This window comes from Equus caballus, chromosome 6, assembly GCF_041296265.1.
Source record: "Equus caballus isolate H_3958 breed thoroughbred chromosome 6, TB-T2T, whole genome shotgun sequence".
In the NCBI taxonomy this organism is placed as follows: Eukaryota; Metazoa; Chordata; class Mammalia; order Perissodactyla; family Equidae; genus Equus; species Equus caballus.
In genome coordinates, this window is record NC_091689.1 from 95,970,210 (window position 1) to 96,032,205 (window position 61,996).

The window sequence follows — 61,996 nt, forward strand, 5'->3', positions numbered from 1 at the left end:
CTTGAAGGCAGGAGTGGCTTTGTTCCCTACTGCCTTCAGTGTCCATACAGGGCCTGGCACGTAGTAGGTCAATAGATCTTTGCTGAATGGATTTGTTGCTAAGTGTTTCCTCTCCATGAGGGCAAGAAGTGCCTTGGTCAGTGCTGGGCCATAGCGTTGGTTGACCAGCAATTTCCGGTTGTCGAGGCCTGGGCACCCTCTTCTGGGGTCTTCTGTGTGGCCCTCTGACAGCCGGGCTGCGTCGGCAATGACCACAGTGGGAGAGTTCACTCCCATGAGGACTGCATCAGCACCACGGCTGTACGTCCTGGAAGAGCTCCCTAATGTAGGACGGCCCAGGTGCCCTAAGTGCTGACAGCCTTGGGTTGCATGAGTCACTGGAGCCTCACTCATATTTAGTAGAAGTGAGAGTAATCAGGTCCAGTAACTTAGCTTCTCTGTGCCTCAGTTTCTTCATTTACAAAACGGGGATAACAATCTTACATCACTGAGTTCTTACAAGAATTAAATGAGACGATAGAGGAAAGCACTGAGTGCCTTCCGCACAGCAGGCACTGTATAATTGTTATCTACCACTGGTATTGCACATGTCACCAGTGTGTGCTGCAGTGTCTCCTGGGCTGTGCAGCCACAGTCCATCCCCTGAAAGGACTTAATCTTACCAATGGTGGATCCTGAACACATCCAAAATCCAAAAAACGAGTTTAATAGGTTTTTGCTTTTGAACCAGATGTCCCTGCAGCCACAGTCAAGTGGGACCATGCTTTGGGCTTCCTTCTCTCTTTTGGTTAAGATCCTCTGCCCCATCCTGAGTCCGGAGTACATCCTGTTGACATCTAAAGTGACATCCCATGTGGTCAGGGCTGAGAGACCATTGTTTCAGGGTCCATCCTGCAAGGACGATGTTGGATTTCTACAGGCTTCTCTAAGAGCAGGCCAAGGACGTTTAGAACCTGACCACATATCACCCCCTTCTCCATTGGCAGCTTCGTCTCCCTCTGGGCCATCGCACCCCTGCCAAATGGACTCTCGGATTTTATTCTTGCTCCCACAGTGCAGTCTCCCTGAAGCACCAAATCAACTCCAGCCCTACTCTCTGTAAACTCCCCCATGGCTTCCAGTTGCACCTAGAATAAAATCCAGCCTTTGCCCTGGTTTACAAAGCCCCATGTGCGCTGGCCGCCATCTAATTCTCTGGACACTCACACCCTCTATTGTGTGCTCCCGGCTTCGGCCACATAGACTGCCATTCCATCGCTTCAAATGCAAGATGCTTGTTCCTACCTCTGGGCGCTATCCTTCCTCTCCAAGGTTCCCTCTGCCTGCGGTGCTCTTCCCCGGTGTCCTCATGTGGCTACCTCCATTCTTACGTTTCCAAGCTTAGAAGTCTTCCCCGATCAATATTTAAGGACCACCACCTTCCCCCACCACTCTTGCGACCCTTGTAAGGTTCTATATCCTTCGTAGCAGCTACTGCTCTTCACCGTTGTTTGTGGTTTACTGTCTTTCTCCTCCCACCAGAGAGAAAACTTCATGACAACAGGGCCCTGTCTGTCCCAGTGTTTGACACTGCATTCCCAGGGCCTGGGACGTAGTGGGTGCTCAATAAATATTTGCGGAATGGATGAATTCCATAGAGGATGGCAACTGTTTAGCAGACCTTTCTTTTGCTCTCATGACAGCATAACTTTGATGGCTTATTCTGCTGCACATCTCCTCCTCAGCCGGCGAAGGAGCAGGGAGAACGCGGCAGAAAAGCACAGCTTTGCCACAACCAGAGGCTGATGTTTCCACTTATCATCCTACAGCATCAGCCTCCAGAGAAGATGCTTCGTAGGGCAGGATGCTGTGTCTCCTACAAGAATGCACAGCCTAGTTCAGAGATGCCAGAGGTACAAAGACGCCTGGTTACTTTTCAAGGGTGTCGTGTTTTCTTTTGGCTCAAGCTCATATGAAGAAACCTGGATAAAATTCTATGCCGGACAACCTGGTAGTTGGCAGAATGCCCCCACTTGTAAGGGAGCTGATTGCAACACATTAAAAGTAATCCTCTCTTAAAAAATTAGAACTTTAACAGATAAATTCAAATAACCTAAAAGTCTACAATACCACATCATCCCAAAGAAGGGATCTCCTTGGTACGGTGATAAATATATAGAATATGGATCTAAAAAGCCTGGATTTGAATCATGGTTTCAGCGCCAAACCAGCTGGGTGAACAGAAAACTCGTTTCGATTCCCCATCCTCATGTGGCAGCCATGGAAACACACTGCTTGGATAGACTGCTGCAGGGGCATCAGTGACAGATGCCCCACCCTCTTCTCCATCCTCCCGGTACTGCCTTTCTGGATCCTTCCCAGCCAAGCTCCCCACAGGCCCTTCCCAGCTGGTGACCTGGCACAGCAGGAGATCAAGGCAGGTCCATTCTGGATGCTCTTGAGGGCCCTCCTCAGCCTGACCGCAGGTTTCTTGGGACCGTGCTGCAGGCCTAGACCCTTCCCACGCCGTCCGCTGGCCTCCCCCCTCCCTCACAGGGCTCGGACCCGCAGCAGGCCTGAAGGCTCGCCCTCCCTACTCCTGCTGTATCCCCCAAGAAACGGCTTACGTGTCTAACTTGTCTTGGATTCTGCCACTTGGTGGGCCAGACCAACGTGCTCGGTTTTCTCGTTTGTCACACGTGGTCCTCCGTCTAGGAGGGTGTTGCCACACTCTTTGACTTACTCTCCTTTGGATGGAATGGGTGGAATTTGTTCCCAAATCACCATAAAACTCTATTGTTATTAGGACCAGAAAATAAGGCATGCAAATGGCTGAGCTGGGGTCTGGCATACAGCTGGCACTCAGTAATGGAGAGGTGGATCTGAATGGATGTCTTCTGCTTTCAGCCCAGTTCCTACATGAAGAAAACCTCCTCTGCCTTGAGCTGCTGTGTTACTCCAATGACAGACCAAACGTGTGCATGGCGAGGGCACCAGTGACCCAGAGGCACGAGAGTCTGATTTTTTAATTGCTTAATATCATAGGGGAACAAATCAGAACCTCTTGGACTCTTTTGTGCCTAGTTTACTGTTAGCATTGTGTGTTTAAAAATTAACTCTGTGTAGAGGAGAACACTGCATCCTTCTCAGGTCTTAGGGCCTCTAAGGGTCTAAACTGGTCCCCGTACCTTCTCCTGCAATGGTGGGCCCCTTGGCTCCCACAGTCAGCTGCCCTGTATGTTCTGCTGGGGTGACCGCCTCTTTCCTAGCACCTTCTTGCTGGGGGTGCTTTGGATCTTGCTGGCAAACGAGCTGGCGAGTTCAGAAGACCCGCCTTGGTTGGAGCCATGATTGGAAGGTTTCTGAGAGTCCCAGCTCCACCAGACCCCTGAGCAGAGTCCCCGTTCCTCTTGCGTTTATTCTCTCTGTTTTGCTTGGTGCCTCTGCAGACCCAGAAGTCCTGGGGAGTGAGGTAGACGGGGCCTCCTCAAAGAACGGCTTGAAGTGACCACATTTCTGGTCCTTGGGAGAGGCTGCCAGACAGCAGCGGTGCTGACCACGTTCGTGAGGAGAACCTGCATCTTGAGCACTGTCTCCCCTCCAAACACTGCCTGGGGAACCCATCCTCCAGAAAACAGTTCCTATTCGTCCGCGGTCCAGGTGGGTGCCGCCAGAACCCTCTGGTTTGTTCCTTAGGCAAGAGATGAAGTTTGTCACCCAAATCAGCGCAATTCTCAGTGACAAGGACAGCACTGCTCCTCCATGAAGAGGTCTTCTGACATGAGTTACATTCTCTCCATATTCTTAGGCATCTTTGAGACTCTTCATTGACTTTTATTGGAATTAGAAGCACCGTTCTTAAGAATAATTACTCAAAAATAGAGACAAGAGTGTTGTAAACAGGAAAGGAAAGGGTGACCGAGAAGCGGAGACTTTCCCGGCTGCTTTGGAAAAGCACAGCAATCGCGGGAGGAACGAGTCCACGTCTTGCAACTGAGGGCTCTTTGCTCATGGTGGAAAGGAGCTGTTCTCACAGACACTGAAAAGACCCCAGAAGGGAGAGAACAGCGCTTGGGGGCAAATAGGGAGGCAGCCACTTCCTCGGAGAACGTTGGTGTTTTTCCTGTAAAATGAGGCTTCCTTTTCTTTTGTGCAGATTCTAGTGTTGACTTGGTGATTACTGAGATCTTAAAGAACAGCGTGAAGGCAACACCAGGAGACACTTAGAGAAGGAAGTTGGGGCGGCATTTCTGATGTCCCCACTTCCCTCTGACTGGCAGAGCAGGCCCGGTGTGCAGCCCAACCCCACTCCAGGCTCGAAAGACAGAACGTGGCTCAGAAAGCCCCTGAGTGGGGATAAGCCACCTGCAGTCAGGAAATGCAGAAGCTCTGAGCATCGGGAGAGAGAACAGCACAGGGCGAACGGCTACCTAGTCTGCAACACGCCAGGAGTGATTTCAGAGAGCTACACGCGCTTACTGGGACGTGATGGAAGCTGCAGGGGCTGGCAGCATGGTGGAAAAATCAGGGGCCTTTGGAGCCAAATTATCTTGCCTGAGTTCCAGCTGTCCCTGTGACTGAGAATAACTTGTCATTGGGGTCAAATTCCAACTTCCAACAAGAGTCGGTCAGAAGGTTATGGGACCGTCCATCTAGCCCACGGACAAATAGGGGCTCATCCCAAAGGCTCTACTGACCTTAGGTGAATTATAGAACCACTGCTAGCAGCACCTGGTATCAAAGTCAGACCTCATTCATTCATTCATTCATTCGGCAGCTGTTTTTCAAGGGCCAGTTATGTGCCTGGGGATGGATCATAGTCAAATGCGCAAAATCTGTGCCCTCATTGACTTCTGGTCTGTGGAGGCAGGCAGACAATGAAGAACATAAGGGAATTAGGTGGTGTAGTAGAAGGAATCCTGTGAAAAATGAGGGGGGACAGGGAGGGAGGGGCGGGCCTGGTCGGGGAAGGCTTCCCTGAGAAGATGACATTTGAGAAGGATGGGGAAGAGTGGAGACGTGAACAGCGCAGACGTGCAGGGGACGAGTGCTCCAGATGGGGGACAGCAAGGGCTGAGACTCAGAGGCGTCCTGCGTCCCAGATCCAGCCCCAGGCAGCTGCCCCAGCACGAGTGAGGGGAGTGTGGTCGACGAGGGTGTGGGACAGGAGGACACACAGACACTGCAGGCTTTGCAGGTCACTGTAAAGACTTTGTTTTTGACTTCTAAGAGCATGAGACCCGACGGGAGAACTTTTGGCAGCACACGAGCTGACTCCTTGTTGCAGGATCACTCTGCCTGCCGCACAGAGGACAGAGCAAAGCCGGGCAAGGGTGGAAACCAGGAGACCAGTGAGGGGGCCGTTGCAATAATCCGGCAAAGAGACGAGAGCCATCTGTGCAGGGTGGTTGCATTGGAGGTGGTGAGCAACGGCGAGCCTTGAAATCCAGCAGGATTGTTCATCGATGGGGTGTGAGCCGTGATGAGTCAAGGAGGACTGAAACAAGTTTGGCCTAAGCAGTCAGAAGGATGGGAATGCCATTTACTGAGAGCAGGAGGTGGAGCAGGATAGTGGAGGTCAGGGGGCATGAGAGCTTAATTTTATAGGTGTTAAGTTTGAGATGCCAGCTTCCTAGGGCTATGAGTGGAAGTGTTGAGGAGGCAGTCAGACAGTTGAAAATATATACAGTTCTAGAGAGACAGCCAGGCTTGAGGTATAAGATTTGAGAACCATTAGCATACAGATGGTATTTGAAGCTATCGGCTGGATTTTGGGGGCAGTGAGTGTAGAGAATAAAGAAAAGAGAGCCCCAAGCTGAGGGGACAGACAAGGAGCTGTCAGTGAGGAGAAGGAAAACCAGGAGAGTGAGAAGGTATCTTGGAGAGCTGGTACAGAAATGTTCCACGGAGCGATCAGCTGGTCAAAGAGGCCAAGCAAGGTGCCGACTGGACTCAGAAACGAACAGGTGAGGTGGTCTCCACAGTGGCCGTTCCGGGGGATGGGTAGGGAATAAATCCCAACTGGAGGGGGTGCCAGAGAGAGCGGGAGGGGAGGCCTGGAGGCAGCAAACACAGACAGTTCTTTCAAGGCCTTTTGCTCTAACATGGTGATTCTCAAAGCATGGTGGCTGCATCAGCATCATCTAGGGTCTTGTTAGGAATTCAAAATCCCGGGCCCCTTCCCACGAGACCAGAAATCCTGGCAGTGGGGCCAACCTCGAGGTTTACAGGGATCTAAGTACCAGGGACAAAGCCGCCACCTCCCTCTCTCCTGGAGGAGGTCACTCCGTCATCTCTAGTAGAGGAGAGCCTGGTAAAGTGTGTAGAACCCTCCCACGGGGGCTCTCATGCAGCGGGTCCGCCCCTTGAGAAAACGCATTCGTAACAAGTGCCCCACGTGGTTCTGGGATGGGGCAACCTCACACGCCCCGGGACCCAGCCTGAGCTTTGACCTGACATGGAGAGGCCGACAAACTCTCAGAACCTGGAATCCTTTGATCAAGACTCATGTAGCTACGGAGTTTTGCAATCGTATAACTGTGTACTTTATTCGGTATTTCTTTTTATTCCTGTGGTTTCTCATATTGGTTTCATTTTGCAGTTCTACAGTAAAATGTCTGATGTGAAACAGTCTAAAAATCTGGTTAGGTTTTGGGCATGGAATTCATGAGAAATTATATAAAAATATATTTTTCTCAGCACTGTGACATACGGGGTCCCCAAATCACAGAACCTTTGTATGTGCCCCCATATACAAACAGTCGAACTCGTCTGCCCATCCACTGCCCCCATGGCAACTGCAGGGAGAGAGACCTTCCAGCTGAGGAGTGAGAGCAGGAGGAGAGTGGTGAAGGGCCAGGGCAGCCATCCCTGGGACAGCGGGGGCCCGCCCTGGGGCAGACCCCTCACACCCCTCTGCCCACTCTGTCCAAGGGTTTCTCTCACTGGCCCTCTGTGACTGTCCAAGGGGCTGGCCGTGTTCTCATTTGGGTGTAGATTAATTAGGTTAGACGTGGATTTCTTCTTCAGGCTTTAGTCCAGGTCAGCAGCAGCATGGACGGGGCGGGGGCAGAAGGAAGGAGGAAGGTCATTTTTCCGTGAGGAGCCTCTGCATTGGTCAGGCCAGGTTGGCAGCATGAATGTGCCTTGAGGCCCCAGGGCAGCAAGCAGATACAGGTGCCCAGGGATGACAGAGCCTCTGAGAGGTGAGAAAGACTGCATGGGAGGATGAAGAAGAACTTCCTATGTCTGAAGTTTATTCTGAGGACCTAGTCCGTGTATGGGGCTGGCAGTGGGCATGTGGGAGACCCTGGGAAGCTTGTGACAGGTGAGGAGACTTGCATTTCAGTAAAGAATTAATAAATAATCAAATCAACGACAGACTGTGATAACGTTAGGAAGGGAGTTTGTACATTGCTATGACTAAGAGTAACATAGAGGACAGGGCACAGCCACCCACGGGAACTGGTCAGGGAAGCCTCTTGGAGTAACATTTGAGCTAAAATTTGAAGGATAAAAAGGATCCAGGTGAAGTGTTAAGGACTAGCTTTTCTGCCCAAGGGAACAGCATGTGCAAAGGCCGTGTGGAATATGGAAGTTCCTCTGAGGAACTAAAGGAAAGCCAATGTGGCCAGAGCAGTGACAGTGAGGGGTTCTTGTAGGATGTGGCTAGCAGGCTGAGGTCGGGCCCAGAAGACATGGAACTTGGTAGGCAAGCTTAAGGACTTTTTATTTTTCTTAAGAGCAATGGGAAGTCATTGGGGGCCATGACTTGATCACCTTTGGGTTTCAGGAAGTTTGCTCTGGCCGCAAGTAAGAGAAAGAGTAAATGGAGAGTAAATGGAGAGTAAGCCAGAGAGGGTGGGCGTGGAGGTGGGGAGATGGTTAGGGGGCAATTGGAATGTTCAGGAGATAACTGGGACGAAGGGTCAGCAGTGGAGATGCAGAGAAGTAGAGAGAGGTGAAGTACTTAGGAGGCACCATCCACAGACCAGGTGAGGACCGGATGTGGAGGACGAGGGACAGGAAGTGTCAAGGATAACTCCTGTGCTCTGGGCTGAGTAATGGAGGGGTGGTGGCTGCACACTTGTTTACCTTTAGTCTCTGTTTTTAGGTGTGTTCTGTCCCATTGGGTTTTAACATCTGAAGAGTTTTGCTTCAGGATCCCAAGAGGTCCCAGCCCCATCACTCAGCAGGTCCAGCTAATCTGAACACCGTTGCCAGGGCCGCCCCTCGGCTGGGGTAATGAGGAGGCGGGACTGAGGCGAGGGCTGGCCATGCTCTGATCAGCTTCCCCCTGCTTTTAAAAAAAGGGCCTTATTAAGATATAATTTACATAACATATAACTCATCCATTTAATATGGACAATTGAATAGTTTTCAGTATATTCACAGATATGTACATCCATCGACACAGTCAATTTTAGAACATTTCCCTCACCTCAAAAAACAACCAATATCCTCCAGCAATCACTCGCTATTTCCCCACCCTGCCCCCAGCCCTAGGCAACCATTAATCCCATTTTTGTCTCATAGATTCCCCTGCTCTGGGCGTTTACATGAACAGAATCATTTGTGGTCATGCATGGTCCCTCGCGACCGGCTTCTTTCACATAGCATAATGTCTTCAAGATTCATCCACATGGTAGCAGCACGTGTCAGTACTTCATTTCTTTTTATAGTCAAATAACATTCCATTGTCCGGATAGACCACATTTTGTTTATCCCTCCATCAGCTGATGGACATTTGGGTTGTTTCCGCCTTCTGGCGACTGTAAATAACGTTACTATGAGCATCCGTGCACAAGTCTTAGTGTGGATGTATCCCACGGTGTTTTCATAGTCTGCCTGAGCTCTGGTCACCTCCAGGGCAGAAGGAGCCGCGGGTGTTGGAGGGGGTGAGGTAGCCCCACATTTGCCTGGTGAAGGGAAGGGATCACAGCCTTACGCATCTGAACCACAGCCTCTTGTTTGTTTGACTATAAAGAGGTCTTTGTTTTACTCCCACAGCCTTTGTGCCCACTCGAATATTTTCTCCTAGCTGGTGAGGAAAAGGAGGACAGAGCAAACTTCATGAACCTGTATAACTTAACCATTCCTGGTGAGAAGCCTGAACTTTCCTGCGTGCACCGCTGTCCACTCATTCCCACTGGTGCCCTCCACATCACGCTGAAGTCCCCTGGCTCCTGGACGCTTATAGGGACTCCAGATCTTCATAGCCATGGTCACCAGCCCTCTCTGCCTCCTCCCCACGTGGAGGCTGGGTCCCCTGCCAGTCACAGCAGAGTGCCTAATACCATCAGCACACCTTCGGGGGGTACCCTGTGTGTTGGGCTCCAGGTGCCACCCTGCTGCCGGAGGGAGCCGAGCCGGCTGCTCCTCAGCTCTCTAGGGCGCTGGGAGAGGGCGGCAGCCTTGGACTTCAGATTTCACCCAACGTGCCGCTGAGCCTTGCTGGAGATCTCCGTCCTTGTCACATCTTCACTGTGGCTTCTGTCCAAGGCGCCTCCCACAGGGCTGGGGCCATAAACTGTGTGACCTCTCAGGGCCCTTGGTGAGGTGGCCTCTTGCAGAGAGCTGGCCCGGGGCCTCCAGACATCAGCCCCCGTGGCCTGGTGTTCAGCGTGCTGCCGTCTCTACATCGTTGTCTCTGTTTCTGAGATGCCCACACGGGCAGCCATGTGCTGGGGCCGGTTTGTACCAGCTCCTAGTGCTGACTGCAGCGTCTCCTCCCACCTCTGCCTCCAGTGGCTTTGGCACTTGACGTAGTGTTGGCACGTGGTGTTGGCAGCTTGACGTCAGCCGTGGTGAGCACTTACGCCAGAGAAATCGGCACCTGCTGGGAATCAGGGCTTTTGTTTTCCTCCCAGAGAGGTGGATGCTAGACATTTCCCAGGGTATAACTGTACACAGGACCCTGCTGCTTTGGTGTGGGAAAAGGGTTGTCTCTCCAGTTTTGATGGGCACATTGGAATCTTTGGTTAAAAAAAATGAGAGTAAGATAAAGAGTATGAGACTAGAATGACCAAAATCAAATTTAAAAAACCCTCCCCAAGGAGCTCCTTCCTCCTTTTCTTCCTTCCTTTCTTCTTTCCTCCCTCCATCTCTCCCACCCACCATCACTTCTCTCTGTCTCTTCTTGACTTAGATGCTTAATTTCTAACCAACAGGCTCTGTTTGCCCATAAACCAGCTAAGCTGACAACTAAATGCAGGAGGGACTCCTTTCCCCGCTTCCCTGTCCCCCTCTTCCCTCTGTTTCTCCTTCCTCCCTTCCTTCATTGCCTCCTTCCCTCCTGCCATGTGCCGGGCACCGTGCTGAGCTCTGGGACACAAAGATGCGTCCGTTTAAGCTCTGACCTCATCACACCTTGCATCCTCTCCCCATGCTCCTGTGTCTTTGCTCACAAACTTCCTCCCACCTTCTGCACTACTGGGCTAATGACAACTGGGCTCTGAGATGCTCTCCAGACGTCTACCCTCGGTGCCTTTCCTGAGCCACAAGCAGCTTGACTCGGGCCATCCCATGCCTCTCCATAACACTGTCTCATGTGAATTACATAGCTGATTTCTTTGATTCTCTCTCACTATATTGTCATCTTATGGGCAGGGACTGTGTCTTATCCATCTTCACAGCCTCAACACTGTGGCTGACATGGTGTAGGCAATGCATTTTGCTGAATAGAACCAAATACTCGAGGCCCTCAAGAAAAGGAGAAGAGAAATTACATTTACGAGCGCTGCTGTGTGCCGGTCACTGTAGAAGGCGCTTTGTGTCTTATTAAACTTAATCCTCCGCAAACAGTAAGTCCCACACCCTTGTTGGCTGTTGTTGAGCACAAGGTGCTGTGGAGGCACAGAGAGGGACACACAAGCCAGACTTGGTCAGAGAAAGCTTCTCCAAGGAGACCTGAGTTTGGAAAACATGAGTAAGCTAGCCACAAAAGACAGGAGGGCAGGCAGAGCAGACAGAACAACGAGTGTTAAAGCTCAGAAATGTGGGACGGCTCAGCGAGTCCTGAGAACTGAAAGCAGCTGGAGAGAGTTGGAACACAGAGTGTGACAGTGTGAGCACAGAGTGGCAAGAGGGGCCAGTGGGCCTGGAGACTGAGGTAGGGCCAGATCCAGAATCTCATAAGCAGAGAGGTTTGAAGTCCGTGCTGGTAACTGTCTAATAACTGATAATTCTCGAATCTGAAGGGGCTACTCTCGGACTCCTTCTCAGTGAGGAACTGACAGAACACGGCTGCTCTGCTGTCATTTACCAACATATTCAAGGCACACTGTTGTTTCTCCCTCCGTGTTCTGAGTCTCTGGGATCAGATGCATCCTCCACTTGACATTGGTACAATCCCTGCTCACCTGGACAGAAGGCGAGGTCTTCAGAGAAGGCTCGCCTTTCTTCGGCCAGTCATTGAGGACGCCACCAACCCCAAACCACTAAATTCACTGCCTCAGGATTTGGGGTTACACTGGAAGTGTAGTTTCAGACCACAACGATGCTTGAGCAGTTCAGCTTCTTGGGGAATCTGTAGTTCGGATTCTCTGGGAAGCTTTTCTCCTTACCCATTGGCAGCATTTTCTTGCTGTCCCTTTCTGGGTATGTTCATTTCCAATTTGTACTTGCACTGGAGATATAGCCATTTGGTGTCCCAGATTTATGGAGGGGCTTCCTCTTAAACTGTATATTTTGAGCATTTTTCTTTCTTAATGGTACCTGTATGTTTTATAATCAATAGCATCTTATATTCAGTGGAATACAGCACTTGCTTCATCAGTGGATGCTCTCCTTAGCAGCTACTGATTTCCAAAAGGAAAGTAAATGCTAAAGTGATGTTAAATTTGTACCTGCCTATGCTTCTTCACCTGTGGTGATACAAAGCTGGGTCCAGAAAACAGAAGCCTCTCTCTCTATTCCACGCATAGCGAGTTTAACATAGAATTAAGGATTTTCCTGGAAGACCTGGGGATGCAGAGATCAGGCAAGCTGTGGCTGGAGGTCAGCGTTGCTGACACTGGTGGTCTTGGCCAGGAGCACCTAAGCAGGTGGTTCTTAAGAGCTCTCCAGAAGCCACTGGGAATCTCCCCTCTGCCCCCACAGCTGCCTGTAGGCACTTCTGGAGAGTAATAATGGCTTCTGCTTCATTTTGGCATTCCAAATTTCCACGAGCTCCTGTCATTGGCAGATTCTAACCTGGACCTCACAGAGAAGGGAATTTGTGAAATGTGGTTACCAGTCTCAGAGTTGACAACAGATCACCCAGCTCATGGGGTAAACTATGCCTTTTTCTGAGAACAATCTGTTACTGTAATCTTAAAAGAAAAAAAAAGACTCTATTGGTGAAGGGGAGAGGGGAATGTGTGCCTTTCAAAGGTCCCACCAAGACCACAGCACCTTCTCTATCTTTATTTTTGAGTTTTCTACCATCACTGATGGTTAATGAGGGCCCATTGCGTCTGATTTAATGCGACAGAAACACTAAATTTATCTGCCTATGGGCCATAAGAGCAAAATTCTGAGATTCTCCCACATGTAAAGCATCTCACCTTTGGGCTTATTTCCTGGCTGGTGTGTGAGGAGGTGAGAGAAGCAGCACAATGAAGGCTGCTGAGCATTGAGACCTCGAAAGGCCCTGAGGGCTTCGTAGATCAGTGGCAGCAGCGTCTCGGGCTTCTGCCTTCAACCAACATTTATGGAGCATCCTCTGTGTGGACACGTCCATGTTAGCCTCTTAAAGGGCAGAGGGAAGAAATGTACCACATGCCCTTGGCCTTCTAAGGGTTTATAGTTGAGTTGGGCAGATTGTGAAGCAGTCCCACCTCTGTCCCTTTCTGCTTTCTTGAGGAGCATACTCCTGGGGATCTGGGCCCAACCACAGGACTGTGTCACATGCTGCAGATACTTTGTACAGAAGTCCTGGAATGCCCAAGGAAGGCTGACATGTGCAGGGCTGGAGAGACGGCCAGGAAGGGGCTCGAAAGCCAGATCCCAGTGAGAGCCGGTAAATTGATAGTCAGAAGGTTAATGCAAGAGTCATTGCAACCCCAAATCATCAGATTTCACACACAATGAAGGAGGGCAGGAGCATACGACTGACCAGAAACCCCTCTTAATGAGACAGTGGCTCTGTCCCACAGCAAAAGGAGGGTGGTCCCTGCCGTGGCTGGGCGGTGATGTGTCTTCATTGTCCTAAGACTGCGGAGGCAACCTGCACCCTGAGCCCCATTGATTATTTCTATTTGGTATTAATTTTACCTCGACTGGCTTCTTTTGATAATTACATTTAATTTGGAGATTCACGAACAGGGGACCAAAGAAAGAAGCTGTGCTACTTTTCTCTCCCTCTTTGTTCTCCTAAGCACGTGTGGAAATAAACAGCCAGAGAGTCTCACGCTGGAGTCCGCAAGCTCTGTGCTGCGAGCTAAGTCTAGCCTGCCACCTGCTTTTGTAAATAAAGCTTTATTGGAACGAGCCCTGCCTCCTCGTTTGGAGGCTACTCTCACACCGAGTTGAGTAGTTGTGAAAGAGACTTGCATGGCCCACAAAGCCCAAAATATTTCCTATCTGGCCCTTTACAGAGAAACAATTTGCCAATCCTTGCTCCTTAGGAATATAGTTTTTCAGTACAATGACTCAACTCCAGTTATAAACAAATCTTCCCTTTTAAAGGTTACCTTCCTAATCCCTCATTCTTTCTTGGCAAAATGCATCTTTTGACATTGATTTTGACCAGACTTGGGTTCTAATCACGAGCTTTGTAGGACATCCGACAACAGCGAAACAGAATTAAAAAGGACAATTCTTTTTTGAGAATCCACAGCACCTCTTGCCCCGATGCTGACTATTGAGGGTTAAGCAGGTTGGATTTTTAATTGGAACCCGCAAGAAAGAGAATCATTGTAATTCTAAACCCAAACCATGGTAGCAACGCCACAAATCTCAAATGCACACCCTAGCCAGGGTGGAGAGAACTCATTTCATGTGGGGAAGCTGGCTCAAGTTCTCAGTAAGCTAATCGATCATTTCACTGTTTAGTCCACTCTGCTCGATAAAAGCAATAATGGGAGAGGTTGTCCAGCCTCGGCTGTGTCGGTTAATCATAAGCGTCTTCTGCTTCCCGTTTCCAAGGGTCTGTGTGTTTCTCTGGTTGAGGACAGCGGAGCTGGTTGTGTGAGTCTGCAGGCAGAGTGCAGACCTCTCCCGAGGACACGAGAGAATAGAACGTCCTTCTGCTGGAAAGTCGGCCCAGGGCTATCTTGTAGACACTGGCACTAAGGGGTATTTTTTGTGAGTGTGGTAAGTGGACACATCCCCCCTGTGTTCCAGCTCTCCTCTATCCCTGGCCTCATTTCCCACCCCTCTGAGCCTGGCTCCCTCCAGCCACACTGCTCTCCACGGGGTGTTCCTCAGGCACACCCAGTGTGCTCTTGCCTTAGCACTTGCATTCTCACACTCGTTACTCCTCTTAAATACCTGCATGGCTTCCTAACCCGCCTCAAGCATCTGCTCCAATGTCCCCGAACAGAGAAGCCCCCAGCACCCACTGTAGCGGAGCACCCCACCGGCTCTCCATCCCTCTCCACCCTCACTCATTCCTTTCTTAACAGCATTTATTGCCATGTGGCACATGGTGTTTGTGTTTGTTTTGTACTGCCTCTTTCCTCCCTTGAGGGCCGACACTGATTTATTCCCTGATGAGTTGCTAACTTCTAGAACTTGCACTTGGAACACAGTAGGCACTCCATAAGGATTTTGAATGGATGACTGTGTCTGAGCGTGCAGTGCAGCTTGCTTTCTACTGAGAAGGGGAGAACCATGGCGGCATCTCGTCTTACACTCACTAAGCCTTCCAAACAGACCTCGCGTCTCCATTCCGCTCCCGGCCCTGCAAGGACGCCATTAAGAATGGGTGTTAGTTCACAGATAGACCCGAGTTCAAGCCTTCACTCTGCCACTTAATACCCACGTCTGTGACTTAACCTCTCCAACCCTCAACCTCTCCGTCTGGAAAGTGAATATAACAGTGGTACTTATTTTATAGAGTTACTAGGATGGAAAGAGACAATGCACGTAAAGCACTCCCCTTGACGTGGCATACGTGTTTTAGAACACTATCTTCATGATTTCACACACATTTCAACAATGCATATTTCAGTTCAAGGGGCCTGTCACCAGATTCCCGACTCTGGACCAATATCATACAACTAAGGGCTGAAACAGAACCTTTACTGTGACTTTAGAAGAACTGATTAAAGTGACTAAACGGTGAATTGAAAGTGATAGTGTGATAATGCTAGGAGAAAGTCTGAAATCAGCTCAGTGGAGAGGCCACGTGGTCGGTATTTTTGCTCCACAGAGAATTTTTAAAATGTATTGAGTCAAATTAATCAGTCTTTTCTCCTTAGGATTTCTACTTTTTGTACCATTCTTGGAAAGGCTTTCCCCACTCAAAGATCATAAGCATATTAGTATACTATTTTCTTATAAAATTTTTATGATTATATTTCGCACTTAAATCTTCTATCTCTGCAGAATTCATTCCAATATATGAAATTTTGCTTTGTTTTTTCAAAATAGCTGTAATGTATTCTTAATTAAATGGCCCAGTGCTGCAGTGTTGACACTTTGGGGCATAATGATGCTCTTCAATATCAGTAACACCCTTCACTCCCCTTCGATGCCTAGTAGGGTCAATCTTCTTCTTTCACTCTTTTGATCCCGGTTGGAAACAAGCCTTTTGATGCTTTAGTCACTATCACATTGATTTTATAGAAAAAAGACTTTTATCACTGCAGTATCAGATCTTTCTGCCTATGGATGAGAAATGTATTTCTTTTCATTTGGCTACTTTTATGCCCTTTGGTCAAATTTTAAAGTTTTACTTAGCATTTTGTGGTTGCAAGCTAGAGAATCCAACTCCAGCTAACTTCGTCACGTATCGTGGGGAGGCGGTGGGGGTCGCATAGCCAAAGGAAGACCAGAGAATCAGGCTGGGAAACAAACAAGAACCAGGATACAAAGCACGTGATTGTTAGGGTGTCCCCGCTGGGAGGAGCGAACTTACAGCAGCTCCTCTTGTCTTCACATCACTCTGTCCAGCAAAGTCCTGAGAGGAAGCCTGACTGGCTGAGCTAAGGACACACGCCTGCCCCTTGGATGTTCTGAGGCATCAAGAAGAAGGACTGGGCAGATGAATCTTGGGGACCTTTTCAAGAGGGCAGAGCACTTGGAGTAACCATGTCACCGAGACCAGGCACAACTTTAGAGAGAAAATTCCCCCTGAAGAAACAGGATCTATAGAAAATGGAAATTGCTTACTATCAGAAGAGAATAGATATTTATCAAGATGCTACTTTAAGCTGGTGAAATATAATTTTTTTTAAATCATTTAATCCTCATTGTTCTCTTTTGAAGATATTTGTGTTAGGTACAAATTAAGATTACCAAAGAGATTTAGTGATTTGCCCAGTTTCACCCAAACATGAAATGGCTGCTTTGGGATTAGATCCCCACTCTGCTTCATTCAGACCTTGCTCCACCTGTCTTTTCTTGTAGGGGCAGGAGACCACTGAAGGCTCTATGTACAGGAGAAATAAGGACCCAATGAGCAGACAGCGAGCAGTAAGGGAGTTTGCAGCAGGTGGTGAGATCCATCCAGCTGACACATGGGAGTTCAAGGTCTCCAATGCTAGAGTATGTGAGGACTAAGTATTAATTCATTAATCTGTTCATTTGCTTAACAAATGCACACTGATTCTTGCTATGTGACACCATGATGTTGGAAGGACAGGTCTAGTTGTGAAGATAGACACTTGTTCATTTTTCAATTTATTCAACAAGTATTTATTGAACAACTACTATGTGCCACATACTGCTCTTGGTTGGGTATGGAAAGTCTATGGGAAACTGGGTTGTAATCCTGAGAATTTACCCAATATGCTCTTCAGATGGTGCTATGGACTGAACTGCATCCTCCAAAAATTCATTGTTGAAGCCCTAAGCCCCACTGTGATGGTATTTGGAGATGGGGCTTTTGGGAGAGAATCAGATTTAGACCAAGTGATGAGGGTGGGGCCCTCTGGATGGGATTAGTGCCCTTAAAAGGAGATACATCAGCGAGCTTGCTCACCCTCTCTCCCTCTCTCTCTCTGCCATGTGAGAACACGGGGAGAAGGCAGCCATCTGAAATCAGGAAGAAAGCTCTCACCAGAGACCGACCATGCTGGCACCTCACTCAGTCTTGGATTTCCAGTCTCCATAACTGAGAGAAAATGATTTCTGCCACTTCAGCCATCCAGTCCCTGGCATATAGTTCTGGCAGCCTGGGCTGACTCACACGGATGGGAGTCTAGTTCTTTGCCTGAGGAAGGCACATCTCTAAAACCGGACATTTTGATCCTTGAAGCTTAGTCTGAAGTGTTTAAAACTTTGGTGGTGGAAATCTCAGAGAAGCTCCATTAAGAAGCCATCTTTATCCTGAATCGTCAGGAAGTTGGTCTGACAGACCCAAGAAGATTCTTTTGACAACTAATTTCTCTAGCTTCGAATTTGTTGAACAAGAAAATAAACATACTGGTAATGAACTTCAGTAGGAAAGTGAGACTAGAACAGATTAGGACTAGCAGGAAGCTTGGTTATTAAGTGGCAGATATGAACACGGCTGTATCAAAACTTGCTGAGACATTGAAAATACTGAGGCTGTTTAGTAAAGAAATGCCATATAATATAACAGCAGGAAAGGTGAGACTAGAAAGAGATTTCTGGAAAGGAATTATAATGAGTGACTGGAGGGAAGTGTCACTTTTGTTCATGGGGGGTTGGAAGTGCAGAACACATGAAAGACCCAGTGTTACCCACAAGGCAGCAGCTGAGTCCAGGACACAGCAAGAGGGACAGACTGTTGCAGGGACGTTCGGGTCCGTCGTCAGAAGCTCACTCCCCTGTAGGCTGTCCCTCTTCCTCAGGAGTCATGCCCTCCTGGGACTTAAAGTTCTTGGGCTCTGCTCTCAGGAACCCCAATCACAGCTCTCTTGCAGTTGACTTCATAGCTTTGCAGGAGGTCTAAGGGTGCATAGGTATCACTCCGACATTTGGATCATGGGAATAAAGACCCAACATGTATCATTTTAACCAATTCTGGTCACTCTTCATATTCAAGGTAATTTTAATAATGTGAAGAAGAATTTTTCTAGTTCCTCCATTACAAAATGTATTAGAAGTACACCAATACACAATTTCTAGGAAGAATTTTATTGAATTATGCACATGGACCCAGACAATAGTGACTGTTGCCTCCCTTCAACAAACCTGACACAGGAGGCAGAATAATGACCCCCCAAAAATGTCTATACCCTCATCCTTGGAAGCTGTGAATATATTACATTACATGGCAAAGGGGAGTTAAGGTTGCAGATGGGATCAAAATTGCTAGTCAGCTGATCTTAAAATAGGGAGATTATCCTGGATTACCTGGATGGACTCAATGTAATCACAAGGATCTTTAAATGTGAAAGATGGAGGCAGAAGAGTTAGTGATAGAGTGATGCGAGTGAGGACTTGACTCGCCACTGTTGGCTTTGAAGATGGAAGGGGCCACGAACCAAGGAGTGCCAGTGGCCCCTCGAAGCTGGAAAAGGCAAGGAAATGGATTTACCGCTAGAGCCTCCAGAAAGGAACATAATCCCATCGACATCTTGATTTTAGCCCAGTTAGAGCCATGTTGGACTTCCGATCTCCAGAACTGTAAGAGAATGAGGTTTTGTTGTTTTCAGCCACTGCGATGGTGGGGATCTGTTGCAGCAGCCAAAGGAAACGAATACACCTGCAGGACGCATTTCATCTAACACGACAGAGGCAGGTAGCTGGTCGGAGCAGCCCGGCATCAAGAATACGGTTATGTACCGCCCCGGGCTGCTGGCCAAAGACATTCAGGAACATAAGGCAAGAAGTTGGGTCTCCCCAAATACCAATGTTTAGATCAGAAGGAATTTTGATCATTTGTGTAATGATTGAAATAAAAATGACAAAAAGATATTTTCTTCATATGTAGAATAGCCCAATGGCAGATTTGAAACCAATCCTAAATTTCAATTTCTTCGGAATGAATGGATCCTTTGAACCATTTTGCTTTTCACCAGGTTGGAGTACATCTAAAATGAAGAATGAGGGAAATTACACCTATGTAAACAGGTCTTTTGAAAATTTAATAGTAATATCCCCAATCTCAAGTTCTTATGCAAAATTCCAGTATGTATTTTTTTTGGTGACTAAAAGAATGGTGTTTCTTGTGTACCTGGAACAATAGTGTACCTGGAATGTGCAAAACCGGTGCAGGAGTCGATGCCTTATCTCTGACTTTTCTGCTCTGAGTTGTTGTTCTTGCTTCTTTCTCTCTTCCTCCACTCATTTTGATCTCTAAGCCTCAGCTTTGATAACATGCCCTTGTCTCCCACTCCACATCCCCATGATGTTGATTGATCTGTTGGGGACATACTTCCCTGCCTTCCCTTTAGCACCTCAGGGCACAATTTTGGTGTCTGCTCCCTAGTCTCGTGTAGCTGGCAGGAGATAAAGACATCCAGTCTGCCTTCCATCCACCCTGCCTCCCACGGCCAAGCCTCTGGGGGGGTTCTGACCCTCCTCCTGCTCAGCCATACTTGTGTCCCTACCTGCACACCCTTTTGGAGATAGAGGCCAATCAAGTAATCTGCACACCATCATGAACTTCAAATGGTGACAACTTCATCAGCTCATTGATTCCGTCTTACGGAGTGCGCTGTCTTTGTTGTTTCGCTGAAATTGATTGAGTGTACTTGTAAGAACTTTTTAAGGTTTACAACGAATCCTAGATCTACTAGCCCTGTTTTTTTCTGTATAATCTTTTATTTCTCAGCTATAAATTCTTCTATCTTTGGGATTTTCAGAAGCCAAATTCCCACGCTTGGTGAGGAGCTGCTCTATTGAAAATGTGAATTGATTACGTGATGTGGCATTTCAGATTTTAGTTAGGTGTCATCTCCTAAAACATCACGTTAATATTCAATATCTTTTCAATGCCAATCATTGTTAAAATAAGAGCATGGAGGAGATTTTAAGGGAAATGCTCTCAAGCAGCATTGCACAGATTTCATGCAACTTATCATTTTATTAAACTAGAGCACCAGTTGTCTGTAAGGTCTGGTAGGGAACAGATGCAGCAATGAAGGAGTTTGAGTTCAGATTCAAATATAAGGCTGTCAAACCAGAAACCCCTCCACTGGAAGCACATTTTCTCCTGCACAATTCTATCTATAGAGGGCGGGAAGGTGTCTAGAGACTTCCAGCCTGCACCTAAGGAAGTTCATGGATGGCAAAGAAACACCTCTGAGTAATGTGGGAGGCACCCTGATAAGGGGATGGTGTTTCCTTGACTGTGAAGGTGCCCCAGTGGCTTCCCCGGCCCCTGAGTTTGGCTGTGTTCCTGTTAATGTCAGGAAGTCAGGCAGCATTCCTGGGAAAACGAAGAGGATTCCAGACAAATGAGAATTACTTCGGACAGACATTGTCTAGAAGCTGTCATTCTTCGGTCAGTTGCAACAAAGGACAATCTGATCCTCCTGCAATATAATTAGCACCTCACGTGGAGTGACCAGATTTGCAAAAGGAAAGCAATAATAAAATAACATTGATATAGCAATTTATACTTTACAAAGAGATTTCTCGAGCATGTCTGTGTTTGATCCCTGTAGACCGGGCAAGGAGAATTACTTCTTTTTATAGATGAAGAATAGAGAGAGGTCGACTGGCCCCTCATGACGCAGCTGCTGTGTGGGAGAAACCAGTCTCCCGGATGCACTTCTGCCACCACCCGTCACCCACTGGCGATGGAGAAGAGCCCCCAGCTCTTCAGACTCCCAGCAAAAGAGACTGAAACTCACAGAACGGGGGGCTTTGTTTGCCGTTACGCCGCTCAGGGGATCACTGCAGTAAAAGAAGCTTTTCTACGGGAGGTGTCGAGGAGAGGAAGACAGAGTGAGGGCGAGGAGGGTGGAGCTTGAGGAGAGAGAGAAAGAAAATGAGAACCATAGCCTGAAACTGAAAAGCAAAACAATCAAAGATTTTCAGAGGGAACAACACTTCGAGGGAGAGAACCACAGAGGTGAGATGCCCGTGACCCCGGGCCTGATCTGGCATCGCAGGACCACCTGACTAAGCACGGGAGTGGACTCCCAGGCCACCTTACTTGGAAGGGGCATCCGTCTACAGGGACAAAAGGTGTTCATAGAACATGCTGGAGATGCACAGCGGGGAGCAGGGGTTCCTGGACTGGTGGCTCCCTGGAGGCTAGGACAAAGGGCAGAGCCGATGGACGGCCAGCCCCAGAGGCATGGGTGGTACTTCTGCTTCCATCATCTGGGAACTCACTCGCCTCGCTGTCCCCAGGCGGTTAGTGCAACATGGGAATCCTTAATGGGAGTGAGGAGGGGACCCGTCGCTGGATGCCCATCCCTCAGCCGCTCCGACCAAAGCCCACTGTCATAGGGCTTTGCTGAGGGTCACTTTTCTGAGTCATGGACTATCCACGTCACCTTGAAAAGAGGTTTCCTCTGACCCCTGAGGGTGGGGGAAGGCAGAACGTCGGGTTAGTGCTGAGTGCCAGTGAGGCTACAAAGAGGATGGCCTGTTTGTTGCTCCTTCTGTCTGCATCCTTTCACCCAGGGCCCATAGCCGGAACGACACCTTAGAACTGGAGGAAGGGAAAACGCCTGACACGCTCCTCACACGCATCGGACATTGCTTGTCACCCACTGCTGTCTTCCCACTAAGCCTGGACATAGCTTGCCAAGACGCTGTCATTCCTCAACCACTCGGAATCGGGGTGACACAGGATACCTCTGTGCCAACTTCCCCTAGTTGTTTGGGTAACTTCGCATGCCTGTGATTCTTTTGTGATGCACAAAGTACAGGCTGGGGGTGGCAGAGGTGGCATGCTCCATTATGGGAAGCTGCCAGAAGCTCAGGTGTCCCAGGTAAGTATGTGCCCCCATCTTTACACAGGCCCAAGGTTATTAGAGACTTTAGTACCTTGACAGATGTAGAGGCGGGAATGGGAAAGGTAAGGAGAAGGATCCCTCAGGTATGGGACATCCCAAACAGTGCAGGGGTGGAGGTGCCCTTGGAAACACCCCTGGCCACTGTGAACAGAACAAATGTGCTACAGCTAATGACTACTAGGACGGTGAGTCTTCACAACTAAAAAACCAAACAAGAAAACAAAACCAATGGCAAAAGAAAAACAAGGAAAGGACTACTGGCCACTTGGCTTTTTCGGAGAAAGGTATCCAGCTTACACTATTTTTATGTGTCTGGTGTATTTCTAAAGCCACAAAACAAGTTGACGATGATTTACTGACTTTACAACTTAATTCGTAGCTGCTTAGTATCTCACACTGAACCTCAGTTTAGTATTGAACTGAACTCAGCTTTGGGAAAAACTTTAATTTACCATCCAGCCAGAGCCTAAAGTCAAAATAACCACTAGTTTCTCAGTTCAGTCAAATAATGGGTTGATTCGGGGAAGAAGAAAACAGTTGTCTGAGTGAAAGGGTGGAAGAGATTGGAAGAGATTGTGGCAGATCTCAGCACAGGCCGGGCGCTGAGCCTGTGGCCAGCTCATCAAGTTTTCCTCCCGCGCAGACGGTGTTCTCAGCGGCACCAATGTCTGTGATTATCTGATGGGACCATTAGAAAGTCTGAATGGCTGGGTTGTCTCTCCTGCCAGTCTCTTCTCCTCATAACTAAGGGTTATTATGTGTGAAAGAAAAAGACATAAAGTGGAAAAGCGATAGAATTGAAAAGACAATGAAGAGCTGAATTTGAATATGTCCTTTCAATTTAGTGCTTTATTTAAGGGTTTCAACTCAGAGCTTAAAGCCATTATACTTTTTCGAGCCATCCAGGAAGTCATGTCAGTTTCCAGGAGGTTGACTCACTGGGGCCACTTGCAGAGTTTGCACGATCATCTGTTTCGTGGGGAAGATAAAAGGCTGCATTGGGCTTCACGTTGTCCTTTGTGGGCCTCCAACGCCGTTCTCTTCAGTCATCCACACGCTTTTTCCAAAGACCTATTGACTTCAGAGAGGGTTATTATTCCAAATGCAATTTGGTTAGATGTACGAAAGAAAAATGCTTAAATATCAGAAACCACTCTCTAAGCTAATGGCCCCTTTGAGTGCACAGTAATAAAACTGAGAGTCCACCACAAAATTAGAGATGCTCCAACATGGCAGTTTTAGTCTTGGGTTAAGGTCAAGTTACTTACACTCATCCATGCACTTCTTTCCCCTTGTTTCACTATTTAGAATTGTCTAGCACATTGAATAACTATATAAATGTTCTGAACATGTGTTTGACATGGTAGTATGGGGATCAGGAAAGTATAAAAGGCCCAATCTCTAGCTCCAAGGATTACATCCTCCCGCCACTGCCCCCACGGCCCCTTTTATATTTGTTAGTACTTCCCCCATTCTCTTAGTCTTCCCCTCTATATGTAGATAAATTCTATTTTTTTCCTTTACTGGTGTGTCTCTCCATTTGGGTGGCTGCTCTTTGGACCTGGGAGAAGAGGGACCCTCTCGGGGAAACTGACAAGCTCGAAGGTCAAAACTAACCAAAGCTCAAGGTTTGTTACATTGTCCATGCTGAAGTATTTTAAAGTACACCGCAGTTAACATACAAATCCCTCGAGAAGATGTTAGGAAATCAGATAGAAGACAGAGGGACTTCAGAAAACCCTATTTGTCCCATCATTAGCTCTCTTTTTAATTTCTTTCTTCCTTTTTAGCTCTTTCCAACCATCCTCCAGCATTTCCATTTATAACGAACAGTCTTAAACATAATCATTTCTCTGTGAATATGTGTATGTTTTCCCTATTCTTTTTAGATTAGTCATAACTTACTGAAATTTAGTGGAGAACCTATCAACAAAAGGGAAGCGTGGACAAAGCACAACCCCTGGGAGAAGGCGTGAGGCTGGGAGGCTGCTGTGTCTTTTGGGACGGGGCTGATGATTGTGAAATGGGTGCTGTTTAGGACAAGTGGGAACCAGTAGGAATGGTGGGTTCCTTCTAGGACTGCATAAGAAGAGGGATGAAAATTACACCCATGGTAATTTACATTTTTTTACCTGCCACATTGGCAAAAAAAAAGATAACACAAAGATGTGTGGAAACAAGCACTCATAAATTATTGGCAAGCATGCAAACTGATATCCTCTACAGAATACATTTGGCCAATATCTATGAGAGTTATCATTTCATATGCACTTTGATCCAGAAACCCCACCTCTAGGAATTCACCGTGCAGATCCGCGTGTGTGCAGAGATATATGTGGGAAGACAGTCCTTGCAGCGTTGCTTATAGTAACAACTGAAGTAAACAGTAAATAGTAGGGAAATGTTAAAATAGATAAAATAAGGGACATACAGTGTAATGCTGTATGTAACCATTTTTAAAAATGAGGCAGCTCTGTACTGATATGGAACAATCCTTGCACCAATTATCTGTTGCCACCATAGTGTCGTGTAACACACCATGCAAAATTCAGTGGCTTAACACAATAAGCAGGTATTCTGCTCATGAGTCTGCAGGTTGTTGATTTGGGCTGGGCAATTCTAGTTTTAGCTGGATGGTGGCCAAAGTAGCCCAGGAGAAATTCCTCACCGTCCACCACCAAATGTGCCATCCTGCCTGCATTGGTGCCCATCGATTCCACCTTCCCTTGGGTCACCATGGGTGCACCGTCCAGGTTCCTGTCTGGGGCTCACCTTTCCATGAGATTACCTCTTTAAGACTTTGACCCTGCAATTGTCTCCTTTCTCTAGAATCATCATATTGCTTCTCTATGCTATATCATTTCTTTAAAACATGTTGTATTGCCTTGCATCTAAAAACAAAATACCTTCCGTAAACCCACTGACCCATTTCTCCCTTCCTCTTTTCAGCAAGAATCCAGAGCTCCCTATACTCACCATCTCCATTTCCTCGCCTTCATTCTCTCCTGAACCCCTCTCCCGTCCAGCCACTGTCCCCATCAATCCGCACATACTGCTTTTGCCCATGTCTCCAGTGGCTTCCACGTGGTCCCATTAAATGCTTCCTTTGTCCTCCCCTTACTTAGCCTCTTGGCAGCATTTGGCAGTTGATCACTCCACCCTTCTTGAAACTCTTTCTTTTCTTGGCTGCTGAGACACGACTCTCCTTGCTCTCCGTCTGCCTCACTGGCCACTACTTCTCATTTTCTTTGGCTGCATCCTCTTCGTCCTCCTGACCCCTTTCTGCCACAGTGCTCCAGGGCTCGGTCCTCAAGTCTCTTCTCTTCTCTCTCCACTCATTTCCTAGGCAATTTCATCCTTTCTCTTGGTTTTAAATACCAACTAGATGTTGACGGATCTCAAATTTATTCAGTCTTTTATCTTATGAGAGATTTTCCGTTTTTTTGCCTCTGTGGGAAGAAATGCAATAAATATCCCTACACATCACATATGTCCTTGATTAATATTGATTTGACTTCTTAGAAGTAGATAGTTGAGTGGAAAAGTATACGTATTTTTAAATTTGCTAGCTATTATTAAATTGCTTTTAAAAAGATGGCAATGTGTCACATTTCCACCAGAAATCCATGAGAACATACTTTTCCTTGCAAGTCTGCCAGTAATGGGCACCATCATTTCACTTTTGTGGACTGATAGGTGTCAGGAGATAGCATCTTTTGGTAACTGGGTGGCAATCGTGTAACTAGTGTCACTGACTGATTGGAGCATCAGAGTGAGAGGAAGGAGGGTCATTACGGAGATGCCAAGCCTCCCGTATCGGATGCTGTAGGAAAGGAGGAGATGAGAGGGTGGGTTTTCTGTAAAGGTCTTAGAAGAACAGCTGACCAAGCTTCCTAACAAGAGGAGGATAACAGCTCAGGGACTTTAGGGAATATAATAAATGTCTACTTTAGGCAATTGCATTGGTTAGTATCAGGTTCAGCTGAAAGTAACAGAGACTCCTAATACAACAGAAAAAACACTATCTCATGCAGGAGTCAGGAGGTAGCAGTTCAGGGTGGTAAGGCCCTGCCACAGTGTCAGCTTTTTCCATCTGTTGCTCCAACATGTGTGGCTTCAATTCCCAAGGTCACCTCATAATCAAATATAGCTGCTGGAGCTCCAGCAAACACATTCACATCAAGCAGCATCTGCTCCCTTGAACAACATTTCTGGAAATCACACACACTAATCCTGCTTCTAGCTCATTGGCAAGAGCATTCTGGGTACCCAGCTAGAAATCAGGAGTTACATTTCCATGATGAGTAAGAAAAGAAGAATGAAGTATGGGAGAAATTAAAAGTTTCTGTCACAGCTATCGCTGGGTCTCAAGTAGAAATCGTCTAAGAAAAGGCTTAACTACAGTGACAATGACAAGTCCCCGGATTTGGACTAATATCCAGAGCCTTAGACAGCAACAGGTTATCTGGAAAAGATAGACACAATTGTGTTCATTTCCACTAAACCTCCTGAACCAGTGGTTCTTAATGGGGAGTGATTTTGTCCCCCAGACGACATTTGGTAATTTAGACGTTTTGACTTGTCCCAATCAGGAGAGGGGGCGAATGGCACTGGCATTCGTGGGTAGAGACTAAACCTCTACAATGCACAAGGCAGCCCCTCAGTGAAGAATTATCCAGTCCAAAATGTCCAGAGCACTGAGGTTGATAAATGCCGCCCCACACAATTCACAAAAGCTGTGGTCAAATTTCAGGATCTGAGCAAAGAGCTGCATTGCCAAGTTTGAGTGACTAAAATAATTAAATCTCACATTTCTTTGGCTTCGTTTGGGCCGTGGAATCCTCATTTGATGCACTGGGCTGAAATTAAGTAACTATTTTCCAGAAAACAATGACCTCTTTTTACGTGGACTTTTTATGTTGCTGTGTGGCAACATGATCTGTCTTTATAACACCGCTCTGTCCACTGCAGAATTATTTTAACCCTCCAGATCACCCTACCTTCCTACGCTGCCCTGAGATGGGGAAAGCTTTCCTGTTCTCACTCCCTCTCTCTCACTGCACTTCCTATGTTGTGGTGTCTTGAATCCCCCACTTGAAGTGTCTGAAGCCCCCACTAGATTGCAAGCTCCTTCAAATAGGAGACAATATTTTATTTATCTTTGTATTTCTAGTGCCCAGTGCAGAGGATGCAACTCAGCAGGTGCTCAAAAGTATTTACTGAACTGAGCTGAGCTCCTTTTAATTCCTGGACTGTTCTTCATGCCAGGCCTAGTGGATATCTTCTGGTTTGGCACCTACAGCTAAGGTCATATTGCTGCTTATGTTAAGCAAAATGCTCCCCGTTCTGTTACTTTCGCCTGAAATCCAGAGAATGAGAAAACTCAGAGAACAGAGGCTGAGTTGCAGATAGTTTGGTCCTCCTGTGGCTTCTCTGGATAGGCTGCCTTCCTATGGTTATATTTTCTCCCCATCATAGCCAGCTTTCAAATATAAGTATGTCCTAGAAACTCATTGACATAGTGTCTTTTGCATCCTCGAGAAATTGGGGATGTTCCATTTTAGATTTTTCATGAGGGAAAAATGATCTAACCTAACCTGGCTTAAATTTGGCAGGTCAGGAGCAAGGAGGTTGAAGAATAAGGACGGAGGAGGCAGGAAGCCACTGCGATGGAAATGTTGGTAGGCATGGGAGCAGGACAGGGAGAATTTGCTTACTGGCATGTGGTGTTAATTCTAGGTTTCGGTTGGTGGAAAAGGTTAGATGTCAGAGGACCCTACTGTTCACACTTCCTTCAGCAGTTTCCCAGTGAAGGCTTCTTCTGCCTGAAGGCTGCTCAAGGTGATTTCTATTTCACTGAGAATGTATTGTATCCAACAGAAATCAGCACCTTCCATTTGGAGATTTTCTTGAGAACTTAAACAATTTAACATCTATTAGATAGAGAAGAAAGATCTTCCCACGTGGCACCACTAACAGAGCCAACTCTTTCTGACCACTCATCCATCTTCATGACTCTCTGGGGCATGTTAGGGTTACACTCTATTCAATGAGATGAATATATTGCCAGTGAATCTTCTACTTTTATAAAGGTCATTAGTACAGTACCTTCCACAATTATGCAATAGCCTCGGCTGACGCTCACTGGATGGTCATGCACACAGTCTGAACTGACCAGGACCATCCGCTCATTTATTCATGCATGTGTGCATACATACATTTAACTAATACTTATCGAACTCCTACTAGGGGCAGGATGCTCATAAGGATTGCAAGGCATTTAAAACATGGTTCTGCTCTGCTAAAACCCAGGTGAGAAGATAAAGCGTAAAAGGTGACATCATTGTAAGACCAACTGTGCCTAAGAACGTAGGGAAGTGGTACAGAACTAGAGTGTTGGTGAGTTCAGGTGAGCACGTGGTCCTTCAGCACGGACTCCAGAGGGCAGGAAAAGTTTCACGAGAAGTTGCAAACTGAGCGGAAACTTGCAGGCTGGGTGGGATTTGGACACGCCTTGGGGCTCTGTGCACGTGGTTCTTTCTCCATGGAACGCCCTATTGCCTGGCTAGAGCCCCTTAATTTTTTGCATCTCAGATTAAAAATCACTCTCTCAAGGAAGCATTCTCTGACCTGTCACATGTCATCATAATGCCTTATACTTCCACACAGCACTTAGGATCAAAACTGGAGTTCAAAGCTCCTGAAGTAGGGACCACGTTTGTCTGCTCGTCTCCAGATCCCCAGAACCTATTAAAATTTCTGAAGCTGAGCAGATACATAAACACTTGTCCAATAAATAAATGAATAAACAGGCAGAGAGAAAGGATGAGCGTCCCCAGGTCAAGAACAGTGTATGCCAGGTGTGGAGATGGCCATGAGCGTGGCACGCTGTGAGGTTCCTGGGTGCCTGCGTGGTGGAGCAGTGGACCCGGGGGTGGGACTGGGAGGTTGACTCTAATGTCAGGTAAGAAGTTTATTCTTTTCCTGTCTGCTGTGGGGAGCCACTGGAAGTTTTGGACTGTGGGAATGACTTTTGAAATTGGCGTTTTAGAAAAGTTAATCTGTTTGTTTGCACAGGTGAATTTGATGGGGAAGAGGGTTTATGGAGATTTGGGCCCTTAATAATTAACAGAAATGGGTCTGCCTCCCCAAAGCCTGCAATGGGAGCTACTTTACTAAAGAATGACGAAGTTTCCAATCTAGAGATAATGTCAAGGGTCTCATCCCTACGTCACAGATACGTGGTGGTAACAACGTCTACATGGTAAGGGGAGCCTCTCCCCATCAGGCGGTGTAACCCGCATGTAGGCTAGATGTACTGATCAGACAGCTCCCGTTTGGGAAACCGCACAATGAAGCTTACCTCAGACTTTAAAGAATAAATGTCGTTCCTTTTGTGGGTTCTACTGAACTGGAATGTCTTTGAGAACTTCTCAGAGTGAAATGTCCTCCCCAATCCCCGCCCTCTCCCCCACCTCACCCCACCTGAGTTCCCATCCACTTGAGATTCCTCAGTTCTGGTTCACATGTGGGGCATTGATTTCGGTCTCACCCCCCCAAGCGTTCACTCATAAAATAATGCCCTAGAGGCAGAATGGAGCCAAGTGACCCTGAACACTGTGGCCATGATCAGAACACCATCCTTGGCTCTACTCCCTCCTCCGGGGTGACCCTTCAACTAGCCCATAAGCTCCCTGAGGACAAGATCCAAATGGAATTCATCCGTCATCTCCATATTCTGGTCTGCAACTAGTGCAGAATAGCTCCTTGGTGTATCTGTCAAACGACTCAAGAATGGGCCAGCCGTTTGGGGGCAGCTGGCCAGCTTTCACCCACAAATGAAAGAAAGCCTCAGAGGGACCCTACAGAGCCAGGACTTTTTGGAATTAGCCTGCTGGTTCTGGCACGAAGGTGAGAACACCTCCTCTGATGACCTTTCAATTGTCCTTCTGCTTGTTAATAGTGGGAGAGTCTCTTTACTTTGTTTATAATCTCACCCTCTCCCTCTTGTGCCCTTGACAGCCAATCAGAGAGGCTGCTGGGTTCCAGTTTCACCTTAGGCAGATTTGGCTACTGGACCATCTGCCAGCCAGGTCAGGTGTCTCACGTAGAAGGTGCATGGTCAACTGCCAGTGATTCCAAGTCAGAGCTGCAGTAGGGCCGAGAGAAATAGGAAATGAAAATGCCCCATTCCATGACCTGAACATAGCTTCGTAGATCCATCAAGATTTCTGAAAATGACTCTCTTATTATGTTACGTGTGGACTTGCTCACACTATTATACACGTGCATAATACACACGTGAGTGGCGTGTCTGTGGTCCATTTCACCACTCTGCCTCCTAACAACAGTTCTGGCCATTGCGGGAGTTGGGAGCGCAGCGCAAAGCGCCTTGGAACCCGGTTCTAACTTCCAGTAATTCAATGGCCTTCGCTCTTCTCGTCTGTAAAGTGAGGAGTTGGGCTAGAACAGCTCTCAGGAACACTTCTGGCACTCTAGTCCCGTTATTCATCAGTCTGCCAGAAAATGCATCACCGCCTGCCAAATCTAGACTCAGCGCCCTGTTACTGAAGCTCCCGGATGCCCCTCCACGTCTCCTTGGCTTCATCCTCCCACTTCCCAAGCCTCCTCCAAGGCATTCCCACCTGCTATTGCCAGTCTGTTCCTAAAAAAACAGCTTCCTCTTGTTGACTTTCATCACTGCTTTCCTCTCTACTTCCTCTTACTGCGTTTAAATCCTATTGGTGTCCAATATTTATTATTATTAATATTATTATCATTATATATTATCATTAACATTAAATAATATTGGAGTCTGAGATTTTTTTCTGACTTTCACCAGGAATATATATTCACTAATTTCCTTCCTGTCGTTCCTCAAACATATATTAAGCACCGAATGTTCCCCGGGTCTTGTGATAGGTTGTGAGTTTACAAAGACAGGAAAATGGGATTCTCACTCAGTGTGACTTTCATGGGCCCTAGGCACTTTCACCTTCATGGACACTTCCTCCATTAAAAAATATTAAAAGTGGTATTTTATGACTGTGTTGGTATGAAGATGAAATGTTTGTATTTTAATACTATATATTAAAATATTTTCTTCAACCTGAAAGTTGTTGTTTTGCTTTTAGTGCCTACTATGCCTAATGGATGCGTTGGCCCTGGAGAAGATTGACAGGTAAATGATTACATTGTAGAACAGTAATTATCCACATGCCCTGTGAACAAACCGTTGTACTCCTACACCTCTACCCAAGAAAAATTCCACTTTGTCTTCTGTGGAGAGAGAGGGACAGGCCAGAAACAACCCAGGGAAGCTGGAAACGGTAGATTAGGGCTCAGGGGAATCCCTCTTTCCTGGGCTGGTCTTCTATGACCTTGAAAGTCTTCCCTTTGAAGGTCGCAGCCTATCTATTCTATATGGCATTTATTCACTCATTGAACATCCTCTATGTTCCAGGCACTGTTCTAGGCACTTGGGATACATCAGTAAATAGAACAAGCGAAGTTTCTTGCCCTGGCCTGCCTATCACATAAATCTGAATCTGAAGACACAGCTTTACGAAGTGCATCATTTCCCACCTTGTGCATTGGGAACAAGGGACTAATGCATTTCCCCTTGATGTGAGGGTAACAGACACCAGCACTCAGAGCTCTCTGCCAACGCTCAGGAGGGAACGCTCCAGGCTGCCCAGAAGGAGACACCTGAGGAGTCACTTAGTGGCAGTTCAGATGGTTCCTTAAAAATCATCTTCCTGAACCCTAATTGCTGTTCTAAAGCATCTTTGGGGGGAGTTCCTTAAAGGTGCTTTATTTCTCTAGGAGTTTGTGATAAGTATACCTGTTTGGTATTGATGTAACTATTGCAACAGATATTTTGCTTAAAATATCATTCCTGCGTGGGCTGGCCTGGTGGTGTAGCATTTAGGTTCACGCACTGTGCTTCAGCGGCCCGGGGTTCAAAGGTTTGGATCCCAGGCATGGACCTACACAACGCTTGTCAAACCACATTGTGGTGGTATCCCACATAAAATAGAGGAAGACTGGCACAGATGTTAGCTCAGTGACAATCTTCCTCAAGTGAAAAGAGGAAGATTGGCCACAGATGTTAGCTCAGGGCCAATCTTTCTCACCAAAAAAAAAAAAAAAAAGGCTCAATCCTCGTTCGATTGAGGTTTTTGTGAGAAAATTGATGACTCCATTTTATTTTCAAGGTAACAGGTGGAAGCTTCCAATTTTCTACATGGGAAGAAGAAAAAGAATATCAAATGTTCTGTCTTTACAGGGAAAACTCAAAGCATAGCTAATTCAAGCAATACACTTACAAATTTATCACTAGGAGGAGATGCAAAGAGGACTTTAAAACCGAAGACCAAAAATTTCACATCAGGTATAACCCCTGGTGCTGGTCATTTTTCTAGATGATTTTTGTTTTTGTTTTTCTTTTAAACTTGATGGCTATTCAGAAGCCTTCAGTGTGATTTTTCTGTTAGTTTAGACTCTGGGCTGGCTGATCTCATTGTTTGTAAAGTTCTAGAGGAAATCATTGGTACCCAAGGGGAAAGAAAGAGGACAGTAGCTGCTACCCCGATGAGAGAACTGTGTCCTCTTTCCAGGTTTACGCGCAGAAATCAATCCTGTGGGGGCAATCAGATGAGATGCTGGCAAGGTCCCCATTCCAAGTCTTCACTACCTCAAAGGGGTTACCATGGTCTACACACACCATTCCTTTTGGGTTCATTCCACAGTATTGAGTGCGTGATCAAATTTAAGGAATAAATAGCCATTGTTCACCGGGGCTGATGGCATCAATTGTTACAGGACGGAGAGTCATTCTTTAACAAATCAAAAATAACTAAGAGCCAGCCCTGATGGCCTAGTGGGTAAAGTTTGGCACTCTCCGTTTCAGTGTCCTGGGGTTTGGTTCCTGGGCACAGAACCACAACCACACCACCCTTCTCTCAGTAGCCATGCTGTGGCAGTGGCTCACACAGGAGAACTAGAAGGACCTACAATTAGAATATGCGATTAGGTACTGGTGCTTTGGAGAGGAAAAAAAAAAAGAGGAAGATTGGCAACAGATGTTAGCTCAGGGCGGATCTTTCCTAGCAAAAAAAATATATATATATTTAAGTAAGTCTAAACATCTCTTACTTACAGGAACATTCTTATGAACAACAAGCAGACTTTTAAAAACAGAAACTCCCACTGAGGTTTTAGCTTGAACTGCAGTGTGGATGGTTTGGGGCTTACACTAGGAATCAATAAAGTCTGTCTAATTTGATCTTAATTATGAGTTCATTTCCATGACTTTCTATTTCTCTCCAATTTCTTATTCTACATCGTGATTAATTATAGATTGACAACAAAAAGAAACACAGACTTACACGCCCAAGGCTTAAAGAATCAGTTGTTACACTTCAGTGAGCCTAAATATGGTAGGATGTGCTTTCGTTCTGTTCTTTTCCTTTTGGGTTAGAGTTAGCTGGAATCCTGGGGGAAATTTGGCAAAGAGAACAGTATTGAATTAAAACTTCCCTGGGTCCTTTTAGTCCATGGAAAGTGGGAGCAGAAAAGAAAGCAAAATTGGTCATCGTGGATGGATGAAAGGCGGCCTTGGCTGTGTATCTTGTAGTCGCTGAGATTCCTCCAGTTGAGGGCTCCCACATCCCCGGACGTGGCTCACAGGCCAGAGGAGCACTGTAAGAACAGGTCAAGCAGCCTTCACGAGGCAGGTCAGTGGGGCAGGGGCAGAAAGGAGCATTAAGTACATTTGCCATTGGGTAGTTGGTATGAAGAGAGTTTTTATGAAGGTTTTAAATGAGCTGCCACAAAAAAAAGGATGATTACCACAGTTCTTCACACGTTCCCTCTCTGAGGAGGTAGCATGAAAGAGACAAGCAGCCTCATTTGCAATAATTAGAGGCACCGTGTTGTCTGTACATAAATATTTTAGATTTCAGCTCGTGTAATGAGTTTGTCATGAATATCGAGATTGAAGGAATGGAAATGAACGGCTGGGCTGAGTCCTGACACCAAGGGGATCTGAAAAGGCAGCATAATCGGTTCTGACAGCAAGATTGATTTTGAAGCCTTTTGAAAGCCACGTGAAATGAGGAAGAAAAAACCCTATCCAAAGCATCAAGTTTTACAAACCGTCCTATGTGATTAGAGAGAGAAATTGCATGTTACGTGGCAAAATGAGTTAGGCACAAACACGGACATGAGTCCAGTCTAGGTGCCTGTTCTCCGTGGTTCCAGCAGAGAGAAAGCGTCTGAGGTGCCTCCCCTTCTCCCATGGCTTCCCCCGGAAAGGAAAATCTGAGAAGAACCATGAGTGAGCCTGTGCTCCCTTCACTTGGTGCTGACGAATTGGAACCAAGACGCTGAATCTTAGCTTCAAAGCTCTGAATAAATTAGATCTGGCCTCTCTTTCCACCGAAGAATAATAATGAAATCACCAAAGTGTTAGAGATTGTAAACTTATTTGGTAGCTTTTCAGGCCCAAAAACTATAATTTTGAGTCAGGACAGAATGACTGTGCTTTCACATAATTAAGTGTGCTCACAATAACCACACCTTCTAGGCTTACAAACAAATGGTTGATTATTACCCTTATTATTATTATTATTATTTCTCCTAGAGCCCTGATGGCAGTTGGTAAACTCACATCCTTGCCTCTGCTTCCATAGAGACATTAAACAAAGTTTTCTTGACCCAAAGCCATGTGGTTACGACCCTGCAATTCAGTATCTTTCAAGGACAATGCCTTACTTCTTCATTATCAGGTCGAGCAAATCCAGCGCCTCCACTGCCCTTTATGGGAAGCTATTTTAAATTGTGCAAATTACACCTTGGCTGTCTGGATAACAATCTATCATGTGTAAACAGAACATCTGAATGTTGCATATATCACCTTACATTGCAATTTAAATGCATTATAGATTCCAATATTAGAGTCTGACAAACTCTATGAGTGTGTTAAGCAACATTATACGTTCATTAATTCTCTAGAATCTTAAGTCGATAACGGAAAACATGGGATAGATTTTACCCTTGACCTAATATAACAAATGGCAGACATGCCTTTATATTTATAAATATGTATAAATACAGCAACAGTCCATTCATCATCCAAAATTCCAAGCTCTTAAATTTTCTGAAAACTGTGGGTAACTTGGTGGTGAAACCTAAACCAAACTGAACTCATTGGGCAGCGCGACCTGGCCTGACCTGACAGAAGCTTATGTTCTTTAATTCATTCAGTGTAAATATTAATAAGCATTTATATAGAAATATCAATGTGTCTTGTTACAGGTTACTATGTTGGAGTGACCATGTCGTATAAAGAGCACATAGAGTAACAACTTTCTTAAATCTAAAAATTTCTGGATCCCAAAATATATCTGGCCCCAAAGTTTTGTTAAGGGATCTCAGAGATGCTGAACCCGTATATAGATAAGACTCTCAGTGCCCATGCTACAGTACAAAACGTATTATTTTCTTTGTTTCCTTTAAAACAACTTAAAGTTGAGTCTGCGTCCATCAGAGCGCTTAGTCTTGGTTGGCACACTCTCTCCCTCCACAGGCAGCTCCCAGCTGGAGAAGACATTCGTGGTGCCCACACGGCAGGAGAAGGTCTTCTTGTCCCCACCCCACCATGGTTGTCACTTAATTTCCCCCAGGGTCACCAACGCTTCCTTATTTGCCCAGGACTTTCCTGGTTTTAACACTGAAAGCCCCATGTCCCGGGGACTGTTCTGGGCAACCTGGACCAGGTGATCACTTCAGCCCTGACCCAAGCCTGCAGGGTCCCAAGAGGTTTGCTGATTCTCCTTCGTTTGTTTTTTGCTAGCGGCTTGCTTTCTTGAAGTCCACCATCCACCACGGAGGTCTGTTGATTCCTTGGGACACAGCCAAAGAATGGTTGCAAATCTCAAACGCTCATGGAACCCACAGATCTCTCCGCCTTCCACAATCTCACCCTGTCTTTGTCTTCAAGGACATTCACCTCCTCCCAGCCCTCACCGGGTCACTGCCCATTATCTTTTCGGTGAGCTTAGGTTTCTACAAGTGACGGGAAGAACGCTCAATTCAGCTGGCCTCTGCTTTCTTCCCAGTAAAAATATCTGAGGCACAGACGCTCCAAAAGCCTACCTACAACGAGAGAGGGAGAGCGAAGGGGAACAGGTGTCACTGAACGCACGAACGAACGGCGCTGCCGCCCATGTCTCTATCCTACGGAAGCTCCCTTCTTTACCAGCTGGACAGACCGTCAAGCCTTTAGAGGAAGTGCCTTTGTTCTCATGAATCCTTCGTTTGGCTGGAGAGGCACTGGCTGTGCTCACATCTTACACCTCTTTAGTTGTTTTAGACTTTACAATATTCTTACACACACATTATCTCACAGCAGGGCGGCTGTTATTATCCTTTGTATCTAGATGGAGAAATAAGGACTTGGAGGAGTTTAAATAACATCAATGCTGGCACCTCTCAGTACTTTTTGGCAACTCCATGCAAATAGGTTTGTGTGTGTGTGTGTGTGTGTGTGAGGAAGATTGGCCCTGAGCTAACATCTGTTGTCAATCTTCCTCTTTTTGCTTGAGGAAGATTATTGCTGAGCTAACATCTGTGCCCATCTTCCTCTATTTTCTGTGGGGTGCTGCCACAGTGTGGCTTGATGAGCGGTACTAGGTCCATGTCTGGGATCTGAACCTGCGAAGCCCAGGCTGCCAAAGTGGGGCATGTGAACTTAACCACTACGCCACTGGGCCAGCCTCACAAATAGTTTTCAAAAGTCTTAAAAGTCAAATATTGCCATCCAAATTGCTGCTTTGGTTTCTGAAATTCAGAGGGTGTTTTTCTTTTTAAAAAAATATCTTTTAAAGGATTCTCAAAGAATTGATATCCCCAAACATACATGTTTGGCACTATATAGTAGATGCAAACACAAAAAATAAAAATAAATGCTCTTCTAATCTTGTCAGAGGACAATAAAACCTTAAATACAACCAGCCACAAACTTTTTCAGTGCATAGCTCGTAGGAATGTCACCCAGGCACAGTGACTCATATCTGAGAGGAGAACGGGTTCTCTGATCTGAAAGGTAATATATGGCCGTTGGATGCCAATCCAGCATCGTTTCCACTTTTTTCTTCTTTACAAAATCCCAAATTTGTTCAGGTACCTCCCCTCCTCCACGAACCTCAGGAGAAACTGAGTTCCAGGGAGGGATCAAATTGGTCTAAAGTCAAGAATTTAGATAAGAAATGGTGTGTGCTCCAATTCTGGTTAATAAGACATAAGGAAAGATTTGTTGGAAGCTTTTGAAGAAGGTTTCTTACATACTGAAAAAAGACACAGGAAGCCAGTTTCTTTCTTCCACCTAATGGGACTAAAGAAGGAGGTTGCCCCAAATACTACGGGAAACCATCCTACAATGCTGCCTGAGATATTGATGGTAAAACAGAGAGACAGAAGTACCTGGGTCCTTCACAAAACCATTGAATCACTGGACCAGCTTATGCAATGCTGGAGCCTGTCCTACCTCTGGACTTTCTTTTATGTAAACTAACATTCGTCCTTACTATTCAAGCCAGTTGGAATTGGGTTTTCTCTTCCTTGCAGCCGAAAGCATCCTAACCGATAAAGAGATCTATTGATCTTCCAGTGTGTCTTCCTTTTATGGGTGAAGAAATGAAGGCTGAGAGAGGCCACAGAATATACCAAGGTCACACAACCAGAACTAAATGCCAATTTGTAAATCTGAGATTAGATGTAAAGGACATTTCAGAGACGGCTTTCAACACGGGTTGGGTAGCTGATTTATAACAGTCTGGCCCACATTTAGAACAGTAGACAGCTTCAAACAGAGGACCTCAGATAACTTCAAAAGGCCCACTGGAGTCCCAGAGTCTCCACACAAGAGCTCCTTGTCCTCCCACATTGTGTCTGCGGCACTGGACCTGTGATGTTGCAACCAACAAGACGTCCTATTTAAGCACCTTTCTTGTAAACCAAGGGCCAGGACTCACAAGCCAACTTCTTGCTTTCTCTCTTCAAGGCTCCACCTTGGCTTCAAGACGATCAGAATCAAGGTGCCCACAAAGCAGAAACCAGCAGTCCAAATTGGAGAGAGTTTGGACCCCAAATGGACCCCCAAATCTCCATGGGCTCAATGATTCCCTCGATGATCTCTGTCTCCAGACCATAAAGCTCTCAGAAAGCTCAAAACATGCTTCTCAGATCTGAAGCCGCCCCCACCTCCAGTGTTAGAACACTTCAGACCCTTTTGGCTTATGCTTTCTTCTCTCTTTCTCCTCCTGTCATCTGCCACACCTCCCACACCTCGCCCAGGGCCAGCCTTGTACGCGCTGCCACGATGACTCAGGAAAGGGAAGGAGAAGGATGAGCCATGAGGGATGCACTAACCCGCCCGAGTCTGGGTCCCAGGTAGGACTCTGTCCATCCTCTGTGGGTCCCAACTCTAACGTCTCCATGCCTCCCTCTGCGGTGGTTCTTGATGCCAGAGCTCTGTCCAAGAGAAATGGGAAAGCAGAGCCAAGAAGCCCTCAACCCCAACCACAATCACCTGTGTCACAACACCATTAATCTGAAGTCACCGTGTTGTGTTGGCGGCATGTGGTGGGTTTGCCAGCCGCCTTCAGGCCCGTGGGCCTCCTTCAGGGTCTCTGCTGCTCCTTATCTTTTGAATCATCTTTTTTATGTGTAATGCTGATAAATGGACTCTTTTAGTTCAAAATAACGTTGTATTATTTCACAGCCTGTTTCTTTTTTTAGTTCATGGCAATATGTCAAGAGAATAATATGCGGTGGCCGTGGGGAGGAGTGTGTTCCTTTTAAGGCAGTTACAGGAACTCCGTGGTGCAGGCCAGTGCCAAAGCAAGAAGGGAGAGGACTGTTCGCTGACGGTGCTCTGAGACCTTCCGCACAAGGCTGAAGAGGAGCCGTTCCCCGGTGAGGGACGGTGGCGGAATCAGAGAGGGTGCGCTGCCCGGCAGAGGACCTTAGGGCTCCTTTCGTTCGGCACATGCAAGATGATGCTAAGGCCTCTTCTTGCTTCCCTGTAGTATCTCTCCTGTGCTTGGGCCTTGAAAGTGAAAGTGATGGAGAAGAGAGAGGAGGCGGCTGCTGCCCCATAGCCAAGAAACAGCTCTTAGCGAAGCTGTGAAGGAGAAAGATAACCCTCTTACCGCAGGTGTGTTTGCAGGTGGCGCTGGAAACCCTGCTGGTGTGGCGAACACTGATGCTTGTAACCTCAGCTAAAAAACACATCGTATATGTTTGCTAATTACAGAGAAGTAGAAAAAAGAAAAAAATGGTTCATCATTCTATCACCATATAAACGTGCTAACATTTTTTTCTCGTATAAATGTTTCCTTATATAAAAATAATAAATGTACATGGTAGAACGAAAATCAAACAGGCAAAATATAAAACAGAAAGTAAAAGTCTGTTTACATATGCTTCCCCAGACTTCCATACATAGATGTCTGAGTGCCCGCTCTTTTGTTTATTTACATAATGTAGATGATGCTGCTCGAATTCTTTCCCTTGCATCTGTGTTTTTCACTTTTTGGAACTCTACTTCAATTTTTTTTTAAATTTCTATTATTTATTTATTTATTTATTTTTTTGAGGAAGTTTAGCCCTGAGCTAACTGCTGCCAATCCTCCTCTCTTCGCCAAGGAAGACTGGCCCTGAGCTAACATCCATGCCCATCTTCCTCTCCTTTACGTGTGGGATGCCTACCACAGCATGACTTGCCAGGCAATGCCATGTCCACACCCAGGATCCGAACCGGGGAACCCCGGGCTGCCGAAGTGGAACATGTGCACTTAACCACTGCACTACCAGACTGGCCCCTACTTCAATACTTTAATTGGACTCTAATGGCTGTATATTTTCTTAAACCAATCTCCTTTGCAGATGTATTGATGGATACTAATTTCAACTAATGATTAAGGATTTTAACACTTTGGAATTAAAACAAGGATCGAAAATGACATCGCCTCAGTTGTCATTCATTAATTTATTCATCTATTCAACAGCATTTACTGAGCACCTAATATAAAGCCCGAGGTTTTATTAGGTGCCAGGAATGCCAAGTAGGACAATGGTCCTTGTGCCACATGAGTCACAGCCTAAGTGGAGTGGGAGCTCAGGATCCAGAATCAGTGTCACAGCTGAGATTCAGGTGAGTGAAAGACGCAGCTGCTGCACAGATTAGACTCACTAAGTGTCTAATTAATGTAAACCGAACATGGAGAGGGTAGTGAGGAGAAATGCTCAGAAGGCAACAGGAAGCAGCTCAGTGTTGCTGCAAGAATCTTGGAGCCATCAGGGTGCCAGTTTCCTGAGGGGGCCTGGAAGGACCTGAGGCTCAAGACAGAGGCTGGGGTCAAAGTCACTTCATACAGGTCCTGGAGTTTGAACTTTATCCTAAAAGTCATGGGGAGCCAACTGCGGTTCTAAATATTGAAGGGAGAAGGGACTTGCTGAGGGGCGTGATAATGTTTAGATAATCTAAGAAAAAAAGAGCAAAGGCAAAAGATAAAAACAGGAAAAAAATCTTCTGGCTACAAATTAGTTCTCAACATAAAGGAAGGGAATCAGAGCAGACTTCAAATAAAACATGAGCATGGCACATGCTGAGGGCACAAACAAGACCCCATGTTGTAGAGGGCAGTTAAGAAAGGCACGGGAAATTTTCACAGATTATTCTCACAAGTCATTTTGATGAACTTTCATTCTTAATAAATGTACTTTTGTAACATCCATCAGGTAAGATTGACCTCGGCAAAGGAAAACTAGAATTCTGTCCACTGGTGAGCTGGAGCCAGTTAAATTGGTCAGGGTGGGAGTGCTTACACCATGGAAATTAGCATGCACTGCAAATCAGGTTTAAGTTTTGCTTTGTTTTCTCAAATGCCTGTTAAGCCCTTATGAGCACACCACCGGTCTCTTTCCAGTGAAGGAGCTGGGAGTCATTGAAAACATCCACAATTTAACTCCTTTCAGAGATAGCAAAATGTTCCCGTGCCCCTCTCCAACACCCCCAAGTCCTAAAATCCATTTCATTACCAAGATTATCAGCTTTTTGGGGCCAGCCCCTGGGCCGAGTGTTTAAGTTCACACACTCTGCTTCGATGGCCCAGGGTTTCACTGGTTCAGATCCCGGGCAGGGACCTAGCACTGCTCATCAGGTCATGCTGAGGTGGCGTCCCACATAGCACAACCAGAAGGACCTACAACTAGAATATACAACTATGTACCCGGGGGCTTTGGGGAGAAGAAGGGAAAAAGATTAGCAACAGATGTCAGCTCAGGGCCAATCTTTAAAAAAACAAAAGGATTATCAGCTTTTCAAAAACTGCGTGATCAAACACATCATTACAGTTGTAAAGGGATAAAAAAAGTAAAAAGTATGAGCATGAAGACAGGTCCTGTGACTCTCGTGCCCAGCCCTGGTGGAGACGGAAGGCTGATGACTGGTGGCGGTGACAGCTCTCCGTTTTAAGAGCCTGTCCATCACAGTGAGGGGACCTGGGCACAGGGGCTGCAGCCCAGCAGAGGCCTGAGGTAGCTCGATGATTCACAGGGAAGCAGACCAGCCTGTTTGGCCAGTTCTCGGAGTGTTTTCCAGACAGTCCTTAATAGCTTTGGAGCTGCTAAAGTCTCCTCCGAGCCCCAAAGTTTCATTTCTTCTAGGAAATTACAGAGAAGTATTTATTCCACTGCTGCCATTTTGGTATAACTTGATGTCTTCTCTCTCCATAAATGCTGCTCAAGAGCCAAAGTAACGGGACTGGATCTGTCCTCTTGGTTTTTTTTTAAGTGTCCGTGATCATGCTACAGAGACACCTGCAGCCCGTGAGTTCCGGAGCCAAAAGAAAACAACAGTCCTTTGACGAGCCTGTACCCGCAGCAGTGCAGGAGGCCCCTGCAGCGGCGGGGGCAGCCAGCCCACCGCCTCTCTTCGTTCTCCTGAGCGGGGTGGGAGTGTGGGGGTCAGAACTGAGGAACGGAGCTGACTAGCCCAGACTGGCCTGAGAGCCTGCAATTCCGGTTGAGATAATTGCTTTATTGGCTCATGTCTAAAAATACGAGGGGAAAAAGTGACTGTCGTACATCATCTCAGCAGGATTGAAAGTTTCACCTGATTGTGCAAGTGCATGAAACGCTAGACAGATCCTTGGACGTGAGTGGGAAAAGACAGGAGGGGTGGGAGGGCAGGGCTGCCCGGTCGCAGGTTCTAGGCTCAGACAGATTCCCACCCTCTCTCCAAAACAGAAGACCTGGCCCTGCTGTTGGGCACAGAAAAGTGAGTCAGGGCTGGCTCTAAGGGTGACATCCTGAAGATCCATCGGTACTGTTTCCTTATTCATATATCACTAAACATCAGTTACAATGGCTTTCCCATCCCCCTCCCCTCAGTGACCACCCAGCTTAACCCTTCTCAGAAAACCTCTTTGCTTTGGGAGGGTTTCCGTGAACACAGCCCAGACTTATGGGAACACCTTGCTGGCCTTTCCTTGTTGAGGGCATGTGAACGGGGATGTTAGCACCAGTCACCTTTCTTCTTCTCAAGTAACTTCACGGTTGCTAGGGCAACAACGCACCCTGAGTTGTCGGGAACCAAGGGGTCTCCGGGATGCGGGACTTTCATTGTTAAAATCAGGAAAGCTCCTGGCACGTTGGGCTGAGTTGGTCGCCCTAATTATAGCAGTGTCTGGTGAGGCGTCGAATGAGTAAGACAGCTGATGAAGACTGCTGAGGGTTGGAATCAGCGGCCTCACAGCGGCTCGGAGTTTTGCAGAGAGCTCTGTGTGTTACAGTGCACTTTCACACACACAATCACATTTTAATGTTAGAGCCAATGAAGGGGGGCTGAGGGGGTATTGTTACTGCTTCACGTTGATGAAAAATGGAGCCACAAAGATTAAGTGACTTGCCCAATGACACACATGGCTGGTTGGTAACAAAGACATGGGCGTCGCCTCTGCCTCCCTGTGGAGTGATTGAGTGGCTGACGCCCAGGGTTCTGTCTGCAGCACCTGGGTGCCTCTCTACTCATAGGCAGACTGGACCTACTGTTTCTCTCGTGACTTGGCTTTTTGTCATGATGCTTTGTGGAGGAATGACACTCCTGCCGTGAAGAAGAATTAAACGGTAATTCATGACCATTATCCCCCAACCACTACCCAACAGGAAGCCCAGACGCCAGGATGAGCAGTGACCTGCACCCAAAGGCTCGCTTGCCAAAGACCACGGTGAGCTGGCCTGTGAGGTCTCCCGGGGGAGGGAAGAGCTGAAGGCCGGGCCAGCCCCGCAGAGAGCGTGGCATGGAGGCTCCCAGGGAGAGACTGAGAGCTGTGCATCTTAAGCCAGCTGACGGCCCAGCAGTGGACAGCCCCGGGGCCTAGAAACGTGAGAGGCCCCCAAGGTTCTTGGAGGAGAAACATGATTCAGAATTTATCTTTTTCCCATAAAACACAGCAATGAGTTAAGGCTACATCTGAAATTTGACTCTAAGACCAGTGATAGTCTCTAAATTCTGGTCACAACACACATAACCTGCTATCATGTAGAAGGGAAACCCTTGGTAAAGTTAGGGAAGGAACAGCGAAACCAAAACGCACCAGTTCTGTATGTTTTTCAACGACAGTCACGAAAGTATAACTATCTATGGGGAAAATCATGAATCTGTGGTTTCTCCAGGCAGTTCCATGGCCATTTTAAGACTTCAAACTGCATCTGATTTATGATAAAGGTCTTTTAAAGAAGGAGAGCTTGTTTGATATTTAAGAATGATATAAGCACAATCTGCAGTATAAATTAAGGGCTCCCTTATGCTAGTAGGGAAAAAAGGGCTCTGAGATGCAGTGGAAGCAATGTGGTGTGTTTTTCGTACAGTGTAGAACAAAGAGGTTGGGCTTCATGATCAGACAGATCCAAGTTGAAACCGCAGTGGTGCTGGGTGTGTGAACTTGGATGTCAAGTCTCAATGTTTTCATGTGCAAAATGAGAATAATAATGCCTCCGCCTCACAGACTCCTTGCATTCTTCAGGTGGATAACGTGTGCAAAGTGCCCAGGGCAGAGACCGGCGGGCAGCGGGCCTCCATCCAATGTCCTTCCCTGCCTCCTTTCTCTCTTGCATGAGCTGCTGCCCCATGCGCTACCCTTGGGGTCCCTCTCTCCCCGAGTCGGGATGTAGAAACATCATCTCCTCAGCTCCCTCTGCCTCATTGTCCTTGAGAACAGTGCACAGAACATGGAACACAAGAAAGTTTCAAAGGGTTTAAAATCTTCGGAAGTTTTTCCAAGACTGGAGACCCTGACACATCTGGGGTGCCACGTGGTAAGCCCCTTCCACTATCAGTGCCACGTCTCCTACACTAGGAGTAAGCCATCATATTTGTTTTACAAGTTGTAATACTCAAGTTCGTTTGGAGCAATTGAAATGCTTACAGTATAGAAAAACATCTCCAGCCCACCTTAGAAAAAGCGGCACGGACATTTTCTTCCTTGATATAAAACTAATAGCATCGCTACGGGGTCCATGAAATAGGTTCAGATCTCCTGCCCTCACACTGGGCAGCATCCATTTCAATGTTACCGCTGAGGCCCTTCCTCACCCACAGAGAGGCGATAGACTTTAAATGGCGTGATGGCTATGAAAGCTCCTAGAAGGGTCCCTGGCTCACAGAAAACACAGTCTCCTTCCTTCCAACTTTTATTCTGGGTTCTAAAGTTATTGAGGTATTTTACATTGGTATCATGCTAAGTCTTCTTGCCAATATACACACAGGAATGAATTCTGGTGGACATATACGTGTTTAGAAAGGGGGCCTAAGGAAACAATTTTTATTCCAAGTTATCTTAAAGTCTCATGCATAGAGTGATACTGTTATTGTTTCAGTTGTTAGGAAACTGCATGAATATGGGTGAGATAAAAAAGTTGAATTATGTTGCTTCTAGTTGTATATCAACCTTCATCTAGTAGTGATTGACTGTTAATATTAATCTACTATTAATATTTCCTGTTATAACAGTTATGATTGTTTTCATGTATTAGAAATGGCCGTGTTGTTGTCCCCTGTAAAGTGTGTAAAATAGAAATTACGTGTAAATGAAGTTGCCCGTGGCTTTAGTCATGATGAAGGAAATCTCAGAATTCTTAGATATAAAAATGATCAGATTGGGGCTGGTCCCATGGCCGAGTGGTTAAGTTTGTGCACTCTGCTTTGGTGGCCCAGGGTTTTGCCAGTTCGGATCCTGGGCACAGACATGGCACCGCTCATCAGACCATGCTGAGGAGGCGTCCCACATGCCACAACTAGAAGAATCTGCAAGTAGAACATACACTTATGTACCGGGGGCTTGGGGAGAAGAAGAGGAAGAGGAGAAAAATAAGAAGATTGGCAACAGGTGTAGCTCAGGTGCCAATCTTTAAAAAGAAAAAGAAATGCTCAGATTTATTTGCTTATAGAAATGGCTGAAAATGTCAGAATTTTTAATATTTATCTGTATATTCTGTTTCTAACTGCACTAAGATAAACGGTATATAAATGTCCGTGTGTTTCTGTATTTTTCCATGTTGGGATACGCTCTGGTCTTTCTCTAACATGCCGTGGAAAAAAATGAAAGCTGAAGTTGAGTTGAACTGATTTGGATAAAAATATGGATTGCTTTCTATTTAAGTTTTCAAAATATTAATGATCGATTACCAAATAAATTTTGTTGTTGGTCAGTTCCTCTATGGTTAAAATGACGCATCTTGGGAATAAAATAAATATTGAACCAGGGGCATCTTCTAAATGTTAACCAAGAAAAAAATGACAATGAGGTTTATGGACTGTTAGGGACTGAGTGTTTGTATCCTCCCAAAATTTATATGTTGAAGCCCCAACCCCCAATGTGATGATATTTGGAGGTGGGGCTTTTGGGAGATAATTACGGTTAGATGAGGTCATGGAGGGGTTGGAGCCTGGTCCCATGGGATTAGTGCCCTCATAAGAAGAGAGACCAGAGAGTTTTCTGTCTCTCTCTGCCTGATGAAGACAAAGTAGCCACCTACAAGCCAGGCAAAGACCTCTCACAAGAACCCAAACCCTGCTGGCGCCTTGATCTCAGACTTCCAGCCTCCAGAACTGTGAGAATATAAATTTCTGTTGTTTAAGCCCCCTAATCTATGGTATTTTCAGGCCAAGCAGACTACTACCTCTGTCACAGGGAAGATGGACTTATGTGCTATTGCTAGGAAGGAATGATCATATATCATTGAACCTAAATGTAGTGGGGTGCCCCCCAGAACTTGAACTTGTGCTTTTATTTCTTGTTTGTTTGTTTGGTTTGGTTTTTTGCTCCTGAGTCATCCTTGAAAAAGCAAATCACTGTTGGCAGGAACACGGCTTCGTCCCCAAAACGAGGGTGGAGAATGCAGACCCTCTGGGAGTAATCAAGGCTTAATTTCAGGGACGGCAAGGAGCCCTTTAGTACGGTGAGTGTGTGGGGTCCCAAGAGGCAATAGAGTCTATGCGGCTGAGCAACTGAGAGTAGGAAGGCTCCTGTCCTCACGCTTGGTATTCGCATCCCTGAGAAGATGAAAGGGATGCTGGTTGGGGGTCCTCCAATGGTGGGCTATGGGGCCTCTTGGGACACATCACCCTGGGACCACTGGTGCCTTGGAGACTAGTTAAAAATTAAACTTGAACCTGGGAACTCAAGTGAGGGGACTCTTTGCCTAAGCTTGGTTCCCAGCAAGGGACATAGCCTCATTTCAAAGATCCGAAAAGGTAAAACCAGCTTCCTCAAAGGCATAACTCCCACTCCCATCCACACTCAGCGATCTGGGCCAGAAATCTTCCTCCTTGACCTCTAGATTTTATGGGACAACTCTTCTTTAGTGACATCATGCTTTGGCGAGAATTATGGCAGTAAATGGCTGAGCTCTGCTTGGACATGGAAGTCAGACTGACTCTCCCCCTTGGGCTGCGTATGCCATTGGAGTTCTTAGACAGGAAAAGGAAGGAGCAGCCTCAAGAGTCAGAGATTGACCTTCCTGCTTCCCTGGCGTTGTGGGTGCTGGAGCTTATTTTAAAATCTAATTTAGAACATAAAGTAAATGTATATATCCTTGCAGTGGGCAAGCTTGATGGACTGCCATCCATGCCTGTAATAATGTGTGCATGCTGGTTGTAACGAGATGCTTTGGGGAGACTTGCGGCCGAGAGGATGGTGGTTCAGAAAGGAATCGTGGTCTGTGTGTTACTTTTCAGAGGAATTGATGGAGAATTTCTTTCTCAAAGGGTTAACACGCTGTTGAATATAAAACTAAATGAGACTGAAAATTACAGACTCATTTCTGTTTGATCTTCTTGGCAATGTTCTCCTAATTCCTCTCTCAAGTCATTTTTGCAGGTAAAACAAAGGGGAGAAACATACACGATTTAACTCTGCAAAAGACAGAGTTGTAATTTTATTCTCCATTTGTGAACCTCTGTGAAGATGAACAAGCTGATGAGAGCAAATGAAGTCGGGTTGATGCCCCAGTGAATAGGCAGGTATAAAATCTGGTTATTAATGGACCATATTAACGTACCTAATTAAGTTTTTAAAAATGAAAATCAATTATGTTTTCCAGTTTTAAATTATTTGAGATTTTTTCTCACCTTTATGAACACAGTAACACTTCCAGGGTCTACAACATTTTCAGATGAAAAGGAGATTGGATTTTAATCACAACTTCTATTAAGCTCTTTATCTTGACATCTCTTCATTCCACATTTAAACCCCACCCCTACTCCCAACCATTTATAAAAAGGTTTTTCTGTTGAACTCATTCACATTCTGGTAATGTTCTTAAAGATCTGATTTAAAAAGTGTATATAGATTTGAATTATTATACTATAAAGCATCTCATAAGATGAAAAAATACACATTTCTTACGCCCTCAAAATTAACCTTCTTTTTCCAGGTTTTAAACTTAACCATGTGTTATGCAAAACAAAATGAAACAAAAATAATCCTAATTATACTGAAATTAATATTTAGGAAACAGAAAGGTGAGCACTTGGTTGAATTTTTGTTACTACTTTTGGTTTTCCACACTTTGAATAAAAGAAGGTAGGCAATAAAAATATTCCTATACTTGTACCCCGAATATTTGGTACAATCCATCCTGTTTCACAAATATGAAGGACATGTATAATTTTTCTTGCCCTGACAAAATATTAAAAAATGTGTCAAATGCACCATGGACTTGACTATTCACAGACATTTAAGGTATCTGCAGATCAGCAAGTTAATAATCCTCAATCTGCCATTTCTATTCAAAAACAAACTCTAGCTCTTGTCTAGGATTTATTAAATTGGCCATTTTGTCATTTCTTGCGAGGTGGTTCACACTCACACATTGCGATCTCAGTTCGTATCTGTGGTTGGTAAGGAAAATGGCAACACTGAGCTTTGCTCCGAAAAGGTAGAAGAACTATTAAAACAAGGAATAAGCAAAGGAATCCAAAAAAAATGAAACTTTCTGTTCTTTCTGAAATCCATATGGTTTCTAACATGATTCAGCCTTGCTTTTGTGTCTGGTAAAGTACTTTGTAGTTACAGATTTGGGCTCAATAACTGTATTTTAGTTCAGAAAGGCCAATTGTATGCAGTTAATTGTTGGACTGTTTACATTAGTCTCATTTCAAACTGGAAAAGGGCCCTGGAAAATGTTTGCAGGATCCAACACAGACAAATTTTTAATGTGGAACATTTAAAATAGAACACTGTTTTCCAATATATTGGTTGTTCTAAAGTATTTTCTATGCTGAAATTTACTCTGTACATCACCATTAATGATAAGGTATGTTAATCCTCCAAGAGGAGGATTCCAGATACTGGAAATTTCTGGTGGCCTTTGACGTACCAATATGTATATTCGATAATCAGCTTGGCAGTTTATTCCACATACTACATTTTTCATGCAGTTTTCATAGAACTGATCACTGATCAACCATGTTGTTACTGACTTCCTTGTCTGTCTCTCCCACTGGGTTGTGAGCTCCTTGAGACCAGGAACTGTGACTTTTACCTTATATTCTTCTGCTTAAGACAATCCCATCTTTGTAGGCAGCATTTGTTTTTCTTTAAGCGTTCATTGGATCCTTGCTAGGGATGAGGCACAGTGCCAAGGCTTTTATTTGAGTTGCTTCGTATCTTCAGAACAACCTAATAGCAGAGGCATATCATTGTCCTCATTTTTCAGGTGACGCAATGAAAGCGTAGATAAGACAGACGGTGACGGTGTAATGGCAGAGCCAGGTTTCAAACCCGGGCAGCCTGATTTCAGAGGCTCTGCTCTTACTTTTGTGAATATCGCTTTACAGGAATGACGAGCGGTGAAGGCGGGTGGGAGAGAACAGTGGTGAAGATGGCCCTAAAAGACAGTTATGTGGCTAATAGAATACAGTTTCCCAAATCTTTAAGCTGGATCTTTAATAGCTGTTGCTTGCTCAGCCGCACTCTCCATTCCCTCCACCATTCTATCAAATTGCCTGTGACTTACTGGAAGTGTCTCTGTATCTGCATTGTGTACACCGCTATACTTTCTAGAGGCCGTTAAAGAAGATCGGAAGTGTCCCAATCAGAAATTCATACTCCAAGGGTGCTTAGTTAAAACGGAAGGGATCTTAATGAAGAATCTACGCTCCAGTGGCAAATACTTCAAATATGCCCCAGGAGGGTTGATTATATAGCTTAAAGGATATTAGAAATTATTTTTTATTGGCAAAGTAAGTTGTGCTTATGATAAAAGGTTACGTGGAAAGATTTGTGTAGAAACCGGCCCCCCCCCCCCCCCCCACCACCGTTGCTTGCCTGGGCTCTGGGAATCGGAGCGGCCCTGTAGCCGAGCTCCCCTGATGGAGCGCTCCAGGGACGGAACTCCGGCCGGCCCTATGCTCCCACTCAGGGGAGGGTTCTGTTAGCGGATCCACCCGGCTGCCAGGAGAATACCTGTTCCATCGGTCTAGGGCTGCTTTCATGCAAGAACGCCCAGAAAAGCCATGACTGCACCAAGCTTACCCAAACCAGTCGTGGGACTATTTTATACACACCTCAGAATCTGGTGGGAAACGCTGGTGGGAAAGTCGTGAGGGAGGCGACATGCAGTTCCCACCCTCTCATCGAGGCTACCGACAGTGGTAAATTGTAAACGGCCAAGATGGCTTAGGATACCTCACAAAACCTTCCTTTCTCCTTCCACCATATCAGATAATAAACCTTGTTATTATCTCTATCACTTATGACGGTTTTTGGTTAATGATAATTAGCTATTTAAAAAATTATCCATTACATGATGCCATTTATCTCTTGCTGAAACTCTGTTACTTTGCACAGTGTATGCAAAGACCTTGTCCTCGGGTAGGGAAATGTGCGTGCATGTTACCTGCAAGTATGAACAGGTGATATCACACTTGCCTAGAAGGGCCTAGAGAAAGAGTCAGGAAGTCCTAGTGTCTGGCTAAGTGACTCTACAGCAAACCAGGGCTAGACAATTGCAAATCAAGCGTTGTATGACAGACTTTCCAGGGATGCCAGTAGCCTCTCCTGGTTCCCTCCTTTGCAAAAATAAAAATTTGATAGTGGAGAACAAACGGGGAAACATACAGCTAGGCTTTTGACCCCAGTCAGAGAAATCCATACGGTCTTTGGGGTAATCCAGAGGATGTTAGCAGAAGCAATGCAATAGGACTTCTAAACGCACTTTTGCAAATGATTACCATTGAATCTATACTAACTGAGGGAAAAGAAATCCAACGCTCTAAGCATTTACATAATAAAGAAGATGAAGCAGAATTCTCTGTTTTTCTGCCATTACTTTGTATCTGCCACTTGGCACAGATATTTCTGCAAGGTTATTTATAGTTGTGTGTTTGTTTTAATTTAGGTACTTACTCCAGGGATGTGGGTTTTAATCGAAAACTTAGACCTGCTGTGGCTAGTTGGGAAACAAAATTACAGATTTTCAGTGCAATAATTTCAAATAAAAAAATTCACAGTGGTCCAATTATTGAATATTCGTTTGAAAAAATTCTTTAGAATTTGATCTTTTCTTTTAATATGGAAAAGTTATAAGGGATTTATCAGGCTAAATTTCTTCAGTTTTCACACCTGAGAACTCAGGGCTAGAAAAGACTCTGAGACTCTCTTCTGTTTCTCCTTTCTTTCTAAGTTAAAGTGTAGAATATTTGAAAGAGGTTGTCCTTGGCACTGTCCTTAAATATCTATAAAGTGGGAGGTCCAACATCATCCTTTCATACCTATAGAGAAGTCACATTACAGTTCTCTTTATAAGCTTCATTTTATTCCATTCAGTGTAAAATTTTAAGCTCTGTCTCTGTAAAGCTGACCTTACTCTGGCTTAAATTAGGTTGCATCAGGAGGAGTTTTCAAAGTATCTGGAGAATTGCGGTACTTAGTATCTACCAAGTAAACCTAAGCATTGTATGATTGTGATAACCAATTCATCCAACATACATTTATCAAATGCCCGCAGTACAGACACTCCGCCACACGAGGGTAAATGAAATGCGTCCCTGCCTCTGAAGACAGCACCCCTGTTGGTCACCAGGAAAAAGGCTAAAGCTTGAAGCGAGTGAATCCCACCACAAGAAGTGGAATGACTACATTTTAGCTGAGGAAATGTCAAACACGAGATTTCTACATACCAACGTAATTATGTTGCTCTATGATTGTTTTTTTCTCTTTCTGCTTTGCTAAGAGGACAAAAAATACCAAAGGTGTAAAGATCAGTAATTGAAAGCAGAGAATTTAGAGCAAAGAGTCTTTCCTTGGGTTTCTCATATGCTCCCTCAGGTTAGAACACTCTTCTAGGGGAAACAAAGTTATAGAAATGAAACAGTGTCAACGTGCCTTCAAAAAGGTCCCACAGTTGATGTTTGTGTTTGATTTGCAAGGAAACAGAATTCTTACTCTGTGTTCCAATCATGGTGTAATTATTACATGAGAAAAGGTAACTCGTTACATCTGAGCTTTCCGATATTATAGACACTAGCCACATGTGGCCATTTAATTTTAAATAAAACTAAAAATTCAGTTTCTCCATCACGCTACCCACATTTCAAGTACTCCATAGCCACATGGGGCTTGTGGTTACCATATTGGAGAGCACAAATCACAGGACATTCCATTATCACAAAGAGAGCGCTGTTAGACAACCCTGCTTTGCATTAGTCACTTCCCAGATTTCTTGATTTGAAGAACAAGGTGGCTCTGACCTCCTCATTGCTCATCTGTGTTTACAATCTTGAAACTGAGTAACTGGGACTAACATTTTCTTTTATTGTGGATTCCAGATATTATCTGTGGAAATATAAGCAAGCAAAACTTCTCTGGAAGCGCTAACATTGCTGTTGTTCCCCCCATACCATGGCCATTGAGAAGACAATTTTATGTCACAATGGCCCTGATAATCACCTTTGTCTCAAAGTCCCCAGCCTGCAGAAACCCTAGATCTTTAGCCCACTCTCTCTGTTAAGATGGCTCACAGGTCCAGTCAGATGGTCCCTAAAAGTACTGCTCTGAGTGCTGCTCTCAGGATTGCTTGCACCTGCGTCTGCAGCTCCAGCTATTGGATGAACCACTGACGATTCCTCTTTGACGTCAGAGAGATGAAATTCAATTATTAGAACCACTGTAAGAATGAATATTACAGATGTCCATAAACATGGGTGGCTGAAATATGTCCTGAAGACGATTCGTGGCATCTTTTGTTCTCATTAAAATTCACCCCTTTGGGGCCGGCCCGGTGGTGCAGCAGTTAAATGCGCACATTCTGCTTCAGCGACCTGGGGTTCACCGGTTCAGATCCCGGGTGCAGACGTGGCACCACTTGGCAAGCCATGCTGTGGTAGGCGTTCCACGTATAAAGTAGAGGATGATGGGCACGGATGTTAGCTCAGGGCCAGTCTTCCTCAGCAAAAAGAAGAGGATTGGCAGCAGATGTTAGCTCAGGGCTAATCTTCCTCAAAAAAAAAATTCACCCCTTTGTTTCAATTCCCTAGTAACCCTGTCCAGCTTCCTAACAATACTATTCCTTGATCCATTTGGGCAATCAAACATATCAACCTTTCCTCAGCAAGACCTGTAAATATTCACACCAAGTATGATAGATAAAGATTACACATAACCTCATGTCCATTCAGATCAGGATTTTCCATCAAATGTGTCCAAATCAATCAGGTTTTATTACCAAATAGCTTTCCAAAAAACCTTGTTTTCAGAGCTGCTTGGATTTGGAATTGCAGAGAAGGGATTGCAGATGAGTATCTCCTTCTTATTTCTGCTTAAATGTCTCACCATCTAAGAAGGCTGCTCTGGCCATTCACACAGGACTACCTTTGAAAAGCTCCCTGGGGAACTTGCTCTTTTTTCACAGGTTGTCACAGTGCAAGCTCTTGGAAGGCAGAAAATCCATCTCTTCTGTTTCCTGCTCTATCCCTGTATCAAGTTCAGTGCTGGCAGATAATAGGGACACAATAAATAGTTGGTGAAGAGATGAGGGAGTGAGTGGGTGACGGATGGTTCCTGTCGAGCCTCCCAGAAGTGGCCCCTTTCCTCCAGTGTCTTTCTACTCTAAGTTATTGTGGCAAGGACTGCTATGTGCGTATTGATCCCTGTTTATTCCAGCTCATAGACACACAGTCAGCCTACATCTCCAGCCTCTCTTGTAGGTAGGTTTGGCCATGTGACTGACATCTTGCCAAAGAAATGCAGGCAGAAGACATGTATATCCCTGCCGTTCCTGCCCCATAGAATTCCTATGTGACCCTCCACATGCTCCCTTCCCTCTTCCACTGGCCAAACGCCGAGCCTCCAGTAAAGAACATTGAGGCTCTGGAGGGTAGCAGAGCCACGAGATGGGAAAAAGGCCCTGTGGGGCCATGTGTTAGTTTGCTAGGGTTGCTGTCACAAAGTACCACAAACTAGGCAGCTCAACCAAGGAGATTTCTCGTCTCACAGTTCCAGAGGCCAGAAGCCTATGCTCAAGGGTTAATATTGCCTGTGAAAGAAGGATGTATAACTCTTGGCTTGTAGCTGGTCATTTTCGCTTTCTCAGGGCATTCTCCCAATTTTATAAAGACATCAGTCCTATTGCATTAGAGGCCCACCCTACTCATCTTAAGTAATTACATTTGTAACAGCCCTATTTCTAAATAAGTTCACTTTCTGAGTACTGGGGCTTAGGGCTTCAACATATGAATGTTTTCAACTCATAACAGGCCACATGGAAGGCCACCTGGCCAAGAGGAGCACCTGCATTAGACTTTGTGTAAGACTCTTTTGTGTTAAGCCATGAGATTTTTAGAGTTTGCTGTCACAGCAGCTAGTTTCTCTTACCTTGAGAAGACACCATCCCATCACGCTAATCTTGGCCTTGAGAGTAACAAAGATAATAGTCAATCTATATACTATGTTTTTGGAAATGTAAAAAAAAAAGTTTCAAATTGTCCCGCAGCCTCAAGACTTGAAATTTTTCCTGGACGTCCAGCATTGGATTACTCCATCGGACAGGTCATTGTCTGCAGAAGGTCACTCTCAGTCACGTGTCAAGAGAATGGGCCTTGACGTCAAAGGACCCAGGCTTAGGGCCCGGCTCTGCCCCTAAAGAGCAGCATGACCCTAAGGTAAACCAGGCTTTTCTCTAAGTCATGGTTATTCACTCGCAGAAAGAAAACAGCACTTCCCTCTTAGCATTGTTGAGAGGATTAATCAAATTAAATTAATCTTCATGGTTTGCACACAGTCTGGCACGGAGTTAAGCGAAGCGAAGAGGCAGATTTCTCACCTGGGAACTCACCCTTCTGCATCGGCATTTAATGTCGGAGGGACAGACATTCCGCAGCTGCACCAGCAAGACAAACCTGGGAGCAGGCATTTGAAGGAAGGGCCTGTAGAAGGGCGAGGATTTATAAGGATTCTAACTCACTAGGAAGAACTTTGTATCACTCAGACCTATCCAAAGCTAGGCTACATTTTAAGGTAGTGAGTTTTCTGTCCCTGACTGCGTTCAAGTACAGATGACAAGACCACTTGGTGGAGGTAGAGTAGGGGCATTTAATCACAGGATGAGTAGTTGGGACAGATTTATAACATGCATACTCCATGATTATAAAAATAGCAGGGCCTGTTAGTATAGGATTAGAGACAAACAGGTACATGCTTATGGAGTACAGAGAGCCAAGACGTTTGTATGAAAATACACCCAGAGGAGAAACTCCTCTGGTGGGCCCTGCAGCATGGTTGGTGGAGTGATGGGAGAGAGTAGACAAGAGCCACAGCAGGGGAAGAAGAGGGCAGTTTGGAACTGGGGAGTGTCCTTCCCCAACGACACGATTTTTCATAGACCTGGCCCCACACTCCATCTGCAAAGGGCAGAAGTCTTCTCGAAAGCTATTTCCTCCGTCGTTGTCCTACTCGCAAGCCTGATGTTCTCCAGTAATCACCCCATCAAAACCAAGCCGACAGCCCAGGATTCAAGGGGCTGTCCTACCTGTGCGTCAACCCAGGCCACGCTCAGCCCCAGGCTACCACCCGCTGGGACCCGGCAGAAACACACCGTGTGTCCCATGCTGGGTGTCGGACTCCCTCTCAGGCAGCGTGTTCCTGAGCAACTGGAGAGCAGGCTGTTGACTGCAGACTTTCCCTCGCAGAGTTGGGGTTGCCAACTCTAATCCTTGCTGAAGGCTGAAAAGGGGGATCCCTTTGAAACCCTTGTGGTCAGTTAAACCCTTACTGCCTCGCATTCTTCCTCCGTAGTAACTAGCTGAGGTATGACCCCCTCTGGCTTCTGTGCTCATCCCTGTGGCACCCTGTGCTTCCCTGCCCCTGTACAGCCTCCCGTTGCTCCTTTCTCCCATATCAGTTTTCCTCTGTACCATACGGAACCTTTATCCCACAGCAAATACACTTCCTACCTCCAGGTCCACAGCCTGATGGGAACCTGGCTCTCTCCCTGGACCCAGCGCATCTCTAGCAGTTGTTGGTTCTCACACACAACACATGCCCCAGCGGAGCAGGGGCAGGGCGCCAGGCGGTCCCTGCGCCACTTCCAGCTCATCACTCCTCTACCACAGGGTGAGACCTTGCCCCTGGGAAGCCTTCTGCCATCTGGATCCGCTTTCAATTACATCCTCAATTGCTCCACAAATGGTAGAAAGGACTAATTTTAGCATTTCTGTCATTTACCAAGTCATAAATTTTGCAGCGTGAATTAATCCCACTTAATCTAGGTTGAAATCCTTGCCCTGCCCCTTGCTAGCTATTTGACCTTTGGAAAGTTACTTAACCTTTCAGAGCTTCAATATCTTTATCTAGTAAACGTGGATAAAAGTGCCAACCAAGGGAGATTGCTATGAATTGAACGACACAATGTATGTGAAATCATCTTAATAGGCAACAGATGTGAACAGAATTTGAATAGAAACATCTTCAATAGCGTGAATATAATTCACCCTGAGGGAATCAGGAGTTAGTTAGAGCTATTTTCTTAATATTAAAGACTATTTGGTAAACCTATTCTGTAGGATATGGAAATGGTAGATACATGTCATCATATATTTGTTAAAACCATAGAATGTACAACACAAAGAATGAAAACTACAGTGAACCACGGACGTCAGTTAATAGTTACATATGAATATTGGCTCATCAATTATAACAAACATACCACATTAATGCAAGATGTTAATAATCGGGGAAACTGGAGGGAGGGAGAGGAGTATATGGGGACTCTGTACTTTCCACTTAATTTGTCCGTAAACCAAAAACTGCTCAAAAAGTAATCTATTAATCACAAAAACACTACTTCTATGAAGCACATGTGTCCATGAGTTGATGAGTGTTGAAGCTGGTGATGGGTCCATGGGGTTCATCATACATCTTCTCTCTAAATTTTCCATAATAATAAAGTTTTAGGAAACATGTTTGTTTAAATTGAGTCTCTTAGTTAACCAACCAAGGGAGGTGTTTGGAGACACCATCTCCAGACATCAGGGATTCACTCTAATTCATCTAGTCAAGAATGATGGTCTATTAATCATCAAACTCAGTGTTCAGCAGAGAGGGGGGTTCAAGAACAGTTTAAGACATGATGAGTCCCCTTTTAGGAGCTTAAATCTTAGAAGCAAGAGGACCACTTACGGAAAGAGTGAGTAACACCAGAAACAACATAGTGGAGACTAAATCCACGGCGCAGAATGTAAGTCCTATGAGAAGGTTGGAGAAAACGGAATAAGAGTTCTATCAATAAATCTGAAAGTTTCCAAGTCAGGAGCTCTGCTAGATAAAATAAATGGATGTTCGACTGACTTTGAGGAACAGGTTGTCACATTCTGCTCAACCTGGATTTTTTTTTAATCCCAAAGTAAAGGACAGATGACGCTGAAACCACATAGTAAGATCTCATCCTTGAATTGGAGTGAGGAAAAAAATGAAAAAATATAAAAGCATGCTTTAAGGGCTGAATCGTGCCCAGAGCTGGGCTGGATGCTGTCTTCTGAGCGGAGCCCAGTGCCAAGCGTCGAGTGGTGGACGAAACGATCACTCAGGTGGTGGCCGGCCCTAGACTGCTAGTGTGGGCTCTCTGAGGAACTCAGATAAGGAGAACAGTTTTGTTTTAGATCAGTTTAAAATAAAAATGTGTCAACGTGCATACATGTTTTATAGATTTATTTTGGCCTTTGTAAAAATCATTGAGACCCTATGGAGTACTCATAGTAAATTTTCCCTTATTGGAGAATTAAATGATGGTTCTGCATACGATGATTCCAATGTTGACTTTTGCAGAGTTTATACATTAAGTGATTTATCAAAAAGAAAAGAAATAAAAGATTGTATATTTATATTTTCATAGCGAAGCCCTGAAATTACAACTCCTTGGGAAGCAGGAACATTTGGGACTCTCTGTGCAGAATTCTTTGTTATTCTAAAATTAGATCTCAAAATCCAATTTTCTGAAATACAAAGTCAGGGGGGTTGTAAATTTCAACTGTTTGTGGCTGTGCAGCACGCAGGTATCTCCTGATGACATTTCATTCAGATCTTGGAAGAGGAGAGTGGGGATTTGATCTAATTAATCTCTTTCTCTTTTTTAACTTGTGGAGTCTTTTGAACAGCAAAGTTTTGAGGATGCAGAAGAAGAATATCTCTACTGTGAAAATGCTTTCTCTGACTTCTCAGGGGAGCTTTTAAATCATTCTCTGGGTTTTAACTGCTGCCAATACTAGAAATTTTCCTGGTTTTAAGACACAAATCCAAGAAGCCACAGCTTTTGTCCAGAGAGGAGAGTGAACAATATTGTGCTGAGCACACTTTAGACGTGGAGTCATTGGTGGAATGCAGTGTGGTCAGGTTGAGGGTTCATCTGTATCGGCTCATTTAACCCTGCAACCACTTTGCCAAGGAGCTACCTCTATCTTTAGGGGAAAAACCTGAGGGTCAGTTTGGGACGTGCCTGAAGACACTCAACTAGTACGTGGCTAAGGATGAATCTAGATTTGTCTCAGCCTCAAAGCCTTGGCTTCCCGTCATGACGCTTTCATAGTTTCAGTCTGTTCATTCTGCGTCAACAATTCAAGCACAGGAAAAAAGGAGAGGTTCTTATCTCCTTCGCTGAAGCTGTTCAAATTATCATTGAAAATATCATCCGTATGGAAAGCAAAGAGCCTATCTTGGAATAATTTGAGGAACACTTCTGCGTTTTTTAAAAGGACCACGTATCCAAGGAAGGAATGGCATATTAATCATTAGGACCACAATCTGAATAGTCAGTTAGTTACACACCTTTTCCTTTCTCAGCAGGGACTAGGGCATTCCAAGGTACTAGAAAAGGAAAGAGATGCTCTGCGGGTTCACAAGTTGTGATTGTAAGGCAGCTAAGAAGTTAATAACAGAGAGAGGTTAGCAACTTCCAGCTGACAGTAAAACAGAAATTTTACATTCACTGAAAAAGGCCTTCATGCTTTTAGAAAAAGCCCATAGCTTTTGCTTAGCCTTCCCCTGAAATAACAGTGTAGTGAAATTTCGTCCTGGAGTCCCAGGGGTTGACCACTGGGTGCACGCTCACGCAGGTCAGCTCAGAAGGAAGAGGCTGCATATGCAGCCTGGGGTCTGGGTCTCTCCTACATCACCGTGACCCTGAACTGAACGGGAAGATGTTAGACCCTCGACGCAGATGGTATTAGTAGTAGCTACAAACATATTTGATTTTAAAAAAAGGTAAAAGCCAATTCTTCCTTAAATACAGATGATTTTATAGACACCAAACCAATGTTAGCTTAGGCGTCATGGGCATCTGGACAAGTACTGAATTTTAAACCAGAAACCTGTTTTCCAGTCCTGTGTTTGCCACCACCGGCTTGTGTGACTCTGAGCTGGGCATCAGTTTCCTTACCTGTATTAAACAGACAATAGTAATAACTTATCTCACCTAAGCCCAGAGCTCTCAGATGGATTAGTTAGTCCAGTTTATTTGGGGTGACGATTCATCCCGGGTCCCCAGGAGAAGAGGCATAGGAAGGGGGAGGCAGACTGTCCACCCTCAGAAGAAACCCTCCGCTTATGTCAAGAAATTTCACTCGAGGCCAGCTCCTCTCCCTAAATATCTCCTTATCTCATACACACCACTGCGGTTTCTTATTCAGCTTTATCAGATTTCTACAGAACTGCTACAAATTACAAGACGGAAAAGAAAGCTTACCTTCTTGGTATTAAGATCTCTGAAGTGTGTGTGCCACTTATCTATAAACAATAGCAAAATGACAGCATCTCCCCATGAGCTAGAGGGAACATCAGATAAATGCAAATGAACACCTGTGGATAGAAATTGAAACCATTCATTTCAGTCGGCTGAGTAAATTGATGACTCTGAATATCTTGATTCCTCACCAAGTCAAAAATTGACAAAAACAGAGGAGATAACCAAAGGGAAAGGTTGCAAGAAGATTGGCTCATCTTTCCTTTCCAGACACTTTTCTGGCACAAAGCTCTCACCGTCTGACGAAGTTTAGACATAATACGGAGGCTGGCTCCTCCAGTCTGGAACGTTTCGTGTCTAAAGCTCAGATCTTCTCCTCTAAGTTTTCCCTGTGGCCAACGGAGAGCTAAGTTTTTCTGAATATTTCCATAATGGTTTCCCAAGGCCAGCTGCTCTCCGCAGAAGGTCAAGTGGCCACCGTGACATGAAGTTCCCCCTTGAATGTAGACCTGGAGATTCTAAAAGGCAGTTTAGAATGTAAGTGCGTGACTGAGCAGCTGCAATCCCAGTCTCAGCTGGGGCAGAAGGATCCGCATCCAAACTCACTTCCCAGGAGGCTGGCTCATTCCAGCAGGCTCATTATGGGTTGACTCTCTTAGAAGAAATCTAGAAAGGTAAGTGATTTCCTGGCCGAGAAAGAAATTTAATTCAACAGGAAAATGGTGCTCCCGCCTTCCCAGCCCGCCCTTGAGTATTACACTTGTGATAACATTCTGTCTTTTTACGGCTCAGGGAGGCTCTGAAATGCAGTGTCTCCTGGAGTCTACATGGGCTTCATACCACGGCCTTCATTGCTTAATGAAGGAGCCTGAAGTTCTGTTTGACGACTGGGAAGAAAAACCAGCGTCCCGCCCAACCAAACTGAACACTGGGAAATGGAACAGCACGTTTGCATCAAGCGTTCCAACTCCTGGGATGGGGGGTTTCAGCAAAATACTTAAAAGCTCCTAAGGGTGAATCAGAATGAGAGACCATCTTTGTAGGAAGGAGGTGCTCACCTGGGTGGACTTTCCAGAGAACTGAGCGGAACCCCAGAAGTGTGGACGTGACTTTGTTTCAGGAGACTGGTCAGAATTCCCGCCATTATCATAACCAGGCTTTATATCTGGAGGGAAAATACTCTCTGAACAGCGATTTGAACACCCCTGTACTTAACTTGCTGTTGAGGGAGGCCTGGGACAATTGGGGCCATGAAATGTGAGAATAAGCTAACTGTGGAAGAAGAACTCCAAGGAGAAGGAAGACCTCGTGGGCATGCTTTGGGATCGTTGAACACAACTGGCTCTCCATGAAATGGAGCTCGAAACACACTGATTTTTCCAAAGTTTCTAGAGCAAAGACTTAACAGGAAAAAAACCAAAAGCATGTGTTCTTAAAGGAATCACACCCGTTAGAAGTGGTTGCCTTTGAAAGGCTGAAAAGCCCCCTACAGAAACAGAGATGCCACTATTTCCTATTTATATCAAGCCAGGTGTTAAGGCAGGATTTCACTGGACAAACGTACCAGAAGAGCGCCTTCCAACCTGGAAAGCAATGATGTTTTTCCACCCACAATGCTGTGTGGAGGATTTTGAACAAGTGCATCAGGAGTTGAAAATTAGCATTAGTTCTATTCCACACTTCCCAGTAAGGACACTTGTAGGTATTTGGAGTTTAGATTCTTATGCAAACTTTCCTTTTCCTTGTTGATTTTTCCATGAAATATTTATCCCGGTTATCTATTCCTTAATGACAGCACTTTTAAGGCTTGCACCATCTTAAGGATCTCTCTAAAGCTAGTTTCATTAATAATTTGGTAAATGGTCAAATACCCTACAGTTAGCGCCAAAGAGACTGTTACTAACTTATTTTGCTTAAATTGATAGCAGCTAATGGCATTGATTTAGCATCTAGAAAATTCATAATTGTCTTCAAATAAGGTGTTCCAATCTATACTATATTCTGGTATCTGCTTTGTACCATTGACTAGATCAAAAGATTTCACTTTTTTTTACTTCTTAGGTGTTCCCTGACTATATTTTTATTTTCTTTAAAAATAATCTTGAAAGTTTACATACAGAAAATATTAAATAGATTTATATATTGAAACATATAATTTATGTCAAAATAGAAAAGCATTAAAAATA

The 61,996-nt window shown here is 45.4% G+C and overlaps 1 long non-coding RNA gene across 2 annotated transcripts; it reads right to left on the minus strand.

Moving 5' to 3' along the window:
- Window positions 1-22,839: 22,839 nt before the first annotated feature.
- LOC102149679 (uncharacterized) lies at window positions 22,840-60,337 on the minus strand. Of its 2 annotated transcripts, XR_011440172.1 has the most exons (6): window positions 60,107-60,337; window positions 59,814-59,926; window positions 54,903-55,005; window positions 54,455-54,490; window positions 33,401-33,506; window positions 32,183-32,252 (listed from the first exon to the last, which is right to left on the minus strand). It is a non-coding gene; the product is annotated as an uncharacterized lncRNA (long non-coding RNA). The 2 variants fall into 2 exon arrangements; XR_002808879.2 differs by lacking the exons at window positions 32,183-32,252; window positions 33,401-33,506 and adding an exon at window positions 22,840-23,088.
- Between the last annotated feature and the right edge of the window lie 1,659 nt (window positions 60,338-61,996).